The sequence below is a fragment of the Sprattus sprattus genome (genome assembly GCF_963457725.1).
Source record: "Sprattus sprattus genome assembly, chromosome: 11".
Taxonomy (NCBI): domain Eukaryota; kingdom Metazoa; phylum Chordata; class Actinopteri; order Clupeiformes; family Clupeidae; genus Sprattus; species Sprattus sprattus.
In genome coordinates this window covers 5,921,842-5,993,930 of record NC_137909.1, presented here as the reverse complement: position 1 = coordinate 5,993,930, position 72,089 = coordinate 5,921,842, and the positions used below count along the sequence as shown (strand labels likewise).

The following is a 72,089-nucleotide window of genomic DNA, read 5'->3' as shown; positions in this document are numbered from 1 at the left end:
TACTTGCGGTTTGCATCCAGTATTTTCTGTAGTTCCCCATACAGTGTAGACGATTCTGTACTATGGGCTGGGGGCCGGATGACCTGCAATGGCCTTCAATTCAAGATTGAGTCCTCCTCATTCAACATCAGATGGGGTCCTCCATAGGGTAGCCTCCTTGATTGTAGATCACATTATGATCTGCCTACAAAACACCTTAGCCTGCCATACCTTGCAAGTAGGATAATGGGACAAGCATCTAATGGAAGCTCTACATGACGAATTCTGTCGATCTATATTGATAGTCCAAACAAAAACACCTAACAATACATGTAGAGCAGAATGTGCTACACACTTCCTAACCCACATCACGATATGCCAGAGGTCCCCAGTTCGAATCCCAACATAGGCTCAGCCTTCTGAACGACTATCACGTCTTCTTCAACTTCTCCACACCAGGCAAACGCAGAGGGTATTGTTGTGACATGAATTATCGTTCACTGTTCTAGAAATCTTTGCTGGCAGTGCTGGCTGTAATGGCAAAATTTCAGGTTTTATTTTTGTTTACAATTTCCACCACTTATCATGTGTGCAGGATGAAAGGTTCTGACTCATGCCCGTATCTTGCAATTGCTATTGTTGTTTATCCAGTTTATACTCACAAGACAACTGACCGTTGATGTCTTTTATTCTCCTTCACCAATGAACACAATCTTGACGCTTGTAGCATTTGTATAATAAAAACAATCTCAAAATAAATCAATAATTGCAAAACTTCAATATTCAAATTACGGATGATGGTCAAAAGTTGTATGCTTCCAGCTGCTCACATGTCTATTCTGAACTAGTCAGACATTCAACATCAGTTACGTCAATTACGTCATGTGGAGCATATCATGTGGATCTACGTTATCCATTAACTAAAGACTACTGTACATCATTATCAATTCTTAATTAAACCAAACAGTTAGATGCAAAATATTAACAAAACGATTTATTTGATTGGGCTCCTACATTTCCAGCCCCTATTGGAAGACATGCAGACTGACAATTACTCACTTATCCATAAAGAGCCAAATAAATCCAACTTAAACATCAGGTATCACTTACCATCAAACCTTAAATGCAGTAAACCAACCAAGCAATATCACACATTACTGTATACATAACAAACAAAGACCTATACAATACAATATTCACATTTCAATAATTCACAATTTTTTTTTTTTTTTACAATCACTCAAGTGTCCATTTCACAAATCAAGCAAAGTTTGTCCACAGGTCTTACCCAAGTGTTTGTCTTTGTCTTGATGAGGACACGCCTTACAAGTCCTTTGGAGTCAGGCATGACCTGGAGAATCATCAATAATCATAACAATGTCCCCAGTGGCCAAGTTCTTCTTTCTCTGAGTCCACTTTTGCCGCTCCTGAAGCACGGGTAGGTACACACGCACCCACCGTTTCCAAAACAAGTCAGCAAGATATTGCACTTGCTTCCATCGTCGGCGAGCGTATGAGTCTTCCTTGTTGAACAGTCCAGGGGGCAGAACTGGCTGTTTCTTCATTAGTAGGAAATGGTTAGGAGTCAATGCTTATAGATCCATAGGATCATCAGTTGGTGTAGTCAGTGGCCTGTTGTTTAGTATTGATTCCACTTCACACATAATTGTCTGTAAACACTCATCACTGACTGTTTGCTCCTTTAGTACAGACCTAAGTACTTTTCTGACAGACCTGATCTGTCTCTCCCAGATCCCTCCAAAGTGTGATTCAGCGGGTGGATTAAATACCCACTGGATTCCTTTTCGCATGAGTGAATCTTGGATCTTTGACTGGTTCCATTGCTGGATGGCTTCACGCAGCTCACGCTCAGCGGCAACTAGGTTGGTACTGTTATCTGAGCGCATAACAGATACCTGCCCTCTTCTGCACACAAAGCGTCTGATTGCATTTAGACATGAATCAGTGTCCAATGTGTGTGATATTTCAATGTGCACTGCCTTTGTGGTAAGACAGGTGAACAATGCACCATACCTCTTTACAGTGCTGCGGCCTTGCTTCACATCAAAAGGCCCAAAGTAATCAACCCCAACATTTGTAAAGGGTGGTTTGTCAGGGAGAAGTCTGTCTTTGGGTAAATCTGCCATTTTCTGTCCAAGGGATTGGCCTTTGACTTTCTGCAAATCACAAACTTTGACAGAATCTTCCTCACCAATGAGGTAGCTGAGGGAATCCAATATCTCTGACGCACTTGTGAGAGCATGTAGAGTCTTCCGCAGTGCCCACTCTTCTCATGGATGTCTTGCAAGATCAATGTGGTGACATGGCAGTCCTTTGGGATGATAGCTGGATGCTTTATATGTTACGGCAGTGCAGCAGCAGAGAGACGACCTCCAACTCTCAGTACTCCATTCTCAATGATTGGATCAAGCTTCCTCAAGTGTCTAGTTTTCTTCACACCAATGCCTTTCTTAAGCAGGGAGATTTCTTCTTGAAACGTTTCACCTTGGCTGAACTTGATAATCTCCATTTCCGCTGTTGTCAAGTCCTCCACTGTGAGGACAGTCTTTGTCTTCGTCAATTTGTCACCTTGTTTGTTCTTATTGACTATTGTTTGTTTACTTGTCTGTGAATCTTCTGTCTTTCTCCTGCAATGTTGTAGAAGGACATCTTTGAATTTGAGAACCCACGCCACAGCTCTTTTCACCCGGTACCAGCTGGAGTAGTGGTTCAACAGTTTGTTCACGGCATTTACATCTTCAGATGCGTCTGTGAGATGAACTGTGGCTGAATGTCTTACCTCATTGTCATTGTCTTCGTTAAGCCTTGTATCATCAAGTCTGCTTGGCCATTGAAATTCTGGCTCTTTGAGAAACGCTGGACCATGAAACCAGCTCAAATTCTTCATGAACTTGTTCGGTATTAGCCCTCTGGAAGCACAATCAGCTTGTCTGGGAAGTCCCGCCCCTCTTCTTCCAGCAAATTTGATTTTGCCTGAGAAGTGGGTCTGGCAAAGATTGCACAGCATTTCACTACAGCATTCTCAGGATCTCTGGGACCAATCACAAACTGGCTTTTGGCTACCTGGCGCGCCATTGGCGGATTTAAAATAACCACGTCTACGTTACAAAAGCTAAAGCAAAGAATAAAGCACAGCAAAACGATTTACTGCTCTCGCGGCTGTCTTGGAAGATTTCAAAGGCAACTTTTCTTTGAAAATAGAACAGAAACATGCTCTGGAACAATTTATACAGAAAAAAAGATGTGTTTGCTTTATTACCGATCGTTGTTTCGTTGTATAGTATCGTTGGTCTGATTGGTTAAAGGCGTGTCCAATTACGTGAGTGAAGTGGACCTCCATTTAGTACTTCGCCAGACTAACTGAGCAAATGAAATGCAGTGAAGGGGCGGGGAATTCCCAGACAAACAATCAGCGGGATTAATTGAAGTATTGACATATTTCCATTGCTCAAGCCTAGTCGACTCTCTGATGACAGCAATGCGATTGGCAACGAGGTTTTAAAGCGAAACTTTTCATTCTCTATGTATTTCAACACAGTTGTGCTGTCAGTCCAGAATGTCGAGTTAATGAGATCCATTTGAAGCTCTTTTCTCAATATCTTGTCTGTGTTCACAGCAACCACCGCTGCAGTCAGTAGTGCAGTGGTCTGCTTCAGTGGGGCCACACGTGATCTTCCCATCATGAAAGCACAGTGAACATTTCCATCTCTAGTTTTCAATCTCAGGTAAGAGACTGTTCCGGATCCACTTTCACTTCCATCAGAAAAGTGGTGGAGCTGTGCAGTTTCAACAGGTCCAAACTCTGATGGTCTCACACATCTGGGAATGGTTACAGCTGACAACTGGTGTAGCTCTTGTAGCCAAGTATTCCACTTCCTACTCAACTGATCAGGAATCTCATCATCCCAAGCAAGACCTTCTTTACATAGTTGTTGCATGAGCATCTTTGCGGGAAAAATTGCAGGGGCAAGAAATCCCAGCGGATCATAGATCGAGCTTGTGACTGAGAGAATTCCTCTTCTTGTGATCTTCTTGTTTTTGACATTGATCTTGAACTTGAATGAGTATGATTCTGTGCACCATAGCACACCCAATGCTCTTTCTGTTGGTAGCACATCATGAGATAAGTCCAAGTCTCTGACATCTTTGGCTCTCTCACAGTCAGGAACAGAGGCTAGTAAGGCACAGCTGTTACTTGTCCATTTGGTCAGGTGGAATCCTCCACTTGCACATAATGCTGTGAGATCTTTGCACAGTTCGACTGCTTGAGCTCCACTTGCAACTGATTTCAAACAGTCATCTACATAAAAATTATTCAGAACTGTGTCCACAGCCTCAGGTGACGACTTGATACGGTTCTCCTCTGCAGTTTGTCGAAGTGCGTAATTTGCACAACTTGGAGAAGAAGTCGCACCGAAAATGTGAACAACCATCTTGTATTCAGCGATGTTCAGGCTAAGGTCTACTGCTAGCCACCATAGGAATCGCAGTAGGTCAGTGTCATCTTCAGGAACTCTCACTTGATAGTACATCGCTTCTACATCAGCAATCATTGCGACTGTTTCTTGCCTGAAGCGAGACAACACTCCAACAAGCGAGTTGGTCAAATCCGGTCCTTGTAGAAGCTCACTGTTAAGTGAGAATCCTTGATAGCTGGCTGCACAGTCAAATACTACGCGGAGGGTCTTCTTTTGTGGATGGTATACCCCATGGTGGGGAATATACCACACTTTACCATCCTGGCGGTTCAGCTTTGTCTCGGGCACTTCAGTGGCATATCCTTTGTTCAACATGTCATTCATGAATGTAACATATTTTTCATGGAACGTGGGATTCTTTGTCAGTTTGTTCTTGAGGTTAAGTGCACACTGCATAACTGCACTTCTGTTGTTTGGCATTTGAACATTCAACTTCTTCATGGGAAGATTTAAGTAGTAATGTCCATCCTTAAGATGAGCAGACATATTCACAGACTCCATGAAGCAGTGATCCTCTTGTGACATTTCAGATTTGTCATCGCAGTTGTGTTCAGGGAAGTCGTGATTATATTGTTGGATGAGCAACTCTTCCACACTGTCAATGGCAATTCTGTTCACAGCAGCAGATGGTTGTGTGCTGTCATTCACTCTGGTGTCTGCCTCTCTGAGTGGTCCGTTCAAAATCCATCCAAGTGCTGTCTTAACAGCAAATGGTCCATTGTCCTTGCTTGGAATCACTTTCCATGGCTCCAAAATGCTGTATTCTTTAGTTCCAATGAGAAGTTCCACATCTGCATCAATGTGTGGCAGTCTGACTTCACTGAGGTATGGCCATTTCTCAACCTCCTTCTTTAGTGGTACATTCTCTCTGGATACAGGAATCTTTTTCTGAGTGAAGACTTTCGATAGAGCAATGAAGTTGTTGTCTTCTAGACTGCTAACTTCCAAATCAGTGTGGATATAGCTCTCTACTCGCCTTCTAGCATTGATGGTGCTCAAGATAAGCTCAGTTCGTCTTCCTTGAACATTCAGTTGCCTTGCTAGAGCTTCAGTACAGAATGACGCGGAGCTGCCTGGGTCCATGAATGCGTAGACTTCCACAGCTTCATCACTCCTTTTGGATTTAATTCTAACCGGCACAATGGAAAGCACACAACTGTCTCCAGCCCCAGTACAGGCACTTGTTTCTTGAATGACACCTGCTGGTGCACTGGCTGTACTGCTTTTGCTGTCCTCAGTTTCACTTGGCTTCTCCTTTGCACTTTTCTCCTGGCTTGAGAAATGCAGCATACTGGGATGCTTCAGAGAACACATCTCACATGACATCTTCTTTTTACATTCCCTGCTCATGTGGCCTTTGAGTAGGCAACCAAAGCAGAGTCCATTTTTCTTCAAGAATGCCACTCTGTCTTTGTGTGACTTCTCTCTAATTTTGTGACACTCTTGCAGTGTGTGGTTCCTTTCACAAAATATGCACGGTTTTGTAAAGGCACATTTGAATGACACATCAGTCTTTGACTTTGATGACTTCACCTTGATCATCACCATCTTCAACTTGTTCCACTTTAGTATCAAAGCAACTTCCTTGCTTCCCCTCTTTCCTGTACTTGCTTTCTTGTTGACTCTTCTTTGTGGTTTTATTTTCCTTCACTGACAGGTCAAGATCTCCAAAGAGAGGATCAGACATGATCTTTGCTTGCCGTTCAACAAAGTTTACCAGATCTGCAAACCTGGCTCTTCTACTTCGCTTCTCCTGGATGTCGTATGCATGAACTCTCCATCGCTCCCTGGTTCTGAATGATGGCCATTATTTTCATATTTGTGGGGTTGTCCAATTCTTCCATATAATCAATGTCTTCCATAACATTACAACAACTCACAAGGAACACTAAGAAAGCATTTAGCGCCTTTGTGTCTTCAGATTTGATTTGTGGCCACTTGGAAGCCTTTTCAATCAATGCAGTAGCCACCTTTAACTCATTTCCATACTTCTCTTGCAGTAGCCTCAAAGCTTTTGCATATCCACGATGGTCAGGCATATGCTGACAGCTCCTCACAAGATCACGAGCCTCGCCTCTGGTGTACTGCTCCAAGAAGTAAAGTTTATCAGCATTGCTCTCAGCATGGGAATCAATGGCATGTATGAAAGCTCTTATAAAGGATCTGAACTCCAGTGGGTCTCCCTGGAACACTGGCTAATCTCTTTTCGGTAAGCGAAACAGCTGTTGGTTCCTTGCCAACATCTCTGTAATGTCTGTCTGACGTTGCATCATGTGGTACATCTGTCTTGCTCCATCATCAGGTTGAGGCGCAGGTCTAGGTTGGATATGGATAGGTGGTCGAACATCCTTCCGTCTACAATCTGGTTTAGAAGCCCCAGCCAAGTTAGTAGTCCTACCATATGTTGGCTTCTTCGGTCTATTGGATAACAAACCTTGATGGTCACCGTGTCCTGGCTCATGTTTAACATTGTCTAACAGCAATAAAGGTTCTTTTGTACCTGTCTGGGATTGAAGTTCTTCACACTCCTCATATACTTTCATTTAGCAGTGGAAACTGCAAGAGCTGTTTCAATTTCTAATTTTTCCTTTTTTAATCTTTGCATTTTTAATTTCAGCCTCCTTCAATTCTAATGCTTGTTTGTCTTGCAAAGCTGCTGCCTGTGCCAACAAAACAGCTCTATAGGCTTTTTCTTTCATGCGGGCTGCAGAGGCACTTTGACACTCTAGACACACTGTCCGAAGGTGTTCTCTTCATCACATGTTTTTGCTTCAATCCACCTTTTAACTTTAGCCATAAACTGCAAGCATTGTTCATTCTTAGTTTGAAACCAAAACTGCTGGTCAACCTCCTTTACGTCATCATTGAGACATGATGTTACTGCACAATTGCACTCAATAAACTCTTCATATTGTTTCTGTTAGGTTCCGTAGAGAGGGAAAAGAGACCCAATAGCAGACCCAAATTGCTGGCAAAAACTTGTGTTTATTTGTCCACAACAGGTACCAAAAAGGGTTCAAAAATCAAAACACAAAAGATCCAAAAGGTTAAAAGGCAAAACACAAGAGATCCCAAAAATACAAAGTCAAAAGTTAACACAAAAAGATCCAAAAAAGGCTGAACAGGCAGAGCTGAATGAAAAAACACAAAAAGAGAAAACTTCTCAAACCGAGCAGAAGAGCTAAACTCCAGCTCTCGGGTAACAGGCAGAGTCTTACTCACAGACATTAGGTGACGATCAGACATGGAACACTGGGGAGACTGAACTTAAATACTAGAAGGGAGACATTCAATTGGTGGGAAACAAACAGGGGACAGGAGAAACTAATTAAGACAATGAGTGGACAGGTGTGGTTATTGGTGACAGGGAATCCAGGAAGTGACAGAGGGCAGGTGGGGGCGGAGTCTTAGGACAAAACAGAAAACACATGGCATAACAAAAACACAAAGAGCACATGTAAAAACAAACGCAGGGAAACACATGGAGAACACACACAAGAAACACGAGACAAAACAGGCGAACACAAAATGGACCGAGCAGGATCCTGACAGTACCCCCTCCCTAAGGGCCGGATTCCAGACGGCCTTTGCAAAACCTGAAAGAGTCCGCGTAGGGTGGGTGGAGGGGGTCAAGGGCAAGGCAGGTGGGCAGAAAGCTGGACACAGACCACGGGTCAAGAAGCTAGCCGGGTGGACGGCCGAAGAGCCTGGTGGATGACCGGGTGGGTGGACAATCATGGGCAGAATGTCTGGCGGCCGACCGGACGAGCGGCTAAACAGGGGCAGAGTGTCTGGTGGCCGGCCGGATGAGGACCCAAACAGGGGCAGAGTATCTGGTGGCCGGCTGGATGAGGACCCAAACAGGGGCAGAGTATCTGGTGGCCGGCCGGATGAGCGGCCACCCAGGGGCAGAGTATCTGGTGGCTGGCCGGATGAGGGCCCAAACAGGGGCAGAGTATCTGGTGGCCACCCGGATGGGGACCCAAACAGGGGCAGAGTATCTGGTGGCCGGCCGGATGAGTGGTCAGACAGGGGCAGAGTCTTTGGCAGTTGGCCAGGTGGACGCCCCGAATGAGGCAGGCGACTGGGAGCCTTGTTGGGGGCGAGGAGGTCACAACACGCCTCCTCAACCAGGATAGGAACACCTGGGACAGGGGAGCCTGGGGTGCTCGGGACAGGAGCGCTCGGGACAGGGGCAGGAGAACCTGGGACAGGGACACAGGAGACATGGGCACTCGAGACAGGGGCAGTCGGGGCACTGGAGACAGGGGCAGTCGGGGCGCCGGAGACAGGGGCAGCCGGGGCGCCGGAGACAGGGGCAGCCGGGGCGCCGGAGACAGGGGCAGCCGGGGCGCCGGAGACAGGGGCAGCCGGGGCGCCGGAGACAGGGGCAGCCGGGGCGCCGGAGACAGGGGCAGCCGGGGCGCCGGAGACAGGGGCAGCCGGGGCGCCGGAGACAGGGGCAGCCGGGACGCCGGAGACAGGGGCAGCCGGGACGCCGCGGACAGGGGCAGCCGGGACGCAGCGGACAGGGGCAGCCGGGACGCCGCGGACAGGGGCAGCCGGGACGCCGCGGACAGGGGGAGCCGGGACGCCGCGGACAGGGGCAGCCGGGACGCCGCGGACAGGGGCAGCCGGGACGCCGCGGACAGGGGCAGCCGGGACGCCGCGGACAGGGGCAGTCGGGGCACCGCGGACAGGGGCAGTCGAGGCACTGCGGACAGGGGCAGCAGCAGGAGGGGTTGCGGGAGAAGTAGCAGGAGTGGCTGCAGTGGATGCAGGAGGAGCAGCTGCAGGAGGCGCAGCAGCAGGGGTAGCAGCAGGAGCTGTAGGCGCAGGAGCTGTAGGAGAGCGGAATGGCTCAGGGGCTGAAGCCCGACGAGGCGCAGGAGTCAGTCGGGCATCTGGGGCCCGAAGAGGTGCAGGGGTCAGCCGGGGAGCTGGAGCTCGCTGGACGCTGGACGAGGAGCAGGGGTTAACTGGGGAGCTGGAGCAGGAGTCGTGTCCGCCATTTCCAGCTCATCGGTGTAGATGAAGTGCTGATCACGCATGAAATAACCCCCACCGATCCACCCACCGGGCTCACAGTGGAGTGTTGGAACGGGGATCCGGCAGGGTGCTGGCACTGGCCCTGGTGTGAGAGGTGCAGGAGGTGCTGGAGATGGAGTCTTAGGTGCGGGAGCAACGGAGGCGACGGCGGTCATCTGAGCAGGGGCGGGAGCTGTGTCCATCTCTTCCTCCTCATCCGAGTCATCCTCAGAGTCATAGGCCTCCCAGTCATCAGCACCAGCTGGCTTCTCAAAAAAGCGGTCCCCCAATATAAAGCCCCCATCGATCCACTCGCTGACATCCTCCTCAATATCATAAGGGGGTGCTGGAAGCGGAGGGGACGAGAACAGAGGTGGCGTTCTGAATGGGGTTGGACGGATGGCCAACCGACTACCCGCAAACAGAGCGTCTCGGCAGGGTCCGGGTTCAGGAACTGGTTGTGGCGAGACCAGAGGTGGTGTTCTGAACGGGGTTGGCCGGATAGCCAACCGACTACCCTCAAACAGAGAGTCTCGGCTGGGTCCGGGTTCGGGCTCAATGACGCCACTCTCAGACCACTCACCCTCTGAGAACTCGTCATCAGTAACCCAGTCCTCTCCACTCGCTGACTCACCGTCCCAAAAGATCTCCCACGGGAGCAGATGTATGGCCTCATTAGCTTTAAAATCAAACGATGTGCAATACGGGTCAAACTGTGTTTGTCTGTTCTCCATCAGGTTCGGGTCCGCTGGGTCCATCTTGGTCTGATCGTACTGTTAGGTTCCGTAGAGAGGGAAAAGAGACCCAATAGCAGACCCAAATTGCTGGCAAAAACTTGTGTTTATTTGTCCACAGCAGGTAGCAAAAAGGGTTCAAAAATCAAAACACAAAAGATCCAAAATGTTAAAAGGCAAAAGGCAACATACAAGAGATCCCAAAAATACAAAGTCAAAAGTTAACACAAAAAGATCCAAAAAAGGCTGAACAGGCAGAGCTGAATGAAAAAACACAAAAAGAGAAAACTTATCTCAAACCGAGCAGAAGAGCTAAACTCCAGCTCTCGGGTAACAGGCAGAGTCTTACTCACAGACATTAGGTGACGATCAGACATGGAACACTGGGGAGACTGAACTTAAATACTAGAAGGGAGACATTCAATTGGTGGGAAACAAACAGGGGACAGGAGAAACTAATTAAGACAATGAGTGGACTGATTAACGGACAGGTGTGGTTATTGGTGACAGGGAATCCAGGAAGTGACAGAGGGCAGGTGGGGGCGGAGTCTTAGGACAAAACAGAAAACACATGGCATAACAAAAACACAAAGAGCACATGTAAAAACAAACGCAGGGAAACACATGGAGAACACACACAAGAAACACGAGACAAAACAGGCGAACACAAAATGGACCGAGCAGGATCCTGACAGTTTCTTGTACACTTTAAATTCCTTTTGGATGTCATGTACAGTAGGCACTTCTTCACTGTTCAAAAGTAATTCAATTTCGTTTGATTTTGCAGTCAATTGTGATGATTTACCTCTTCTGGCGTTGTGAGAACGTGCAGTCTATTCTCTGCTCCTTTAGCCGTCATCACCCTCTCACGAGTATTGGCACCAACGTCGTCCTTTTCACTCTTCATCGTTCGTTGATATTCCACAATGCTGCAGCTAATTCACTCACAAAGCTGTTTTAGTATGACACAGCTGTCTTAGGTTATAAACACAACACAAATCTTTACAATTCCATTCAAAACCCAGCTCAGTCACATCCAGGTTGAATCAGCATTAAATCCCATTTTGATGAGCACTTTCACTTAGCTCTTCTTAAGGCCCTTGCATGCTTCTAAAGGGAGCATGAATTGCTAGGTGCTTACGCGTTGCGTTGGAGGTGTTGCCAAGCAATTCACACCCAGAACAATAGGCTTGCGTAAAATGGCGCAAGTCTAGAAAAAGGGGCCGACGCACGCAAGACGTGAAAAGGCGCGCAAGGGGCTTGCGCGGCCTCTTGCGCTTGCGCTTACGCTTACGTAACTGACTCCAATGCTTGCTGAGTCATCCACTTAAAGGCGGCTGCTTGGTTCAGCGTTGGGGTTAATTGTTGCGCAAAATGTACTCAGTGCAGTTCATGCTCCCAAAGGTTGCGCGTGTTGTCAAGAGCCTGCTATTTGCTTGGCAGATAGAAAGCTGTTTCCCTAACAGAAAGTCTGAAGCTTGAAGTTCTTTTCAAACCTTTGCTTGGGTAGCACTGTTAAACTGAGCAGACGTGCAGACTACATTTTAGTAATCTCATCACGTAACATTCGTTTTCTAAAAACAATCACATAGTATTGCATGTTTTACTGTGGTAGAAAATACGTTAGCTTAATGCTAACGTATATGGGGAATCCTATAGAGACCGCGCTAGGTATTAGCATCAATGAATTCACGTTAATGTTTTTGTATGAGCCTGACATTTGCTCTGCAGATAGATAACAGGTTCCCTAACAGAAAGTCTGAAGCTTGAAGTTCTTTTCAAACCTTTACTTGGGAAGCACTGTAAAACTGAGTAGACATGCAGAATATTTGAGTAACCTCATCTCGTAACATTCGTTGATAGAATGCAGGCTGCGAGGCTCGCGTAATAGCTCCAATAGCTTTAATGGGCAAACTTTTCTTAGCTCTATGCAGTCCTTTGACTTAACCAAACTTCTTTACTTTAGTCAGCTTTTGAATTTAGCGAACTTTTGACTTTAATGTAGTGGCAAAATTTCAGGTTTAATTTTTGTTTACAATTTCAACCACTTATCTATGGAGGATTATCGGGGCCAAAACTAAATAAATAAATAAATCAATAAATGGTTAAATACTTGGATAAATACATAATTAGAGTTATTTATACCTACATTTATTTATTTATACTTACATATATTTATTTATACTTACATTTATACTTACATTTATACTTACATTTTGTCATACATTTTGTCATACATTTTGTCATACTTACATTTGGTCATACATTTTGTCATACATTTTGTCATACTTACATTTTGTCCACGGTGTAACTTGCTTGCAGCAAAATAAATCCGTCATCCCCCGTCAAAAAGTCAGGGGGCGGGTTAAAGCCTCTGATTGGTGGTTCAACTTGAATTGACTGCTTTTGACTAATTCAAGATGGCAGCACCCGGTGTGGATTCAATAAATGGAATATTGCATGCTACAGTAGTCGAAATGTTGGCTGTAGCTGAGGAGATGGAGGCAACTGACTATTCACATAGTTTTTTAAATCATATTGAGGGCTTCGCTGAGATTATATCAACGGTATCGGCCCTGACTGACACAGACATAGATGAAAATGTGTTCACGATCCTCAGCGAGATGGTAGCAGATGAGGCTGAGTGATAGCCTACAGGCGATACACCCTGGAGGTGGTCTACTCTGTTTGATCTTCGGCTGGCACAATTGAACACTTCGCACTCTCTGGCCTGAAAATACAAGATATTGCGAACCTTTTTCGAGTGTCCAAGCGCACTATCAAGCGACAAATGCAGCAGAGTGGTATCAGGTATTAATAAGAGTAGCCTAGACTGTGTCTGTGTCAGGGGTATAGATGTTCGGGATCTGGAGAAAGTAATGGGTAAACGTCCCTTGTCATGACTAAACGGAGAGCTCCAACTATTAACTGTCTAGTCTGAGAGTTGTCATGTGTTGGGGAGCTGTGAGTCTCTTTCTCTGAGACTGTTGTAACGTCATTACTGCTTGGCTGTCACTATGTTTACATTATTGTGCCCTATAAAAGATGGTCCTCCGGCCTTCAGAGCGGAGAGAGACATGATTGAGACCTAAGCCGGATGTTGTGTTGTTTTTTATTGTCAGAGGTCTGGGTTTCTCTCCCAATCTACAGATTGATAAACGTATTACAATCCAGTACTCAACTGAACCCCGTTTATACGGTGGGAAAACGTATGTATTTTCATGCGGTTTGGCCTTTCATTTACGAGAAAAAACGGAGGTTTTACCACGGAAAACGATCATTTCTAAAAACTCCGGCCAAAGTGGAGATTTCAGGAAAACTCAGTTTTTGCGTGTGCACTGGGTCAAACGGAGTTTTAGGTTATCAAACGTCACATATGCGCCTTAAAATGCATTCGTCATGTGAGCGTCCTATATGTACAGTTAGTTTGCTTACTGATCATGGATGCTGTTAACGTAGTGCTCATTTATATGTTAATGCAAACGCAGGATTGCATTCTTTCAACCCTATAACTGAATCTCTCAACCCTTCCCCGGTGTGTGACTATTGGCTTTAACAATGGTATCCCCTGCACTTCCACCAGTGGACTACGAGTTTTACATTCCATCTTGTCTGCCTGTTGTAGCCAAATAAACGTAAAGGATCCACATATCTAGGACTCATAGCCATTTTAATGGATTAGCAGCCTACTTATGCAAACCTACAGGTTTGGCATAGTTATGATGGCGCTTGGCGTATATGCGGGTTCATGTAAACAGAACGTTTTTTGGAAAACGACCTTGTGTGTACGACGTTATTTTTGAACGGAAGGGCAGAAATATTCTCTATTCTGTAATTACCCGACTATGTGTAAATGTGGTCTTACTCTTAGTCACTCCGTTTATGAAGAGACAGACAAAACACTTTCTTCATCACTGGTGATTCAAAAACTGAGGACATAAGAACCATGCTACAGCGTAACATTCTAATAGCAGCCTGATGCAAACTATGGAAGAAGAGATAGACGTGATGGGGTAACGACAGCGCTACGACTACTACGGCCAGTGCACCCATGGCTAAGGCCAGTATGCCACATTAAACCCAACATTTCATAACACTACTAGAAATACTACTAGGCTACTACTAGTATAGTCGAGTTGAGGGCCTCTTAAATTAAGGATGCAGCCTCACGCAGCAGCTGAGGGTATGTCTTCTGGGACATTCTGGTATCTTGATTTATTTAAATAATGCTCAATAACTTTCATTAAACTAAATCTGGCGCTTGGCATCCATAAACGCCAAAATTCAGTATCCATCGAGCCTGATCGACTGGTTGAGCCTGCCTGGTGTGTAATACTGTTCATTCACCAATCAGAGGCTTTAACCCGCCCCTTGACTTTTTGACGGGGGATGACGGATTTATTTTGCTGCAAGCAAGTTACACCGTGGACAAAATGTAAGTATGACAAAATGTATGACAAAATGTAAGTATGACAAAATGTAAGTATGACAAAATGTATGACAAAATGTAAGTATAAATAAATATATGTAAGTATAAATAAATAAATGTAGGTATAAATACATCTAATTATGTATTTATCCAAGTATTTAACCATTCATTTATTTATTTATTTAGTTATTTATTTATTTAGTTTTGGCCCCGATAATCCTCCATACTTATCATGTGTGCAGGATGAAAGGTTCTGACTCATGCCCGTATCTTGCAATTGCTATTGTTGTTTATCCAGTTTATACTCACAAGACAACTGACCGTTGATGTCTTTTATTCTCCTTCACCAATGAACACAATCTTGACGCTTGTAGCATTTGTATAATAAAAACAATCTCAAAATAAATCAATAATTGCAAAACTTCAATATTCAAATTACGGATGATGGTCAAAAGTTGTATGCTTCCAGCTGCTCACATGTCTATTCTGAACTAGTCAGACATTCAACATCAGTTACGTCAATTACGTCATGTGGAGCATATCATGTGGATCTACGTTATCCATTAACTAAAGACTACTGTACATCATTATCAATTCTTAATTAAACCAACACAATAGATGCAAAATATTAACAAAACAATTTATTTGATTTGGCTCCTACACTGGCTGTCTCCCGTCTCCCGGAGGTTCACACTCCCTATTCCGTACCATGCTGCATCTTGTGGGAATGAAGACATTCGGAACTTTACTGTGATTGACGACTAAGTGAAAATGGCAAATTGTTAGTGATTACGGATTGTTTTGATCTGACAATCATGGTCTGAATGTGGGTGTGAATGGCCTTGCTTTAAGTATTCCACACCAATCCAAAACCTCATGAAGGCAGAAGTCAAAGCAATAGCGCAGATTCATCATTTATCAGAGTGCCACTGTCATGTTTGACCCCACAACACTGATTAATTTATATGGCTAGATATCTGTACAATCATTCATAAATGAAAATGTATTTTTTAAAGATTTTAGAGTTAGGAGTCATAACGTATGTAAGTCAAATGTTAAGCAACCCATGAAGGACATTTTTTTCTTGCTAGCATTTGGTCAGTCTTCATGCCTTAAAGTGTCCATAGTGGGAACATCTGAGTCCCTGACGTCTATTTGTCTGTTTTTAGCTCCTCTGGAGGAAGGCCTGGCAGAGAAGAACATGGAAACGGCTGGGTTTTCCTGGTGCAGTCTGTCCCGGTCCTCCCAAATTAATCAGATTTGCCGCACAGGCCATATGTTGTAACAGCATGATAAACTCGAGCACCCGGACACCCTTGAAATCTTGAATGCTCCAGTAAACGTGTGTGGGAGACGTGTGTGGGAGAAACATGTTTACCAATACAGAGATTTGAGAAAAGTCTTTTAAAAGACATATTCAATCAATTTTATAAGTGATGTCATGTAATCAATCGTTTGGCTTTAATTTTCTTCAAATGTCATTCCTTGCAGGCAGCTAAAATATTCAGTTCAGATCACCTGAGAGAGTGTGATTAAGCCAGCCTGTGCATGCGAGGTTGATGTGACATGCTGATTCACATGCTGGAATCTCACTAGGCACTTTTATTTTATTACGAACAAAGATAAGTCTTTTATTTTTTCACAGATCAACCAGTCATGCGCACATTTATTGGCCTGTAGAACAATGAATATGTCAAAGCTATGCAAATCATATATTTGAATCTTTAAGCTTAACTATTCTTACATCCTGATTACTATCATGAAAACAAATGCCACATTGAAGACACAGTGTGGAATTTGACCACGGTCTAGTGGAAGTTATGAAGAAAAAGTAATTGCTCACAGTAAAACTTTGGTTCGACATAACCGACACACACACACATGCACGCACACGTGCACACACACACACGTGCACACGAACACACACACACACACACACACACACACACACACACACACACACACACACACACACCTCTCTTTCTTCAAACTCCTACACTTCCAAGCAGGATGTCCTCTTCCTTTTAGACCATTGTTGCTGTGTCATTGAATGAGTGTTTCAGAGCCATTTTAAGCTTTTCTTTCAAACAGGAGTCACTATCGTTACTGGTCATCCATTAGTCTACCTCTCCTTATCCTTCCTCTAATGCTATCTCCTCTTACTAGTACTTAACTCACCTTTACATTAGTTACATTTCTGCACTTTTCAATTCTTATGTAAAGCAGTATTAATTTGTTGTTACAATAGGTCTCTATTGCTCGTAGCTTGATTGTTCTCTCCTTTGTACGTCGCTTTGGATAAAAGCGTCTGCTAAATGTAAATGTAAATGTAAATAGTCCTTATGAAATACATCGACATTGGTCTTATTGGTCAAATGATACAGATGTGTGTCCAACACACAACTTGCCATAATTAACAGCACTACTGAGGGTATCTACTGTGGAAGATTTCAATGGCTTTGTGATTCACCAATGATTGGTTAAATAAGTCACGCAATATAAGAAACTGGATGTTTTCTCAGTCAACATACTTTCAATTCAAAAGTGTTCACAAAGATGTTTGCATGTTGCCCAAACCCAAGAGTACATTCATGTTGACAGGGTATTCGAAGTGTAGGTCCACATTGTCAGGGTTAAGATTGGTATAATACACCATTTCATGACCATGTTTGTCTGTGAATATCCACCGACTCAAACTTAAGCACTCACTCTGGACTCACAGTGTCACTGCTATTGGCCTAAGAGGAGATGACGGGTAGTGAGGCCCACAAGATTCCAATTGAACCATGGTTACCAACCTTGGGTCCGGGCCCCCCTCAAAGGAGTGCAAAAGATCACAGGGGGTGCGTGAGACTTTGTCTGCTCTGAGGTTGTCAAATTTGAATTAGCACATGTTAAATAAAACCATAGTCCCACACTTACTGGATAATCAAAAGTAGTAGGCCACACCTCTGTGACCTGCACTCTCAATCAGTTTTGTCAGGTCAGGCAGCTGACTAGCTCATCCTGGCTCATTCTCGTTTTTCCTGCAGTAAGAGTATTACTATTTTAAGAAAAAACATGCCTGGGAAACATAAAGGTGCTGATGAATGAGATGCTAGCCAATGGCATACAAATATGCCTATGCTCATACTGTATATGTACATTTTACTAAAAGAATGGTAATCATACTAACCAAGGATGACCAGGAGCCTAAGAGAAAAGGGTAAAAAAAACTGTAATTGCATAACATTTTTTAACTGCTTTTCTTATACAAGAAGGGGGGGGGGGGGGGGGGGGGGTCTTAGGAAAAAAGGTGTGGAACCACTGCAATATAATGTATGACAGTTCCGAAACTATAATCTTCCAGCGGGCCGAAAATTCCTTGCTACAACCCTGTAAAACACATCCCTACAAACCCACAAAGCCTTAGCAACTCTCATGGGCTTACCACAAATGTCCACAATACTCAGTCATGGATGTTAGATTTGTTGTTGTCATACCATTACAAATAGTAGAATGTGCAAAAGACTTCATACTTTGCAAAGGACCTAGGCAGCTATCAATACCATCAAGTGCACAAAAGCATGTTATGTCCCATAGACATAAAATCAGACATATATTCATTTATACTAGTGCAGTGCCCGTAGGGGGTAACATCTATGACGACAACTGTTCTATGACTATGACATCATTCACAAAAAAGTGTCCCGATGTATCTGTTGTAATTCGTTTGTACTTTGTTTTCTCATTATTGCAATATTATAAACCTCAGTCTGCATTTACCCTGGCTGGGAGAGGCTGTCATTCGGAAGATAGGCTGTGTGTGATCGCCTTTGCTCTGTGTTCATTAAACCTGTCAGAGTGTATGAATAAAAGGCTGGGTGCCAATCAAAATCACAACGCAAGAGTGGAGTAGGCTACTACACCGCTACAACGGTGACATGGGTTTGCACCGTACGGCAAACGGTAAAATACAAATATCTCGCGAACTATGAATTCAAAAATCTTCAAAATCAAGGATGCACAGGTTCATGACATGCGTAAGCTACATTACTAAGTAATGATTACTTTGAAACTTAATATAAAGAAGCTTAAAAATAAACGAATAGATCAAATCAATCACTGTCTTAAGATTACCTGAGCAAAAGTCTGTATCTGTTCACCAAGAAGAATTTGAATGCGGACCTCCTTAACGTATCCAAAGCTATTCTGAACTTTGAGTGAAGGCAGGATAGTTACTACGCGTGTATTGTTTGATTGTGACGTCACTACCCATAGTGCCGACGGGACGGGAAACGATAACCCATTAGTGCCTACGGGAAACGGTAAAATACAAATATCTCGCGAACTATGAATTCAAAAATCTTCAAAATCAAGAATGCACACGTTCATGACATGCGTAAGCTACATGCGAAATCTCATAACTAACGTAACTACCGTCAGTGAGATACGCCCTAGACAGACTGACACCCTGACACACAGAGATTCCTGGATTTATAGATAGATGTCTTTGCTTATCACACTAATCACAGAGAACCTGATACATTATGTTGCCTACAGTTGCTATAACTATGCAAGTTGTCATGGCCAACAACAGGGTAAAAAAAACATGCAGTTTGTTGCAGACTATAGACGCACGGAAATTGAGCAGTAAGCTTTTGTATTAAATATTGCAGTTTGCAGTTTGTTGCAGACTATAGACCCACATTAGCAGGTCACTTTGTGTTGCAGACTACAGACCCACATTTGCAGGTCACTTTGGGATCCACATTAATTCCTGGGACAGATCTACTCTACACATCAGAATTTCACCTTTAAATCATGGCAAAATGACCTGCAATCTTCACAATTACAATTTAAAGAAGTAGAACTAGTCTGCAAGACTGTGGAGACTGCAGTGTTTTAAACACAGAATTACAAAAGGAGATTGTGGAGACTGCAGTGTTTTAAACACAGAATTACAAAAGGAGATTGTGGAGACTGCAGTGTTTTAAACACAGAATTACAAAAGAAGATTGTGGAGACTGCAGTGTTTTAAACACAGAATTACAAAAGAAGATTGTGGAGACTGCAGTGTTTTAAACACAGAATTACAAAAGAAGATTGTGGATACTGCAGTGTTTTAAACACATAATTACAAAAGAAGATTGTGGAGACTGCAGTGTTTTAAACACAGAATTACAAAAGAAGATTGTGGAGACTGCAGTGTTTTAAACACAGAATTACAGAAGAAGAGCGTGAACACGGACTGTACCTTTAACTAAGTGTACCATGGGCTTTGGGCCTACTTCCTGTCAACTTGCTCACTATCAGTCCACTCCTTGCCATAACTGGACCCAGACCTCAATCTAAGCCTATCTGAGCTCAACCCTGTCAATGGTGTCAATAGATGTTTTTTCAAGTGGTATAGGCTAAGCCATTCAAGTCAAGTTCAAGATTTTTGAATTACCCCTTTAACTTCATTAATGGAATTTAATGTATATTGACATTAATGTGACACAATAAGATGTGAAATATAGGCTACAGCATCTAGTACAGGTCTACAGCCTTTGCTATAAACAGGCCCAAATGAAATCTTTAATACAAAAGCTTACTGCTCAATTTTCGTTGAGTCTCTGAGGCAGTTTTTTTATCAGGGCCATTTCTATCTGAATCACTGACGCGTCGTTGGAAACGCTCAGGACAGGCCTTCTGAACTTAGAATAACCCCATATGACGTAGACGTATGGATAATATGCCATATCCAGCATATCCACACTCCCTCTGTTAACCAGGTCCATTATGACGAGGGTAAATTTGCCTCAATCAAGGATGAATGACTGTTGGGAAACACACCGCGCTGACCATCCTGCCGCGCTGTCGTCTCATCGCAAACTCTTGTGCACCCTCTGGTGCTTGCTAGTCTCCAAAACTTCTTTGTGTTGCCTGCTTTGCAGATTGTCTTCCTTGTCTCTGTGGTTGCTCATTATTCAGAGACAGACGGATCTCAGGTCATCTGCAGCTGCAGCAGAAGAGAAGCAGGAAAGATGGCGATCATCCACTAGACCGGGCACACGCATGATACACGGAACAACTTTGAAGAAGGTCGCTTTTCTGGACGAACCCGTGAGTAAAACCGATTTCCTTGAACATGAAGACCACAGCTTGGTTAATGGTCCAGAAGCAACATCGTAGTCGGGGCTAGACGGAATAAATTGGAGAGCACCGCGTGAATGACCTGGAAACAGCTTTTTCTCGTTTACTCTTAGTTGTAGAACCAACCGGGTGTGACTTTGAGAGCCGCTGAGAGAATGAGTGGAGAATGTCCAAACGGGCACCCAAATAGGCTACCAAGTCAACTCGGTGGTGTTCTTAAATACTCCACCGACCTTCCATTTGTAGGATATCTGACATCTCGTTTTGTTGTTAGTGGACTGGGACTCGGAAATGAACCGAGTTTAGGGTTTATGTTGAGTTTGTTAACGCCAATAGCCTGCCAAGAGTAATATTTTGGCAGGTCTGGTCATGGATTTAGCTCTCGACCCTCTCGCTTGTAGGCTACATGTTCGCTCGGAGAAGAAGCCATTGCACGGCTTGCTCTCTTCTAGCGCTAGAGCTATGGGAGCTGAGCCTCCATTAGCGACGGTCTGGCTGGCATAGCCGCTGGTCCACGTCCAGACCCCAGAAAACCCTTGTCCAGTCTTTGCTCCCAATGCTTTGTGATAATCTAGTTTGATGGATTTTAATGCGCTCCATGGGATTAAAGGCACCTTTGCAGAGGGGACACACGCGTTATTTTCCAAGTGACTTATTGTATTCTTTCCCCCTCCGCTCCCACTTGCCATCGCTGTTGAATGTGTGTGTGTGTGTGTGTGTGTGTGTGTGTGTGTGTATGTGCCTGTGCTGTCAGTGCTCTGAAGTCAGGTATGTCATTGTGGGCTTCACCATAAAATGGAGGAAGGCAGATACTCTCACAGGAACGAGCCAGGAGGCAGACTAGATCTCGTTGGCTACGCAGGAACAAAGGTGGACTCTTCTGTAGCGTGGTTTGCACCGGCTATTCGGAAGATCTGCATGAATAGCGATATGCCTTTTATTTAGCCTACAGCTGCTAATAGGTTCATGTTTTGGATTTATTCTTCATTTCGGGATTACTATTGGTGTTGTATTTTGAAACAGTTTAGGTATCCTTTCCATCTCCTAGAAAGCCATATTTTCTTAACTCTCTTCTTGCGGAACATGGGGGGCATTAGGGCTCAGTGGACTGTCAGACGGAAAGACTTGAAGAACTCTGAGACAGACTGGTGATATGCGGGACATGAAGAAGGTGGGAATTTTATAGTGAATAATGCAGAGAGACATTCGGCATGTTGTTAATGTTCTACTAAGTGGCCCCCACTTACTAACCGAGGTTAACTCCAGGAAGAAGTTTATAAGTTCCTCTGTCTCTCTTGGGCATTTAATCACACAGCTAAAATTAGATTTAGTTTAGTCTCAAACGGGTTTACTCTGTCTTTGTTCTGCCTATTTCACAATTATGATATTCCATGTCAACAGACCTTTTTTGAAACCTTTTTTTGTTTATGGATGCAGGCTATGTCAAAGAGATTAAGATGCATAAGGACTTAATAGGCTACTACCAGGCTACAGCTACTATTACTTCTATTACTATTGCTACTACTTCTAGTAGTAGTAGTAGTAGTAGTAGTAGTAGTAGTACAGCTGTTATTAAAACATATTATTAAAACTAATAATGTCATAATTTTTCACAGTTTTTATTTTTGTTGTACATGTATTTGTGTCAATGTAGCCTACTGTTTAGATACATTTAGCTTAAGGTCACCTCATGAGGAAATGCCAGATTCCTCCTCTCTTGCTGAGTGTTTGCATGAGCTTGCTTGTTTCTGCAACTCCAGCCACTGTGGAATCTTGCTGACAGGGAGACAGCGCTAGACACTCACTCTGCGACAACTCGGAGCTAGGAGCATTTAAAATGGTGGCGCTCCTTGCCTGTCAAGCCTCACAGGTCTCTTGTGGTCAGGGTTGTCCTTTCTTGTGGTGGTATTGTTTGATTGTATTTATTTGAGCTCTATTGTAATCAAAGTTTAAAAGTTCAATGAGTAAAGAACCTTTAAGCACTCTGGGCACAGACACCTTAGTTCTACTGCTTCTTCACCTCATCCTGTTAGTTCAGTTCTGCACTGGTGTGAATTCATTTTTCTTTCTAGTAGTCTTGTATTTTTTTTTTTTTTAGATAAAAGCATTAACCTTGAAGAACATAATCATAGTTGACAATAGCTAATACCTTGCATGTCCTATTTATCAGAAATGTATGTACTTAAAAGTTCCATGAATGCTTATTTTAATTTAAGATGAATCCTCATCTGAAGTTAAAACACAATATCAGCTGGACATTTGATCAGCTGGAGGTCAGTGTTGACTTTATTTGAAGTTTACCATGTGGAGACAGGGGGGTGTAAGGGACAAACACTATGGTTGGAGTTTAAGGAGTTGGAGGACATGGTACATATGTAACATATTACAAGTTACCATACAGAGATAACCATACAGAGACCCAGACAGTTTCTCAACTGTTGTTCCACAGGTGAAGGCAGTACTACTCAGGCTCTCATACAGAGACTTGTTTTGTATGAAAACAAACTGAAACAGACACACTTTTATATTTTGCATAAGTTATAATTTAGTCATATCTATATATAATTTTAATGATGAATGACAGGATGATGAATGACATTACTGCAGTAAGTAGCATCATGTATATAGAGTGGGTTAGGGATACCTTTTGTTGCCATAATCCTACAACACGTGAAATTATTGTCAATGTAGTTCCATTGTTGGAGCATCACCGTAGTGAAGTTCTGGAACTACTAAAGAGGCAGTGTACATTTCCATTATGCATTTCATAATGTTTTGTTATTTCGCATACAAATGACACCTTTCACCTTTCAGTGACAGAATGTAAGTCTCAAGCCTCTGGCAAATTTTGTCTGGACACCAAAGTTGTGTGTGTGTTTCTTCTATATTCATGTCTGCAAATCAGATCTAATGTATAGATGTATGGTCAAAGATATGGAGTTGCACTATGTCTGCCATCCTGTATATAGCTCACAAGGTTGCTGTATGGGAATTGATCTTGCACCATTTTCCGCATCAAACATCCACATACGTCTGGCACATTGTTGTCCACACAGTCATGAATTAGTTTAACAACACATGAAGGAGCAAAACCATCAAGGCATATTATGACTGTCATCCAAGGAACCACAGTTTTAAAAGTGCTTTGTATTTGTAGGCCGGTGGATAGAATAGGCCAAGTTCTTACAGGAAGTCTAAAGGCCAGACCAGAAAACATACATTCAGTAATAGGCTGTGATGACTTTTAGTCAATGTTCTCTAAGTCATGGGGCACAGTGAACGCTCTCCAGAAGTGAACACCTATAGAAATGACTGGCTGATGTTTTTATCTTCATAATCTCGATTTTTGTGGAAGTCATTTTGAAAGATCCTATAGTGTACACTGAAGCTTGTAGATGAAAGGACCACTTTTGTTTATTCTTCATGTCATATTGTTTCTGTATCTAGAGTTGCTAACATTAAATATGTATAAATATATATATACAGTTTGAAAAGCTTTATTAACCAATTAACTGGCCAGATATTCCAAAGTGATGTGTATTAAAACTATCTGCAACGCCCATCTCTAATTGTTCACCAGGGCCGTTATTTCACTTAGATGGACAGGGTCTTAGCCTTTTGATAGATTTGCTAGATTTCTTGTCATGTTCAGTGCTGCAGTACTGTTTCAAGGTAGAATAATTCCTGCTGGAGGATTTTTAATTTTTTCTTAAATATAAGAACCAGAAACTTCACTGTGTCTATAGTCCTGCATTGTTGGGAAAGTTTTTATGACAGAATAAAAGCATCTTGATGAACTGTGCTACAACGACATCTTGACACAAAAGCGGAAAAAGAAGTTGGAAGTGGTGGTAATGTGCTGTACCTGGGGCTGTATAGGTACACAATACCCTACTGCAATGCCCCAATAGCTTCATTCACAAAGTTTGGTAGTGGCTCATTGGAAATGCTGGCACAGCACATTGTCTCTGAGTTTATGATAAAAATATGAATACATAGTGTTGTTAATACTGTAGTCTATATACTTGAAAGGTGGTCATCAACCTTTGATGTTCTTAAGTTTGTCATGTAAGAAGAAGAAGATTGAAGAAAAATTAAGTAGGCATACTGTATTGTTTTATTTGAGTATTCATCGTCTTTTGTGTTTACTCTCAGATGTGTCTGGATTTTGGTAGTATTTCCCAATTTAACTTGACATTTGCAGTTTTCTACTCAAAACACAAAAAAGCACATCTTTAAATCCCAAAACATTGTTTAGTCATATACCCGATTTTCACAAATCAAGTACTTATATTAACGAAAGTGTTAAACATGTAAAAGGTTTGAACTCTTAACAGTTCTCCCATGTCTATGGTTAAAGAGTAAGTCTGACTTTCCTGTGAGATGTCCCAATGAAGGTTAAAACCTTATACCACAAAGCTGCTGTGATGCTAACTCTTTGTTTTACCAGCTGTGCTAATATGCCCAGTGTGAGGAAGACTCTTTTATTCCCACATAGTTGCTCTACACTTGCAAAATATGTTTGAACCTTTTCAATGTTGATGTGACTAATGGTAAAACTGTATTTATACCTTTCTAATTTCATTTTCAAATTTATATTTATTTACATTTCTTTGTTTCTGTTGTTGTGCGCATGGTACTGGCAGTGAAATGTAATGTTAAACCATTATCAAAAACTTTATTGTAGAATGGCTGCTACACCAAGACCTTTAAACCATTTAAAGCAGTAGTCACGTGGTAAGGGCAAGAGCTAAATCATCTAAATGAAGGAGCTAGAAGAAACTTTTGGAGCTGCTTGTTCCTCTGCGAGTTAATTCAAGTTAAAAGGAAATTAAAGCACTCAAGGAGGTTTTTTTTTTTTTTTTTTTACAAAATGTAAGTGTACAATAACAGTCAACATTGACCAATAAAACCTACCAGAGGTAGTCCCTGTTATCTAATCACTTAAACATATGAAACCAAATATATGTAGTTCCTGTGATCTACTCACTTAAACATATAAAAGCATATACATGTAGTTCCTGCTGTACTGCTCAACAGGTGCATCCCTCTGTGAAATTAATTACTGGAAATATCCTATACTCAGTGTATGTGTTGCAAACAAACTTCCATTAATTTTACCGACCTCACATGAGACATATATACTAATTATTGCTTCTATTAACGTTAACACCAAGGACATGTTCAATAGTGTTAATGAACAAAACAGTAACACACAGTTGTTACACTTTAGTGGCTGCTTCTTTTGAATGACTATCCTTGACTTTTTTGCCAGAGACAACTATCAATATAAATAGATTATTAGTTGGGGGGATTCCACAGAAGAATCCCCGTAAACAGAATAATAATCTGTTAATAATAATCAGATATTTAACTGAATGTCATTTTGACGTACTTTCTGCACCCTTGCACATGTTTTGACACTGGGCTATAGCATGTGTGTAGACCGCTGCAGCTGAATGTGCTGGTTTGTCTCGTGTTGCCTCCTTAAGTGACTGTATCAGCATGTCCTCCTCTGTGCCAGAACTATTTGGAGAAGAGGAAAGAGCTCCATGCGTTTGTTGCTTTTGCATGAATTCCTGTTATATATTCTGATGAGAGATCAGCTTTGTCATTAAATTTAGTTGAAATGAGATTTCCAATCCCTCTACAGAGGGGGTACTAAAACAGGCTCAAAACTGGTAGAAACTTTTGGAGCTGCTTGTTCCCCTGCCAGTTAACTAGAGCGGGACAAGGCTGTCTTTGAGAGGCGAACAGGAGTGGTCTTGTAGGGGAGATCCTAGCTCTCTGGTGCACAACATCAGCCAAGCCTCTGTCCAAGGTAGATTAAATATTTAAGAACTTGGAAAGAGTTCTCCCCAGTAAGTTAATATTGATGGGTTTCTCGTCTTTCTACCACAAGTGGTGTCACTGCAAGAGGTTGGTTTAGCTCACCTTTCAAAAAGATAGGTTAGTATTGAGATCGAGTTTACTATATTTCTCAGACTTCAGAAACTCGGATGTGTAAAACATATTTATTTCATAGTGATGTGTGTGAAAATATTATTTTTGAGTTTTATCAGATAAAACAAAAAAATTAGAAACATTCTATATTAGCATGCTGCACAGGCAAGAAACTTTCAGAAAGACCAGATCTGTGGTTTATCCTCTGGCGACCCAAGGCCTTCAGGTCATCATATCACTTCAGTCAAGTTCTTTTGCAGAAGTATCTACTATGTCAGGGCCACAAGGAAGTCCACAGAGTGCAAATATGAAAAATCTAGGCTTCTCTCAGATCCCCCCTGTTTTTCTATTTCAATGTATTGTCAATATATGGGCTTGTTCCATAGCAAGATTAAATCAACTATTTTAATTTTGTGGAACTTGTTACTGCTCCTGGTCATATGTGTGTATGAGTATGCATAGAGTCTAACCGTGGGTTTAACATATTCTAGTAGCAATACGAGTGGTAATCTTGCCCACTAGCTAAAATATACATGCATCAATTGACGAAGTGCTACCATGTTCCAACTAGCCAAACATAAAAAAGCACACATACACACGTTTATTTCTAGGTCCACTCATCTGGTCAAGGCCAGTGGAATCTGCAGCTAAACTAGCCTTTGTTTCGCACTGATGACTGTAACTCTACGCAACAACATATGACAAATGGCCTACAATGGCCTGCTTTGCACTGTGAAATGATTGGTAAGCTCTACGTGTATGCTCATTTTACGGATCAGTGGAAGGATTCCTGTTTTTCCATATACACATATGTGTGTGTGTAAACGGCATTGCTGAATCAAGTGCAAATCATTCAGAAGGTGCAGGCAGAGTGAATCTGCTAGAATTGTCAAAAAACGTTTTGCCATCTTGTGTGATTTCGTAAGTAGGTCCCATTTGCCACTGGCCATCTGGTTGCTAGGCCAACTCAATGACTCCCTGTCTATCAAAAATGATCCCCCTGTGAAATAAAATTATCCTGTATTCTCCTTTTCTGATCTTTTGACTTGCTATTTTGTGGAAACACTTTGACCACAGAACAGTGGTCCTGAGTCCAAAGTCCTCTGCCATACCAGCATTCCAGGCAAAATAGTGCCCCAGAAAAGCTGAGATCAGTACTGTTAGAAGTTTACAGCTGAAGCTACTCATTTGCCTGGCTGCAAAGAAAATTCTGAAATGTAATCAGGAGATCAAGATGATTCCATACACATTTCTTCAACCAGTAGGCTAGCCACGATGCCACTGCTGCTTCTTACTCTGCTTATCCTGTTTAACTTAATACAGTACTCAATCATCTGGAGGGAAAGGATAATGTGAGTTTTTATTTTATTTCATAATTTATGCTCAAACAAAGTACCTTTTGCGTCAGGTAACACCATGAATAAACTCATTTTATGGGTTTTTAGTTTTGCTTTTAGGCTAAATTAATCAGATCTATGGGTTCACATCTTTTGCTGTGGCATGATTAAAATCTTTTCCCCCTTCAAGCTGTAGGAGAGCCATTTGGCTCCAACTAGGTGGTGTTTGATTGCTAGCTTTAATAGCAATACATCAAGTTAAACATTAACTTCAACAAAATGCATGACATTACAATTTAAAGCCTCATTATGTGAGAATTGGTAATTTTTGCAGAGTGTAGCTCACTTTTACACCACTGTCGTCAATAAAATCACGCTTCAAGACCACCTAATGGACAGTGCACATGTGTATTTGTTGACAAGCTGAAGGATATCAAACAGGCCAAGACAACGGCAGAAGCCAAATAAGTATGTAGACTGCCAAGGTAGAGCAGTATCACAAAATTTTACCCAAATATAACTCTGCATAGTTGTATTTATTGCGACATCGGAGATGAATGCTAACAAAACCAAAAAATAATAAAAAAAGAACGACAATTTTTTATTTTGCTGAACGACTGGTAATATTTTCAGTCCGTATACATTGGGCCTAACTTTCGAACGCAGTTCATAACAAGTTAAGAAGAAATTTCTTCTTAACTCCACTTACAAAGCTCATCACAACATATAGCAAGACAGCTAATAAGTTATAACTGACTAGTCCAACAGAAAGAAGGCCAGCTCAGCATCTGACTTGTGGCACAGACACCATTTTCCGTATTACAAATCAGTGTACCACCAAAATGCTTTTGAAGCTGTTATTTTTAGGTCAAATTGTTGCATAATGTTATTTTAATACACACACCAAAGAAGCAATTTAGAAAAAAAAAGTAGTGGACACTGCGGCTCATCAGAATGGCATTGCGGGAAGTACCCCACTAAAAATGCATCCACTTGAAAACAGATTGTTAGATCAATTGTTGTTTGTTAATGTATTCAATTAGATCTTTAAAAGTAGTGAGGGATTTTTTTTACATTTTAGTGTCGCAAAAGAAGAGTCTAAAGTTAGAAAGTCGGGAAAACAATGATTGTGTTTAAATATTTGTGTGTGAGGTTCACCTTGCACATAACTCACCTCTTCTGCTGCGCATACGGTGCAAACCCATGCCAGCGACGCGACGCGATGCAACCGAATTCCATCGCTTTGAGTGGGCGTGGTGTAGCGTGTGGAAATATACAGTCCCCAATTTTCAAACCGTCAAAGACGACACAAAACAATCTCATTGGCCGCTGCCGGGAAAAATCGCTCCTCATTTGCATAAGTTTCAACATGTTCGAATTCATCGAATCATGTTCGAATTCATCGATCGCGTCGCTCAGATCGCTCATCTACGTCACAATGGACTGGCTCCCGTTGAAATGCATTGGGTTTAGAAATCGTGTTGCTCACAACGGTGGCATGGGTTCGCACCGTTAGTATAGTAGGTTTCATGTGGACACAGGAACTCTACAGCGTCCCACAATTTCCCGATGTAAATCTGTGGTCAAATATGGAACTGCAGCAAGCCCTCATTGACGGTAATAATAATAATAACAATTATTATTATTATTATTATCATGAAATAATATCCATTTTGCTGTTAACACCATGCTGGACCCCCAGGCATCTCAACTGTAATATTAATATTAGTCCACACTAGGCCTATCACCATGGCTGTCATGGCGTGCACCATCAAACATCCTAGAGCTTCTTAACTCAATTGAACAATTGCAAATTCAAGAAAGAAAGATGCCACAGTGACGTCTTATTAATATTCCATTATACTGTAGTTTTAGAGAAAACTGGAGACAAGCATATGCTAAAGTTAGACCTGCTAGCTAGCTGTGGCTCTGACACACCAGCCATCTCGGCCTTGCACTGTAAGCCCCTTGCATCGTCGACTCCTGGTCACATTGCAGTTTGGGTAGGCATGTGTATATCTGTCTATTCATGCCCGCTGTCGCAAATATGATCTTTATTGTCTGTATAGTGTGTTGTGAAAGGGTACGGCAGAGCACTCTCTTGGCCTGTGCTGCTGTGTGTTGGTGTTCGATGAACTAATTGTCATTAAATGATAGTGTTTGGTGTTTGTATTAGTTTTTGTGTGCTAGTGGGGAAGAACCCTTTGTGCACTGGTAGTGAGGAAAGGACCATACCAGTGGTGAACCATTAGGGGCAGTTCTCAAAACAGATTCAGAATGAAGATCCCAGTGCTCCAGCTCCAGTCCGTGTGTAGCTGAGGATGAGGAGGCTTTTTACAAACTGTTGAAAACGTAACTGCTGGGGCAATGTATTTAATAACTGATGGATTTTGAGAGGGCAGTGACAATAACAAAAGTAGGTAATGATTTCCTTTCATTTTTGTCCCTAGTAAAAAACTTTGACCTAAAAAATCCCAAGGTGTTCCTTTAAGCAAGATCACAAAGCATTCTGTCAATCAGGGCATTTGTATGTTACAGCACGTTGCAAAACTTAAATCTTGTGTTCGATTAAACTTGGTAGCCCCACCTATTTGTCTGGTCATGGGCTGCTCCTGCTGCTGCTGCTGCTGCTAGTTGACTTGCAGATGTTTTAACAGATGGAATTGAATCATCACTCTAACATGTTTTAATTCTGCGAGAGGCTTATATAGTAATATTGTATTTGTATGGCTGATGGAAGAAGCTGAAATAATATGATTTGGCATCATGGCATCGTACGAACTGAACTGTAAGTGGTTTCGTACAAATAAGGCTGAATAGTACTGGTGCACTCATACACCTACAGTGGAAATATGTGCGGTTTATTTCACTTAAGGACTTTGATTTTGAAAGCTTTCGATTCCGTACGCGTTTCTCTGTCTTCGTTCCCAAACTAGACACCTACATGGATATTTATGATTATACAGTTTATAAGGACAAATGTTGTTGTAAAGCATAGCATTCATTCCAAGAATGTCCACAACTCCGAGAGGGTAGATGAATTGAAGAATTTGTGTCTTTGAAAGATCAAGCGATTTTTGTCCATGAATTCTGGTAGCCCTTTTGTAAAAGCATCATCGCTCTTGAATCTTTAAGCCTCTTCAAAATGGTTAGACATTCCTTAACTAACCTTATATTTACAATAGAAAATAGTTTCTTGAGTTATACGTGACCCGAGTTATACGAGATGCATGAAATTATAAAAAAATGCTTAACTCAGATTTGTTATTCTTTTACACTGTTTTGCTTTTGTAGTGTCCTGTAATGTTCCGATCAAGCTAGATGATGAAAAATAATGTTTTCACCACAACCAAAGGAATGCAGCCTACTTTTAGAACTCACTGGAATGCCAACCTTCTCTCTCAGAAGTAAAAGTGATCATTCTACTGTCCTGGCAGAGACAAGAGGGCTGGATCTAGGTGAAATATGCATTTTACTGAAATAAACCAAAAAGCCTAAGTAAGAACTAAATATATTTTTTGGCACATTAAAGACAAGTCTACTAGTTTGAGCACAGAAGGCTGATAAATAGAGAACATCATGCTCTCTCAAGATAGCAGCACACAACATCTTTGGTTACAATTGTCTTTGCCTTGGTAACACTATCTAGAATACTCAAACTCACTGGTCTCTCCTGTAGCCTATGGGAAGTAATTCATTCAGCAGATTTTCCATTCAAGATCTTCTCAGACAGCTTGTGGAAATCGTCTAAGGTCATGGCAGGGTTGTGGCCTTCAGCAGGGATTGTTCTTTTGGTGGTAGCAACCTTGGAAAAAAAGAGATGGGGAAACAAAGGACAAGTAAGAGAACTTGCGTAGGTCATTGCTCTGAACTAGATTCCTGTCTGTGTAATGAGATAGCATGGGGTGAAAATGGGTGGAGAGTGAAAAAGAAATACTTTCATTGCCTTGGCCTTGAGGAGCACAAAATGGTGGATGACCAATGACTGCCTGCTCTGACTGACGCTGCAGTGTGGCTGTGAGTAAAATGGAGTCCTCTGTCTGGCTCCAGCCTCTGCACTGCCTCCGCTGTGGCCACGCAGAAGATAATTCTGTCAGACCAGAGGGAGCAGCCAAGTGAGGGGACTCCACTGAAACAGGTTGAGTTACAGCCGTGTACATGAAATGATGAAAGCTCTCTGGAGCCAAGCAAGAGAGAGAGAGTTCCAGTCTTTTGAGATTTTTTTTTTCATATTCTGTGCTTGATAGTCGATATTGTTTTTTACATTTTGAAACACATGAGGATGGAAAAAATATGTTGGTCATCCCATCTGTTTTTTTTCTTTTTCAGTTTTATAATATTTGATGACCTCCTGTAGTCCAGTTGTTTGTTAGTCTTTGTAAGTCTTAATAAAAAGAAGTCCAACAAGTAAACCTTGTTCCATGGGGTACCTAAAATACATGGATATTCTGAGCAGGAATCTGGGTGGTTAGGAGGACTAAGAGGAAGAAAGCAATGGGGTAGTGTTAAGTATTAAGGGCTCTCTGGGTGATTTCAGGTTGCCATCTGCTAGGGTCTTTCTGAGACATGTTCTGACCTTGCAGTATAAGGAATTCCAGACATCAAACAGCAAATTATCATTTCACTGAAGGATTAACAATGTCCCTGATACTGTAATGACATTTTAAAGGAGATTCTTGCTTGACATGGTAGGATATATTAGAACCCGACCTTAGATTACATTGAAATGGACACATTTTATTTTGTTTATGTCGATACATTTCTCTTCTATGGTTGTATTTGTTTTTATAACTAGTTTAAGATCCAGTCTGTTTATTTTGATGTTTTGTGAAGGATAGCTGTCTTTGATGTTATTTTCTAAGACTTTAAGACTACCAGAACAGGTTTTCTGGAAATTGCATCACCCACTAACTGCTTACTGTGGATCCCTGAATACTGAATGTTCTGTGAGATTCCATCTTGTCTACCAGGGTTTGTTATCCACTTACCAAATATGAATGTTGTTTGAAAACAAACACAGATTTTTTTGGAAACTGATCAAATTTAACATAGAATAATTCCTGAACTGGGAAAACAATGGGGCATTAATATCCACCAATAATCCTTGTTATGTTGATACATAAATATTTATACAGTTAAATTGGCCATTTGCAGATGATCTGTACTCCGTCATATTTGTCACATTTAACCTGACCACACTGTTGCAGTTTTGTCTCCTTCTCTGATGGCTATGAAGCTAAAAAATCTGTTCATTTGTAAAGGCCTGTCTGTTGGTCTTCTCTGAGCTACTCCATGCTAGTTGGTAAATGGTTGACCTAGTTCTGCTGCCATATGTTTCCTGGAAATGGATTTGCTGTGAGATAAAAGCCAATGATTTTTCTTCTTGCTTTTGGACCAGAAAAGATTACAGTTAGGCAAAGTAATGTTGAACGATCAAGCCAGTCTCTAAGCTGAGCATTTTAACTAATGGGCTGGATATTGTTCTTGATTTTAATTGTTTCAAGTCTTGATTTAGTTTAATAAGTACTTTAGCTTGTTTGGAAATCTATTACATTAATGGAGAGGAAATTATATCTAATCTAAGAAATTTGTATGGATATTTTGTGAAGAAGGCGGCCACTCATAATCCTCATGTTTAACAAATCACTTTAGATACAATTATTAGATTACATTTGTTTTACAGGGGTGGGGTTTGGGGTTATAAACCAACGTCCTCAATAATAACCGAAATATTAATAAATATTATTTCTAATGCACTGTTCTAATGTTCTTATATGTACAATATTATTACAATATAAATACAAGCTCCTACTCGGACAAACTTATTTAAATGCATGGTTGAGTCTGATTTTTTTTACTCTGATGTTTAGTGCCCCAATTTACCCGACTTCACATTAACTACAATCATGGCATCCTCTGTTGTGACAGTAATACTACAAATGTTGAAATGATAGTGAAGTACCTACCATTACATTTCAATAACATTTGCAATAATTGATATTAGCCTACTAGTCTAATTGAGCTTGATTGATATAAACATGATTGACTATTGATTTGATACAAACTAACACAAATTCTGATGTAAGGTTAGGATACTTACAAGGCCATGCAGGTAGGACGACAGATGTTCCTGCTGGCATCCATATAGTTTTCCAAAGTTTAATGTTGTCTTAAAAGCAGCATTAGTGCTGTGAAGCTACTGACTAAATCTACGTACAACGTCACCGTTTGACTCACATTGCTAGCACACTTCTGAGTTTGTCTGGCTAGCACTCTTGACTTCTCTGCCCTGTTCTCTTTTTAAATTTCTTACTTTTAAAGAATTGTTTTAATGTTCTGTTTTCTTTTCATACTGAAATATAGCCACATGCTTTTTAATGGACAACCTGGTTAATTAATAGTGATTCTCGTACATCTTTAAAACTATTTGAGCAACCTTGAGCCCTTGCTAGCTAACTGCCATAGCTACTGAGTAAGCTAGGCAGCTAGCTTATAAATGTAATTTGCTGAAGTCTGCTGATATCCGGTTGTCGGCTTAATTTATGTTAACATTGATGGCAGTTCGCCTGTGACCACCACATGACAATGAGCTTGGCCTGATTCAACCACCTGCTTTTATTAATGGCCCTTCCAACTGTTTAAAACCTTCAGAGCCTATCAAACATGTTTGGATTTGTTGGTTTTGATTGTTTGGCGGTGGCCAGATAGGTGAATTATTTGCCAAGCAAACCTCAGTAGGGGAAGTCTTCACAGTTCCCTTTTGAAATGTAAGAAAAGCACATGATGATGGACATAATGTCATCATATAGCAACACATATTGGGTATCTTTACCTACAGATAGAAAAGTGGAATGTTTTCTACCAGCAGTTACACTACCTGTAGGAGCTTTGAGATGGGTATGCTAGCCCTAGCCTTGCATTAGGTTTAAAACATTTTTGTGTGTCCCTAGGCATATCCTGATTTGACAAAAAGCAGTGCATTTACATAATTTCACCTCATAGGCTGAGACGTGACCTTTGTTATTTTAGTGAATTTTTCGGTCACTGAAAGGTATGATCGCCTCTTTCACCACATCAAATTGTAAAAATCTGTAGAGATCAACTGAGACAAAAATAAATTACTTTTTGCAAATTTCGTTGGTGTCAATACACAAAAGTGACATGACTGTGTAGTGATTTGGGAGAATAGAATAACAAATTACTAAGAAACGCATGACTGGAAATTTAACCACAAATGATTCAAACTTGCCTCATGTTATCTGAGAGATTTGTGAAATGTTTATGCTGACACACACAAAAAGTGAAAGAAAATTGTCTTGATCAACTTTTTTATTCATCTTTTAGAACTATTCATTTGAAGAAAAAATACCAGCTTTATAATTCAAATCAATTTCATTATTTCTCAGTTCAGGTAGTGAAATGTAGTGTTATTTAAAACTCCTTTCAACTCATTGTGTTAATTTAAGGGGTTACCAAACTGGAATTGTATCTTGCTCAGTAGATAATTTGGGCTGAGATCTGCATAGGTTGATAGCGTGTCTTCTTAAACATAGACAGTATGAATGTAAATCCACAAAAATACAATGTAATCTGTACACAACCCCCCGCCCTTTCTCTTCTCTACATCCCTATTGCCAGAGATGGTAGACCAACGGATAAGGACAAAACCTCTGTGCTCCTAATCAGCTTAATGTTGGCTTATTCAAAGGCCCTCTTTCAGAGGAGCAGCTGCTGTCGGCCAGTTTGAGTAGAGGGTGTGACTGCTGGCAGAGCTTGCTGATGCCGAGAGACCGGTTGGTGATTAACAAACGTCAGTAGACTTTGGAATCTGGGGTGCAGAGTCAGAAGGCTTTGTCCTCTATACATGGAGGAAGGTGTCCCAGGTGGCTGGGTCAAACTGGCTGTGTTCTCCTGCTTTTTTTCTTCTCCTTCACTCTCCCCCCTTCTTTCCCACTATCTTTGCTCCTCACCCTAAGGCTGCAGATGTTTTCTGAGCTCTGAAAAATGAGCTGCAGACATGCCTTGCATTTTCAGACCTCCTTGTGGAGCTTCGTTGGCAGTTCTCCTTTTTTTTCTTGCTTGGTCTTGAAGAGACTGTCACCCTGACCTTTTCCAGGAACCTCAATAATGTTTTTTTTAATCCCAAGATGCGAGAGATATTGTTCCAAGATATGAAAGGGCTAAGTCAGGCTGGCATGTGTGAGCATTTTTTTTCTGTCCTCCATTTAGCTGACTACGCAGGCAGAGGACTTGGGCACAGTACATCTGGTGGATAGATTTCTGTCAGCAGTTCTCCAGTGACTGGACAGTCAGTGAGGTGGATCTGAGGACCTACATTATGAGCACCTAAGCACACTGAGCTTCCTCCTAAAATGGCTCTGCTTGAACCTCAGGGCAGGCGAATGAAAATGACGCCTGTCACCCTTTCAGTCTGCCATGACTCACGAGAAGCAGACTATTTGTATGTAGACCGGTAAAGTTGGTACATTTTGTTTTATTTCTCTTCCTTTGTCTCCTTCCCCCCCATTCTCTTCTCTGAGTTTTCTATTTTCCCTTGTGGAAGCTGGCATTGCGTGGTTACTTTGTTCTGGTGTCCCTCTGAAGTGCCAAGAGATCAGGGAGAGGCTGTTCATAGTTCATATGGCTTGTAACTCAAACTGGGAAGACAGCAGGAGGCCAGCAGGTCTAGAAGGGGACAGTGGCAGCACTCATTCGAATGCACGTCTGATACTAGATGCCTGCATTTTACTTTGTTGGGGGAAGCAATCATGAAGGTCAGTTCACCTTGACAGAATTTAAAATGGTCTTTATTTTTCTGTGATGGGAAATACAAATCCTGTCTTCCCTCATTTTAGGAATGACTCACACAATGGACCTAAGGGTATTCAGCATGAAATAATTCACACATTTTGCATATAATACACGATTCACTGGCAGTGTAACATTTTCCTGCATTGATACATTATTCTGCAAAGGGTGAAGGATTACTCCGAACTATGCAGATTTCAATAACACAGATGAGGGGAGTATTGGTTTGAACCAGTAATCCTCTTTCCATCTATGCAAATGTGTGTCCTTGCCATATATTATACAAGCCTAGGGTAAAATAGAAAGTGATGATGATTCATAACCAAAACAGCTCAGAAAACAACAGCATCATTAGTAAATATAATTATTGTTTCTTATTGATGCTGCTGTATGATTTCCATTGATTTAATTTCTATTGCCTCATTGATGTTGATCTTAGGAGCTCAATTTGTTACATTAAAAATGACATCTTCATGAGGCGTCTTCAGCTTTGTTTTAGGGTGTTCTAGACAGAGAGATGGGAGGTTGAGAGCTGAAGTCCTCAATCCTGGCGAAAGACTCTTAATATTTATGACTCTGTAGCCAATCAAATAAACTCCTTCAGTGCTGCTGAAGTAAAAACAAAAAACAAACAAAAGTGTATTGGATTATCATTGAGGTTGTTTCACTTCTCTCTACCACAGACTTTTCTACAACTGGCACCTTTGGTAATTATGGGCAATACAATTTAAAAAAAGATTTAACCTGAAATAATAACAAATAAAAAATGACTTTTGCCAAATACGTGTCTGTGACAATGGACGTAATTTTGTGCCACCCTGACATGCAAACACAACTTTGGGATGAGGGGGAATACATTCGCCAGGACGTATTGTTTAACCGTGCACAACACACAGAAACCTCGCTATGTGGAAATACATGCAGAAGTAGACATTATGTAGGGGCGTAATCCATCCCGAAAGTGTCCAGCTGGGCATCACACTTTCTCACCAGGTGTTAAATGATGTAGATTGTTCTCTGTGGATGAGGAACCCCATTGGGCCGCATGACATTCTTGAGATTGTTACACTTCGTTCTATGATGCTGGTTAGAGGCATTTAGTAGCCTAGAAGCTGAGTGATGGCGCCTAACATGACTTCATCTTGCTATCCTCCACCTGAAGCTGGCTAGCTCCCCACTCAACAAGCTAGGCTCTAGTGTAAGTAAGCCGCTAGCGCTCAGCTTACCACTGACAGATTTACCGGACACCTATTTGCCCTGGAGGTGGTGGACAGGATGGCACGCAGATATGTGTTCATTGGTGACTATGCTCCTCCAGAGTGAGATATGTGGCCTTTTGAGTGAGGTTATGATTTAACATCTGATAATATTCTATTCCTATATGGCTCCTCAGAATGTTGCTAAAGTTCCATTGAATTGAATTGCCCAAGCCAACATTTGGGGTCTGATATTTCTGATCTGAATTTGACCCCTGCAAAAAAAGTAATCACATAAAGTGCCTTACACAAACACAATGACAACACCTTTTTTCAGTTTCAAGGGCTGGAAACAACGGAAGAATTACACAGCCCTGTTTGTTATCCATACATACCCATCATTTAGTGATATGGGTCAGAGGAAACTACAGGGTTTGTTCAGGAAGAGAAGGCCATACAAGCAATATGATCAGATTATTATATCACATTACTATGGATGCGTTTCACAAAGGTTAGATTATACAAACACAGATGCCATTATAAATGGCTTTGATAATCAGAATTTGTTTTCAACAGTTATGATGCACCAGGAATGCACAAGTATTCTGAGCAGGAATTTCAGCTTGTTCATCAGTATCATGCTATCCAGGATGTAATGCAGTGTAGTTTTTTGGTGTTACACTAAAATCAGACATGCTTATGCTCCTCAGCTTTCATTCAAATATTAGACTTTTCCTTGTGTGCCCTTATTATTTACATTTTCAAACAAATTCAAAGTGACTGCCACTTAAAAATATCCCTGGCAAAAACAAGGGTGATGTGTGTAATGTTACGATGAGTAAGAATTTCATTGTATCTGTTGTTCTGGGAACTTAACTGTGATGTGGGTATGTGAAAGTGGCCCTGTGATGGGATGTCAGGGTAATAATGGCACAAGTGGAAAAGGCCTGATATGATAATGACGTCCCCTGCCCAAAGTCAAGGTTCCCATAATCCTCCACATTTGCATGGCAACCTCAGTTCACAGAGTATTACACACACAGTTTCCAAGGGCTGGATGCAATCTGATGGAATTGTCTGATGTAAATACAGCAGCCCGCTGGTGCTCCTCATCGGCAGCTTATCTTGAGGTAATACAAAATAGAACAAATCACCCGCATAATCCGCCTCAACTATTGTTTCTTGAACCAAACCATTCAGCAAAAAAGATCCTTATGTGCATCTGTCACTGTCAGGTCTTAGAATGTGTTATGTTCCTTGAGGTTATGAGCTGTAGACTGGAGCTTATTTCTATTTCTCTCATTCGCCCTCGCTTTCTACGTGTAAATAACTCAAATGTATTTCACACAGTTGGGTCTGAAACCACATGAAATATCGGCGATATTTACTTATAAACTTGGAAATGATCAGAACACGTAACAAGAGTAACGCTTGGAGGCAGTGTTTCCGTTAGCTGGTAATTACCACTTTTGGTAAAATTATTAACAAAATTACAAATTCAAAACTTTGGTTAAAATGTCCAGTAATAATAGTCATATACAACATAAAACTGGTCCTTACATGTCTTTCCAACATCGTTGGCAGGGAGTTGAAACAATGCTCAGCCCAACTTAGTAGGAATTTCTGCTCTCACCAAAATGGTCCCATCAATGTGGAAAACAGTCCCCCTTCCCAAAGTCCCTCATCCATCCTCTCCTAATGACTACAGGCCCATTTTCCTCACCTCATTGGTGGTTTAATCACTTGAGAGGATTATCAAAACCCACATTATCAACTCATGTTATCACTCAGGTCCTGGATCCACTACAATTTGCTTATTGCTTTGCGAGTGGGACAGACAATGCCATTGTGAATCTTTTAAATTTTCTGTATATGCATCGTGAGGGTTGTAAAATACATGCACGAGTCCGAATTCTTTTCTGCATTTAATACAATCCACCCACCCCTAATCCTGGCTGACAGACTGAAATAGCAGGTTTGCCTGGACTCAAAACTAATCACATGGATTTTGGATCTCCTTATGGGCAGATCGCAAAGGGTAAGGATAAGATGTCAGAGGTGCGTTTTACCTCTAGTTGCCGACCACATTGCTGTCACCTTTGCTATGAATTTCATACACGGGCTGTTGTCGTAGCAGAAACCCTGGACACCGTTTAATTAAGTTTGCGGATGACACCTCCTCTGTCAGCAGGAGCAGGATGAAGTCAAACATGGTCCAGTTCTAAATGTCTTTTTCACCTGGTGTAAGGCTTCACATTTGAGTTTCAACACAACTGATTTTTTTTACTTTAGATGTGATGCTCGACCCCCCACCTTATCTAGGATCAGAGGAGAGGAGATTGAGGTGGAGATGGAGGATAAATATCTTGGTCTTATTATAGATAAAAAAATATTCTGGGATCAATGTGCGGATGCTAGTTTAGAAGAGGGGCCAACAACGCATGTACTTTCTTAGAACACCTAACTTGTTTAACAATGACAAGATTCGCACTATATTTATATATAAAATTACTCATCAAATTGGGGAAAATTGTGAAGACCTTTGAAAAGGTTCAGCAGTAGGCCTAACCATCTGTATCTGACCAGGCTCTCTGAGAAGGCAGACAAGCTCTGCATGGATTCATCCCATCCACTTTCAGTGGAGTTCCAGCTGCTCCCTTCGCTGGTCGGTGTGGTAGATACCCCGCAATCAGAACCAATCAAGACGAAATCTCTTTTAATGACTCACTCAATTTAACAAGATGTGGTAACCATTGGGAGTCTGGGGTAATACACAAGAGGATGTAGAACACAATGGACTTGTGGATGTTAATGCAATGATGCCTAAGGGATGGGTAGTATACTTCGTTCTTTATTATGAGTTTTTGGTATACAGTTATCAACATGCATTTTAAATGTCTGCCTGGGCTGTGTATATTTATGAAGGATGATGGATGAAATATATATGATAGATATGTAGAATCAGTAAGAATTTTGAAAACCTTGGTCAAGTTTAATCCAGCCATCATGCATCACAGCTTCCTTAAGTTCAAGTCTGATTTGAACTATTTTGTAATCGTGATCAACATGATCTTAATCATGTTTAGCTCCTTTAGTACATTTGCTAACATATAGTGAACTATGTTTTCAAACTTTCTGAAGACAGTGTGTCCATAAAAGAGTGTGGTGGTAAAATAGCAAGAGTGTTTCTAAATGACCAGCCGTTGAGCTTCCACCCTGACCAAGAATTAAGAATGGATAAAATTGCCAAACATCTCAAATGCAAGATTTGTCACAACCAACAGTTCATGCGGAAATCAATTTAGAGAAACTTGGTGATGCAGAAAATAAACAGAATAACAATGATATTGAGCTTCATATATAATACAAACATATTTTATTTGCTTTTTCTTCAGGAGTCTGTGATTCCTCTGCAATGGAGGTGCTCCAGTGTGACGGCTGTGATTTCCGTGCTGAGTCATATGATGACCTCAAAGCACACATCCAGGATGTCCACACCGCCTTTCTGCAGCCCACTGAAGTTGTGGACGGAACACCGGATCCGTCCAGGTCTGTGTCTCCAAACTCCCTCAGCCACCCAGAGGATGAGGAGGAGGAGGAGGAAGACCTTTCGACTGGCACAGAAGATGCAGGTAGGAAACCTTAGGTAGTACCTCCCCCCAAAATGTGATAAAATAATATAATATATTATAATATATGCAAATAATGGTTTGACTTGTAGAAGATGTAATAGAGTAAATTAAAAGAAACTGTGTTGCTTAGTGAAATCATCAAAAACAATTAAATGTAATTAAATGTAATACAATATTATTTCAGTGAAGAATATTTGTGTTTTTTGTCTTGAAGGCCTCCACTCCATGGACACAGACTTGGGCCAGTTTTCCAACCGCAAACAAAGGTTATGCAGCCAGGCAGCGAACCCCCTAAATAAATCCTCCAACCCATTTTTCCAGTGCAAGTTCTGTGTGCGTTACTTCAGATCCGAATCCCTCCTAATTGATCACACCAGGAAGGTTCACGGAGCGGTTGAAGCTGCTTCAGAGAACAGAGAGAACTCCCTCCAGACTGCCAAGCAGAAAAACTACAACGTGCATGTGCATGAAGTCTTTGGGAAAGTCTTCTCTTGCCAGTATTGTACATTTAAGTTTACTCGTAGGACCAGACTGAGGAAACACCAAAAGAAATATCATTCAGACGTTTTGTGGATTTCTCCAGGGTCCCCTACTGAAGGGGAAGCTGACACTGGAAGTGTTAATATGGAATCAGAAAATGAGGACCTCTCTCCGGAGGAACCCTTTGATGAGGAGGCTCCACAGGATCATGTAGTGCGGAGAATCTTAGACACGATGTATAAATGTGTTTCTAAGTCCAGTGGAAACTTAACATGCGAGTGGTGTGACTATCAGACCCATAGGCAAGAGATGTGGTATGATCACATGAAAAAAAAGCATGGTAATATGCTGAAAATTATGTCATCGCTTCAGGAGGATTGTGGATCCTCCAAATCAGGATCTTCATCACATAGAAGCACTCCAACATCCAACATGATGCCAAATGATTTAAATGGCAATAAAGATTCCGTATTGAAGGAAGCTTCTGGAAATGCAGTTGTGAAAACCGCACCAGGGATATCACCTTTTCAGTATTCACAGATTTCAGCAAAAGTTCCCAACAGTACAGGCTCTTCCATTTTGTCAGAAAGGTCAACCTTCGTCATGTCAGATATATCAAATTCTGCCATAGACTTAGATACCAGTCTGCTCAACGATTCCAGAAGCAGCTCTGAAGACGAACTTGGTGACATGGATGATCCCAATTACAGAGACCCCTTGTCAGCTGAGGATTCCACTAAGCTGCTTCTGTCAGAGGAGGATAATAAAATGCTTGAAACAAAAGGGATCCCGTTCAGACGGCACATGAACAGGTTTCAGTGTCCTTTCTGTTCCTTCCTCACGATGCATCGACGGAGTATTTCTCGTCACATAGAGAACATACACCTGTCTGGCAAAGCAACTGTGTACAAGTGTGATGACTGTGCGTTCATATGCACCAGTCCACTCAAGCTGGAAAGTCACAAGCAAAATCATATTGGCTCGTCTTCTGACTGGGACACTATGGACTTAACATTTGAGAGCCCAGAGGATGAAAATGAGACTACAGATCCCTTGAATGGGGAAAGTGCAGGCTCAAAGATCAACGGCAAGAATTCAAGCCCTGGGAAAGAGGTCGGTGAGCAGAATCCTCATCAGTGTACCCTCTGTAACTTTTCTACAATGACGCTGAAAGGGCTAAGAGTTCACCAGCAGCATAAGCATTCGTACTGTGATAATATATTAGCGGATAGCGCAGAGGGGTCCGTGAATGAGCAGCAAGACACAGAATCTGAAACAAATAGCTCGGCAAATTTGGTACAAAAAACCCAAACATCAATCTGGGGAAATGCCTCCAAAAAGCACCTTGTTGGTAAAACGGCAAGAAAGTCTATTAATGACCAACCGTTGGACCTGTCCCCAGTTAAGAAACGAACAAGAATCGATGAAATTGCCAACAATCTCCAAAGCAAGATTAATCAGAATCAACAGCATGAGGACATGGTCATCAATTTGGAGGATCTTGGCGATGATGAAGATGAGGAGAAACAAAGTGATTTTCACATTGATAGGGAAAATGATGGTCATAATCACAGCTACGCATATAATACAAGCGATTTGTATCTCAGAGAATCAGGAGAGGTGAAAGAAAAAGGCAGATCAGGGAAAAGAAAACGAAAACTTCAGGCAAAAGGTTCTGCAAGAAACATTCCTGTTCAGGTTACTGTGTCTGATGATGAGGACAATGAAAATAATTTCAGTGCCTCTGGTGACAAAAAATTTCAAATTCAAAACAGCCAAGACAGCCAAAACACCTTCCAAGAGCCTGTTGAGTACACAGAGGAGCCTGGGACCCTTTTCTACTGTAAACACTGTGATTACCAAAATAAGTCAGCACGTAGTGTAAGCACACACTACCAGAGGATGCATCCCTTCATTAAATTTAGTTTTAGATACATTCTGGACCCAGAGGATCAGAGTGCTGTCTTCCGTTGCCTGGAGTGTTTCATCGAATATACCAGCTTCAATGACCTGAACCAGCACTATATGGAACATCATCCAGGGGCCAGTAATGTTCTCAACTTGAACCAACCGAATCTCATCTATATGTGTCGGTTTTGTTCTTACACCAGTCCTAATGTGCGTAGCTTGATGCCCCATTACCAAAGAATGCATCCCACGGTGAAGATTAACAATGCCATGATATTCTCCAGCTACATGGTTGAGCAGCCTCAGAAGAGTGCTGAGTCCCAAACACTAAGGGAGATTTTAAATTCAGGACCCAAAAGCTTCACATCCTCCACACCGGTATCACGGTCGTCATCTAGCCCATCCCTCAAAACCATCTCTAAAGTGCCAGAATCTTGTTCAGATGCTGAGACCCTCAAAGAAACCGTGGGAGGAAGTGTTGTGGTCTACGACTGTGATATGTGTTCCTTTGCCAGTCCCAACATGCACTCTGTGTTGGTGCACTACCAGAAAAAGCATCCAGAGCAAAAGGCCTCCTATTTTCGTATCCAGAAAACCATGAGAGTAATATCTGTTGATAAAAATCAGGCTCCAAGCAACTCTTTCAACCTCTCCAATACCCCAAAGTCAGCCAACACAATGCCATTGGGCTTAAATGAGGAGGTTTACTATTGCAAACACTGTGTATATAGCAACCGTTCTGTGGTTGGTGTACTTGTCCATTATCAAAAGAGGCATCCAGAAATCAAAGTAACAGCAAAGTACATCAAACATGCATCTCCAACTCCTGGTCTGATGAAGCTAATGGATGAGTTACAGATCCCTCCCCCAAAGCAGTTCTTTAAACCGTTTAGCAACAACGGGAAGGACGCTTCATGTAACTCATCAACCAAAGGAGGTACGGAAAAAAGCGAAGAAGAGATGTTGTTTTTTTGCCAACACTGCGACTACGGGAATCGCACAGTCAAGGGGGTGCTTATTCACTACCAAAAGAAGCACAAGGAAGTGAAAGCGAACGCAGACCTGGTGCGCAGACACACGGCTGTGGTACGCAGCCAGAGGGAGCGTGCCCAGATGAGCCAAACCGGTGCGCCAACAGTAGCCAGCACAGTGTCCACGTCGGACAATGACATGTCACAGAAGTTAAGATCGCTGAAGTGCAGGCATTGCACTTATACATCTCCATATGTGTATGCTCTGCGGAAACATTTAAAAAAAGATCATCCTACTGTCAAAGCAACAGCCATGACAATCCTCAATTGGGGTTATCAGGATAGCATCCTTGAGGCTGGATATCACTGTGAATGGTGCATCTATTCCCATGTTGAACCCAGTGGGCTGCTTATGCATTACCAAAGACGTCACCCTGAGCATAATGTGGACTATACTTATATGGCGAGCAAACTTTGGGCTGGTCCTGATGCCTCCCAACAAGGAGCAAACTCAGAAACAAAGCACTATCAGTGCAGGGATTGTGCCTATGAGGCCTGCTCCATCTGGGACATAACCAACCACTATCAGACTGTACATCCCTGGGCAATCAAAGTTGACGAGTCTGTGCTACTTGACATTATCAAAGGTAATCGAAAACCAGAGAAAATGCACTCAACTCAGTCAAAGGGACACATTCCTGGCATGTCAAGTCAATTTGATAATTACCAGGCAGATCATGAAGAGGGCTCAATGGATGTTTCCAGACCATCTCAAGAGAGACAATCCCAGCTATCCTTCACAACAACGTCCATTTCAAGCAGCCCATATCAATGCACTGTATGTCTGTCTGAGTACAACAGCCTTCATGGACTTTTGACACACTATGGTAAAAAACACCCAGGCATGAAAGTGAAAGCGGCTGATTTTGCTCATGAATCTGACATCAATCCCAGCTCAGTTTACAAGTGCCGACACTGTCCGTATGTGAACTCTCGAATCCACGGTGTTCTAACACACTACCAGAAAAGACATCCTTTGGTTAAGGTCACGGCTGAAGATTTTGCTGATGACATAGAGCAAGTTAAGGATCTAGGGATTGAGGGTGATGAAAAGTGCAAAACACAAAGGCAAGGTTATGGTGCCTACAGGTGCAAAATGTGTCCTTATACCCACGGCACATTAGAAAAACTGAAAATACATTATGAAAAGTATCACAACCAGCCAGCCTCAGACATGTTCAACCTTCCTGTCACTCAGTTTTCTACCGGCAAAGAAGAACAAGTAGCAGAATGCAGCGCTACAAATGTCACAGACGTCCAAGATGGAGGTGACTTTGATCTCGGCCTCTCTCAATTTGAAAAGGGAGAGAAGCATGCTGTTTTCAGGTGCCAGCTCTGTAAATACTTCTGCTCCACCAGAAAGGGTATAGCTCGGCACTACCGTATAAAGCACAACAATGTCAGGGCCCAGCCTGAAGGGAAGAACAATGTTTTCAAGTGTGCCCTCTGCCCATACACCAATCCCATCCGCAAAGGTTTAGCTGCCCATTATCAGAAACGTCATGATATCGATGCATATTACACACACTGTCTGGCAGCCTCTAAAGCCTTGATTGAGAAGCCCACTAAGGTGATGCTGCCCTTGACTCCAGAACCTGATGGGGCCGGAATGAGTGAAGAACTGAGACTTGCCGTGGAGCGAAGAAAGTGTTCCCTTTGTGCATTTCAGGCATTCAGTAGGAAAAGTATTGTCTCGCACTACATCAAGCGCCACCCAGGCGTCTTTCCCAAGAGACAACACGCAAGCAAACTAGGACGGTATTTCACCATTATCTACCCAAAAGAGACGGACAAGTCCTCTGTTGTGGAGGAAAATGAATCAGTTGAGGTCAAGCCAGAGGCAGAGCAGGGGATGGACCTTGAGTGGTTGCCTTTCAAGTGCTTAAAATGCCACAAGCTATGTTTCAGCTCAGCCGATCTGCTCTGCATGCACTACAACGACTACCACAGCAGGGACCTCAGACGTGATTTCATCACATTTGCGAGCCCTGAGCATGAGGACTCTGAATTTTATCAGTGTGCCCACTGTGAGTTCAAGTTCTTAGCCCTTACTGACCTCACAAACCATCTGATGGATCACAATGAGGAAACCCAGAAACGAGCAATGAGACAAGAAAGAAGGAAGCAGCTCCAGAGCAAACAGAGGGTCAATGAGCAAACCGAAACCAAACAGGAAAAGGTACTGTGAAGTTAATGCTTTTATTCACACTCAACAAAGATGCTGGTATTCTGGCTTAATATAATGTGTCACTATGTTAAGGATCATGTCATATTTATAATAAACTATTGCTATATTATTGTATGATCTACATCTGTTACAGAAATTGATGCATATGTTCAGCCAAAAAAAGCAAATCATTTACTTGAATCTATAAAGTCCATGTAGTCTTTCATGATTTTTAAGAGAGTATCACTTGTATTTTGCCAAGTTACTTTACCATTGACACATTCTGTTCTGAATGCCAACCACTTCAAGTGATTTGTTTTCTTACAATTTAGCTGGATGCCACTGCTGATAAGACCCCATTAGGCTACCGGTGTAACTTCTGTGTGGAGGTCCACCCCACCCTCAGAGCCATCTGCAACCACCTGAGGAAACATGTGCAGTACGGCGAGGCCAAAGAGGGCCAGCTGAAGGTGACACAACCTCACTTTTATCTGTACTTCACGCCAAAATTAAGGTGACACAACCTCACTTTTATCTGTCCTTCACACCATAATGGAGCTGAAACAACTTCACTTTTATCTGTCCTTCACACTATAATGGAGGTGACACAACCTCACTAGTATCTGTCCTTCACACCTTAATGGAGGTGACACAACCTCACTCTGATCTGTACTTCACAACAAAATGGAGGTGACACAACCTCGCTATTATCTGTCCTTCACACCATACTGGAGTATCATTGAAGAACAAATATTTATAGAGGTTAGTTATTCAGAAAGTATTTAGATCCCATCACTTTTTAACATTTTGTAATGTTGCAGCCTTGTGCAAAAAATGTTTTAATGAATTTTCCCCTCATCGGTCTTAACCCAATACCCCATAAAAGGCAAAAACAGGATTTTCATAAAATGCTAAAATTAAAAAGGAAATACTGAAATATTACATTGACATCCGATTCAGACCTTTTGCTTACTACTTGTTGAAGCACCATTGGCAGCGTTTACAACCTTTATTCTTCTTGGATGTGATGCCACAAGCTTTGCACACCTGGATTGGCCAGTCTCCTTTGCAGATCCTCTCAAGCTCTGTCAGGTTGGATCGGAATCATCTGGTCACTCTAGAGATGTTCAATTGGGTTCAACTCAGGGCTCTGGCTGGGCCACTCAAGGACATTTACAGAGTTGGCTGTGTGCTTACGGTTGTTGTCCTGTTGGAAGTTGAACTTTCAGCCCAGTCTGAGGTCCTGAGTGCTCTTGGCCAGGTTTTCGTTAAGGATATCTCTGTACTTTGCTCAGTTAAGTTTTCCCTCAAGCCTAGCTCTCCCCCTTCTCATACGATTCCTCTGTTTGCCAATTGTTTGTACCTTCCCCAGATCTGTGCCTCGACACAATCCTCTCTCTGAGTTCTGCAGGCAGTTCCTTCAACCTTATTTTTTGCTCTGATATGCATGGTCAGCTGTGAGACCTTATATAGTGTTCCTTTCCAAATCATGTCCAATCTATTGGAACAACTGCAGGTAGACTCCTAGGACTCCTAGACTGCTAGTTATAGAGATATCTCAAAGATGAGGGGAGCGAGAAATGGGTGGAACCCAAGTTAAATTTCAATTGTCATAGCAAAGGGCCTGATGTCATGTCAAAGTCAAAGTCAAAGAGAAGTCCCAATTTCGCTTTGTCATTATGGGCTAATAAGTGTAGATTTCTTTTTTTTTTTTTTTGCATAAGGCTGCCACATGTGAAGGGGTCTGATTACTGGACTGTATTTTTATTTCATGACTGAATTACAGCCATCTTTTTAAATGAATGAGTAAACGGTGAATTTTTGCAAATGGCATTGGGAGCACTAGGTGGAGCCAGAGGAGCCTGATATCTTCACAGATCGTCTGTCTCATGTTGTACTGTCAGAGCATAGTGACGGTTTTTAGCAGATATGTTATTTTATATAAGGATAAGTTATTTTTTACTGCAGCTTTAATTTTCATTATGCAATGTCCCCATCTTTACTTATGAGTGAGGCCTGTTGTGGTGAGAGAAGGCTGACAAAGCAAATCTGCAGAGTCGTAAGGAAGACATGCTTCTTATATGTGCTGCTGGGTCAACTCCTCAAGTTCTTTTGAATTTCCTGTAAATCCTTCTAGGTCATTTCCTGCCAGCAGTGAGTGGTTTGTTGTCTCGCAGCAGCACAGGAAACACTTGGATGTGTTTTCCCAAATGTGTGTGGGATGCAGTGTTAGTGAATGAAGCCTCCCTAATGAATCTCATACACATTATCGACTGCAGGCCACATATTGTCTCTCCAAACCTAATGATCTGTCTCCATGACGTATATCACTTGTCACACAGACATTGAGGATTGTATTTGAGGTCAGAGCAAAAACAAAGAAAAAAGAAAAAAAATTGCTTTTCTAATGTGAAACTGAAATATAATTTGGACTGGAACAAACCCCATGAAAAGTTTGACTTGATTTATTGGTCTATTAAATATTTATTGCTAGTATATAAATGTGTTTTCCCTCTTTTCTTAGCTGGATGTCACAGAGGTGTCCTCTCCTTTTGAAGCAGAGGGCATATCCAATGGCAACGCAGAGGACTCGTTGACCATAGACGATGCCGTGTCCACGGAGATGGACTTATCTGTGGCTGATATGATCGCCACTGGAGATGTTTCCATGGAGACGGGAGAGACGCCTGAGATTGGGGGTGCACCTCTGGCAGGAGAGGAAAAGGAGAGGCGGGTAGGGGGCCACCCCTGCGCCCAGTGCGACCGTGTCTTCATGTCCATGCAGGGTCTCCGGTCTCATGAGAGGAGTCACTCAGCCATGGCTCTCTTCTCTCGGGAGGACAAGTACAACTGCCAGTACTGTCAGTTTGTTTCTCCCTTCAGGCACAAGTAAGACCATTATTGTGTACCTACATTTTGCCTGATGGATTTTTTTTTTTTTTTGTGGGCTGTTTCCAGATTTCAAGCAGTAATGGTGCTTTTCCAGAATGGGGTAAAACCCTGCTGGTTTGAGGAAAAGCCTCAAACGTTCCGTGTTTCCCTCTGAGCCTGTCCTGCCCATGACCTCAGCTTGTCCCTGGAGTGGAGCGGGGCTGAACTAGGGACTTTTCCAATGCAGAATGACATAACAGCAAGGCGGGAGAAAAGTTGAATTGATTAAACTGATGGGTAGCAGTAGTTCAATTAACCAGCAATGTAAATAACTTTGAAATAATGCAAATTATCTACGACAAAATAAGGACATGGTTTACTACACATTAAATGAGTTCAGTTTAATACACATTACATTTAACAACTGAATTCTCCTACATTTACCCCCATGTGCACTTCCAGCGTAGATGTTCTCTGTTTGTGAATGTCCCTGGTGTGAGGCACAGTTATCAGAATAGAAGGTCCAGTGTTGGCCCTGGCCTTATATGGAAAACTGATGCTGAGAGCTGGCCCTGGTCTTAAATGGAAAAGGGCCACACATTTGAGACAGCTTTATGCTAGTCTTAAAATAGCGTACACATTTTATTAATTAAATATCTTTTAAGAGAATGTATAAAGACACTAGTTTGTAAACCTATGTCAGTTTTGATGTAGTGATTTGTCTCCAAAGATTTGGATCCAAAGCCCTTCTCTTCGTTGTGTGATCGAACCTCACTTGGTTATTCTCTGACCCAGAGAGGAGATGAACTCTCTAGCCATCCATGAGACCAAGTTAAACACAGATATATTTTGCATTAGATAACTGAATTGTTCATGTTTTTTTGTAATAAGTGATGTTATTTTTAAACAAATCAGCAGGTTTTTTTTTAATAGAAGGACAGATTCAATGTGGAGTTGGGGTCATTATGCTGGACAGCATGCGTATCCTATAATTGTAATTTGATATCAGTAGGTTCCAAATCTACATGGATATTCATGGCTTACTATCTCAATGGCAGATGTTAGATGAACATCTGTAGGCCTACTGAATAAGCCCATCATTGATTGGTTAGAGGACGTGCCATGTTTGATCTTTTCAAAGTGTTGTGCTCATTTAGGTTTGGACTTGTGTTTGTGTCTAAGTGTAAATATGCATATTTCACATTTTATTTAAAGGTGAGGTCCAGTACACCATTTGCTCCTCATGGTCCTCTAGCTGTCTGTTCGGTGTCTGCGCTCAGAAAACGGTGTCCATTCACAGTCCTGGCTCTGTAAATGGGTAGCAAAGTGGCTCAGACCCAGCCATACACTATTCCAGACAATCAACAACCCTGGTGGTTTGAGAAAAGGCCTCAAAGGGGGAGGGGCGCAATTTGACTGGCTGCTCAAATATTAAAAAACCTTTTCTCAGAAATGCATCCTGTACCTTTTGTGGAGTGTAACATTGATGCTAAACGGTCTCTTTTCTAAATATTCTCTCTCTTTCTCTCCCCATCTTTAGTTTGGATCGTCATATCCAGTCTCATCACGGCCATCACAAGCCTTTCCGCTGTAAACTCTGTCCCTTTAAGTCTGCTTATCTAAGCCGACTGAAGAGTCATCTACTTAAGTCACATGCAGGTAATAAGAAGTTATGAAAAGACAGCACTCTACCTTGCAAAAGTACTCAACCCCTCTGAAAGTCATCAACATTTTCAGATTTACAAAAGATACTTGCACACATTTTCCCAATCAGTATTTACAACTCACTGTAACTGGTTCTCTTAATAAATGATCTTCAACTCTGAAAAGTTTCTTACTCCCTGCAAATGAGAAGTACCCCCACAGCATGATGTTATCAGTACCATATTTCACTATAGGGGTGGCGTAGCACTTAGATTAACCCTAAAGTTCTATTCTGGTCTCATCTGACCATAAAACCTTTCCCTGCATGGATCTTCTTAAACAGTTACTTCTTTTTGCCACCCTTCCATAGAGGTCAGTTATATGGACAGCTTTATTACTAATATTAGCTTTTGTGGACTCCTACCACCTGCACCCCAATTCCAGACATTGAACCGTAGATCTGTCAGGGTGTTGGCTGGACCGTGGGCTTCCCTCATCAGTCCCCTTCTAATTTCATTTTTGGGGTGGCTGCCTTTTCTTTAAACCATCTGGGTGGTGTGATGCAACTTACACTCTCTTTTTATGGATCCAATGGTGTTTAGTTGGACATCCAAACACTATTTTCTTGAGTATTTTTGTTCACTTAAGCATTTTAATAATTTAGTGTCTTTAGTCTTAATATACTCTAATTTCACAACCTGACTGGTTAGACCGTTCGACAGAGTGATTATTTTTTTTTATCTCCAGAGGGAGATCTCTACTTCAACCTAATGATTAGTTAGTGCTTCTTTTATATCATTTGTGAACTCAAAAGCACACAGGTTTGGACTATTTGTGCAAGTTGTATATTTATATTTTTTGATATATTGCCATTTGAAATATTTGAGATAATACTGGTACAAGGAAAATATTGACTGGAAAAATATGTACAAGTATCTTTTGTAATTGAAAAAATGGTGATAACTTTCAGGGGGGTTGAATAGTGTAAGACACTGTACATGTTTTAAAAGGATTTATACCAGCCTAAATATTTAAATATTTTTTTCTTAGTCACACGGCAAGAACAGCGGGACAAACTCTTATTTTATTTAGATAACATTCATCTAATTAGTCTATATTGCCTTTATTTCATAGAAATATGTTTTAACAGGCAATTATGAATTGTTGTCTGGGCTCTTGGTTATCAAGATGAGCTGAATTCATAAAAGTGTGAACTGGTAGTGAATCAGACAGGGACGAAGACTCGTTTAACCAGAAAAAAAATACTGTCTGGTTACTTCATATTATGGGAAGAAAAGGCCAGACGTCTGAGTCACTGTAATCATGTATGATTATATGATTATATCTGAAGATATATCACTGACCAGACCCACCCAGTATCACATTATATGTTGTGTATATTCAGTTGTACTATGCTTTATATTAACCAACGTATTTATTCTCAAAGCCTAAATGGCTTGGGCCAAATAAGATTAGTTGGAAAGCAATCATCTGTGCACTACAGAATCCATTGCTTCTGACACATTAATGATGGTTTTCTCCTTCGACTGCCAAAGTCATTGAAGGTAGCAGAAATTGAACGTCGGCACAGTTCTATTCAGCCTTGTATTATGGCAATCACTATGCCCTTGAATGTTCTTCTGCCGTGTTACTTTGAAATTAAACTTCAGACACCTAAGAGAAAAGGTTAATGCCAAAGTTATTTCTGTTTCTATTTCACTCGTCCCCTCTCTCCATTTGGCTGCTTATTCCGCTTCTTCATTCCTTTTTCAGGTGAAAACCCTTACAAGTGCTTGTCATGCTCCTTCTCCACCATAACCATCAGCCAACTGAAAGAGCACTCTCTGAGGGTCCATGGAGAGATGCTTACTCTCCCCAAACTCCGGGCGGGGGCAGCATTGCGCTCCTCGCGGTCCATCTTGAGCTGTGATCCCATGGCCTTGACACCAGAAGGGGAAGGTAAGGGGCAAAGATGCCTGCATTTTAGTTAAACTACATTGTAGTAAACCCTTTATACACCATCACAGTTATTTTGAAGAAATGACTTGCATCACTCAAATGTACTAACAACCTTTCACATTTAAACATATATAGCTGTAAAAATGATTTAGGGCTGTATTATCTGTATAAGATAGGGCATTGGGTACATACTGTGGGTAAACCTCACACTTGGATGGTATAAGTAACATTCTAGAAAGTTGCTGCCTTGATTATAAGCCTTTCAGTTAGCACACCTGTGTCCCAAAGACTGTGACCCATAGACCCTGATTGAGAATGATTTTCAGATATATTCTATGGACTGATGATGTCATATACCCTGATTAGGAATGTTTTTCAGACACCTTATAAGGACTGATGATGTCATAGACCCTGATTGAGAATGATTTTCAGATACATTCTATGGACTGATGATGCCATAGACCCTTATTGAGAATGATTTTCAGATACATTTTATGGACTAATGATGTCATAGACTGCCCTACAAAGCAAAAAGGCAGTAACTGCATTTTTTGGCGAAAATGAGTTATTGCGTTTTTTGTAACATTCAAAGCATTCTTTGTCATGTAACAAAACATCTCATCTCAAATGTATGTCGTTTTGGAGAAAATTGTTGGGTGTTTGTACAGTAACTGCAAAAACTGCTAGTAAAGCAAAGCAAAAAAGCAGTAAACGCCATTACTGTATTAAGTTACTGCCTTCTTACTTGGTATGGAACCTTCGGAAGTAGGAGTAATACAAAGTAATACAGAGCAAAAATACAGTAACTGTAAAAAGGGGGTAAAATACAAAAAATTATCAAATTACTAATATCTGAAAAGAATAAGGTTATATGGAGTTACAATACTGCCTCATGTCCAATAATCTACCTACAACTACTTGGGCTGGACAACAAGATAACTTTAAGGTCATTTTTCTCAGTTTAGTGCTCTGTGCAGTTACTGCCTTTTTGCTTTGTAGGGCAGTAGACCCTTATTGAGAAAGATTTTCAGATACATTTTATGGACTGATGATGTCATAGACCCTTATTGAGAATGATTTTCAGATACATTCTATGGACTGATGATGTCATAGACCCTGATTGAGAATGATTTTCAGATACATTTTATGGACTGATGATGTCATAGACCCTTATTGAGAATGATTTTCAGATACATTCTATGGACTGATGATGTCATAGACCCTGATTGAGAATGATTTTCAGATACATTTTAAGGACTGATGATGTCATAGACCCTGATTGAGAATGATTTCCAGATACACTTTATGGACTGATGATGTCATAGACCCTTATTGAGAATGATTTTCAGATGCATTTTATGGACTGCGCTTTTAAACATGAGTTTTGGAATCCTTTAAAGCTGATCTTCAAGTTTTCATATTTATGCTTCCTTATGTTTCTTACAACACAGTTACAACATGTTCATTGGGAACATAGAACATTTGGTCCATGTCCACCTATTGATGGATTTGCCCTCCTTATGTTTCTTTCAGTGCAGTTGTAACATTTCCTTTGGGAACAATGTAGTTGCACCATTTTTCTGATGATTATTTAATGTTTTTGATGATTTCACACATTTGACACATTTCATGTGGCATGTTTGGAGTACTTGTTAAGCCCTATAATATTGATGTGTTATTGTGTAATAAAGTGTCTCTGTTCACATCTATAAGGGATGTGTATGGGTGACGATCTGTTAGCCCTCTGTGGTCGTCTCAAACCTCTGTAGAACGCATTTTCTTCCTGCTAAATCACGCTTGGATGCAACGTCTGGTGCTAGAAACACTTAGAGAGACAGATTACTCCTCTCCATGCAGATTGGAATTTCTACCCTCATCTACATACTGTCTTTCTTGTGAATGATGCATGAGTATTATAAATCAGACTCCCATGCGGATGGATTCATGTGATTTTCTTCCTCGCTTTGCAAAGTAAGAATTGCATCATGTGCATTTTTTAAGTCAAAGGCACGCCTTTTTTTCTGCCTGGTTCTGCACTTGCTGCCATGATGCTGAAAGAGGCATTTTAACACAGACACACCCGTTTAGATGTTTTGATTTATCTGTTGATGTATGAGCTAATGAAAAAAGATGAAGGAATAACATGATATAAAGATATATATATAAAAAAATAAAAAAAACAGAATGTAATGGTAGACTGGTGGTATGCCAAATAAGGTACTTTATGTTACTTTGAAGCTAGATCAAGATTGATTGTAGTAAGAAACCTATCATGTACTCTTTCCTCCTTTACTAAATATGACGAGCATGGGTAACATAAGGTAACATGCATCTGTCAGCCTATTATTTACATTTATTAGTGTTCAGATAAAGAAGGCTTTGCCTTATATTATATAATTATTATATTATATATAATTGTATTGGTTTATAACGGTCATTTCTGTTTTTCTACCCCTAGAACCAGGCTACCTGGAGCCTGCTGACGTTCAGCAGCAACTCAGCCACTATCAGCTCGCCTCACGGAACCAGACCTCCTGCATCCCCCCGGCATCCTCCTGTGTAGTAGCAGAATCCCGTCCAGATAACATCCTCACCTGTGAGTTCTGTGAGTTCAGCTCAGGCTACATGCAGAGTCTGCGAAGGCACTACCGCGATCGCCACGGGGGAAAGAAGCTCTTCAAGTGCAAGGATTGTTCCTTCTTCACCTGCTACAAGTAAGTACAGACACAGGCCCACTTGGTTCATTTCTGTTTCAAATGTGTTTATTGAGAAACATGTCCTTTAAACAGTGAAATTGACATTGAAATTGAATTGTTCCTTTAAATTAAAAAAAAATAATAATAATAATTTCACAAACAAACATTACTGACAAAGACAAATGTTAACAAGAATCAAACACGATACAAGAACAAAAAAAAACTTGGTTGATTTCTGAATCACATGATAGTCAAGCAGCTTTGGATGTGTAGCACACCCTTCAGTACAGTGCCTGATCTTCTCTTCCCTTAGGTCAACCTTCACCATCCACGTGGAGGCTGGACACACCAGTGCCCCGGAGGAGGGGCCCAAAGACTTGCGCTGCCCTTTCTGCCTCTATCACACCAAATACAAAAGCAATATGATTGACCATGTCGTCCTTCACAGAGGTAAGATCCTTGTCTTCTTTCATGCATGAAAATCAGAATGCAAAGATCTGAAACAGACGCAGTTACATCTAATGTGTTCTCAACTGATATTACCCTTGGTCAATATGAAATTCTATACTATAGTCTCGTTAGCTTTCATTCAAAATATTCAAAATAAAACACTTAATAGGATTATTAATTTATATGAAAGCAATATTTCCACAAGCATTTTTCAGTTATTGTCACCCCCTCCATTAAACACGTTGTACACCTGCCTTTATCAAGATAACTGCTGTAAGTTTTTTGTAATGGTAAATGAGGTTTGCACACAAAGAGGAAACTGTAGGCATTCTTCATATGTAGAATCATTCTAAATCCGGGGTTGACACTGGTGGACTTTTCTATGTAGCTCATACCCTTTCTGTTGGGGTTAGGTCAGATTAGCAGGCAACTTCCAGCTTCTTGCCACATCATTACTGTGCTGTCAGGCCTTTTCTTTGTATATAGTTGATTAAGAAAAGCTGCCTGTGTCCCCGGATATTTAAACCCAAGTGAAAAAGGAAGTCAACACTGACGACTTGAGCACTAATTAAAAAAAGAAATATGAGTGGGAATGTTGTGTCTGTAAAATGTGTTTGCATGTCAGTAGCATGCGTTGTTTGTGTTGTTCCAAGTAGACTCACGTGGAGCCTTTCAGCTGACCACCTCAGAATTTCAAAATATTCTTTAACTCATACCTTCACACATGCATGCTGAATGTTATCAGTCATTAAGGCTGCTTTTGTCAACTTGGATATAAAGTACTCATAACATCTTTGTCAAGTGTTGATGCAAGGTTATGCTCTGCAACTTTGAAATGGTTATGTTGTGATTGTTTAGTGGCTAGGTATCTTTTTATGTAGCTTAATTAACAATACTCTATAATGACTTTTTCTTTGACACACACATAGGCCTAATTTCTATATATACAGTACTGTGCAAAAGTTTTAGGCAGGTGTGAAAAAATGCTATGAACTAAGAATGCTTTGAAAAATGTAAACAATACATGTTTATTTTGTATCCATTTACATGGTAAGACTGAGCACAGCAACAAGACACAACGTAGTTATACTGCATCAGCAGGGTCTCTCCCAGACAAAGATTTCAAAGCAGACAGGGGTTTCAAAATGTGCAGTTCCAGCTCTTTTGAAGAAGACGTTGAGGATCGTAGACGCAGTGTTCAGCCAAGGAAACTTAATGCAGCTGATGAAAAACACATCAAGCTTATTTACCTTCGAAATCGGAAGATTTCAAGCAGTGGCATCAGCTCAGAACTGGCAGAAACCAGTGGTACCCAGGTACAGACATTTACTGTCCGGGGAAGTCTGGCCAGAAGTGGTCTTCATGGAAGAGTTGCAGCCAAAAAGCTCTACCCCGACAAGGAAACAAGGCCAAGTGACTGAACTAAGCACGTAAACATAGAAACTAGGGTGCAGAAACATGGCAGAAGGTGCTCTGGACTGATGAGTCAAAATTAGAAATATTTGGCTGTAGAAGAAGGCAGTTTGTTCGCTGGAGGCTGGAGAGAGGTACAATAATGAGAGTCTGCAGGCAACAGTGAAGCATGGTAGAGGTTCCTTTCCAGTTTGGGGCTGCATTTCTGCAAGTGGAGTTGGAGATTTGGTCAGGATGAATGGTGTCCTCAATGCTGAGAAATACAGGCAGATACTAATCCATCATGCAATACCATCAGGGAGGCGTATGATTGGCACCAAATGTATTCTGCAGCAGGAACATAACCCCAAACATACAGCCAATGTCATTAACAACTATCTTCAGCTTAAAGAAGAACAGAAAGTCCTGCAAGTGATGGTATGACCCCCACAGAGCCCTAATCTCTACATCATCGAGTCTGTCTGGGTTTACATGAAGAGACAGAAGAATTTTAGGAAGCCTACATCCACAGAAGATCTGTGGTTAGTTCTCTAAGATGTTTGAAACAATTTACCAGCCGTGTTCCTTCAAAAACTGCGCAAGTGTATCTGGAAGAATTGATGCTATTTTGAAGGCAAAGGGTGGTCACACCAAATATTGATTTAATTTAGAATTTTCTTCTGTTCCTTCACTGCATTTTGTTAATTTATGAAGAATTGATGAAAATAAACTGTTAACACTTCCATTTTTGAAAGCATTCTTAGTTTACAGCATTTTTTCACACCTGCCTAAAACTTTTGCACAGTACTGTATATTTATTTTTTAAATAATGGTCATTCTGGGGTTTTCATGTAGTTATTCTTTCTCTGTATTTTTTCCCTCTCTTTCTCTCTTGCACATTGTTTCTTCCTCGTGTCAATCTTTGGACGACCTCTCTTCCTCCCTCCTTTTGTTTGTCTGTTCCATGTCTTCTCTTCCTGCCCGTCTGCCACCCTCCAGAAGAACGCGTGGTGCCGCTGGAGGTCTCCCGCTCCAAGCTCTCCCGCCACCTGCAGGGCGTTGTGTTCCGCTGCCACAAATGCACTTTCACCTGCTCCAGTGATGAGAGCCTGCAGCTGCACATCCACAAGCATGACAAGATAAAGCCCTACCAGTGCCAGCTCTGCTACTACGACAGCAAGGACAAGCAGGCTCTGGAGAACCACCTGCGGGACGAGCACAAGGTCAGGCCTCAGCCTTTGCTGCCTCAATATTGCCATTCCAATAGGTGCTTTTTTTTGTACTATGCATGTCAATCTCAGACCATTTCTCTCTGGTATTGGTTTAGTACGACATATTGTTTGGGACACAATTCAGTATACTTTGTAATTCACAGTTTTAAACTTAAAGTGAAGTTGTCAAATTTACAAAGTGATGGGCAGAATTAATAAAAGGAACGGCAGTTTGAGAAATCACATTGATGGATTCAGGGAAGGGTTATAGTAATGGATGCAGGGAAGGGTTATAGTAATGGCAGTAAACCAGTTTATTTCACAAACCCTCTTCATCTGTGCTCCAGGTGATCCGGAACTTTGAGATTATGGGACGGGTCAGTCTGGACCAGCTGGAGGCTATGAAGGACAAGATGAGCAACCGCGGCAGTGGTGAGGAAGAGGAAGTGGGTGAAGGCCAGGAAGAGGAAGGAGCAAAGGAGCACGAGGAAAAGGAGGACGTGGTGGTGGACAACAAGCGGGATGCACAAGAAGACGAGGAGTCTGACAGGCCTGGGCCTACAGGTAGGGAGCTAGTGAATCAGTGTGGGGAGGGTCCGAAGTATAGTTTGCTATACCAGGGCTAATGTTTAATTATATGAAAGGCTAATGTTTAATTATATGAAAGGCTTATATTTAATTATATGAAAGTAGGGATGTGTCCTAAGCTGAACACATTGTTTGGAAAAGAACAAATAATGAAGATGATCGTTACAAATATTTGACAAAATATTTGGAGTTTGGACCTATAGGACAATAAGTCTGACAAGTGGAGCTGAACTCAGTACTTGTATTAACTGCTCTTTGGTTCTGTCTCTTCTCAACTTGGCATAAAGGTGGTGATTCTTCAGAGATTCCCTGCTCCCCCAGTTGTGGGAGCATTCCCAATGGCAAGGAAAAGCGCTTTCCCTGTGAGTTCTGTGGCCGTTCCTTCACCAACAGTGCAGAGTGGGAACGTCATGTACTCCGTCATGGAATGTGAGTCCTCTCCCTTTGGATCCTCCCTCCCTGTATTGTTCCATAATTCCTGTTACTCAGTTTAGTTGACAAATGCATTAGTAAGTGTTGTTGTTGTCATAATTACTGCCAGGGCTCTACAAACCCTAAAGTGACTTTGGTGTGTCATAGGACTTTGTCTGATAGATCAATAGTGACTGAGATTTATTTCAGTAAAAACGTATTTCAGAAGAAATGCCTTGCATTTGGATAGCATATGGGCATACATAGCACAGGAGTTTGATTGTAACAGCAACCACAAAGTGCTACAGTAACACTAAATGTAAAAAAAAAAAAAAAAAAAAAATGCACCAAATGAATTTTTGTTTTAGCTGAAAAACCACACAGTTTGAGTAGCTTGTCAGTTGACTCAATGTCCGATCATGCTATAGAGCCGCTTCAAAATATTAAATCTTTGGCCATTGTTGTGCTTAGGGAGCAGCATGATACACCTAGTTATGGTAACATTTACTTCTAAAAGAGATTATTGGAGAGTTATTGGAATTTGAGGACTTTTAGGCATATTGCACTGTTCTAGTCTGGCATGTCACTGACACTATTTATTCATTACTTGACGTTTGCTGCCTTTTCTTGACAGGTCCGTTAACGACAGTTCAGATGCCAGCCTCATCCCAGCAATAGGAACAACAGCTCAGCCTCTTATTGGCTCTGCTCTCTTGATGGATAAAGGTGCCAGCCAACCCAGTAGTCCAATCGATGTGGAGACTGAATATCCATCAGATCTATCAAACAGTACCAATTTGAATGAGAAAAACAAAGAAATGCTTGACCAAAAATGATCTGTAGGACGACACCATGTTGCTGTGAGGAATTTTGGAGCGAACAGAATGGGCTGCTTCATCTATGCTTAAAATGAGAGAGAAAAAAAGCTCAATTAACCGTTATGTTAACCATTGCTAAATTTTAAGTGTTGCACATTACGTTGTAATCCATCCATTGTTGAAAGTTAAACCCATGATATTGAATAACTTGGTCCCATTGGACATATCCTAATATATTGGTAACCAATAGCGAATAGAACTGTGAAGTTATCATTAAGGTCAAATCTCAGCTTCCTGACGGTGGTTCTTGGGATGACTGAGCAAACGCAATAGACGAAGTACAGAATGAGTATCGCGGAGCAGCGTCCGCTCCAAACACTTGATCGTGAGATTTTAGCCGGCCTTCCCTGGTTTCACTTTGGTGCCGAGGCTTCTGGCCAAGGCTGCTCCATTTTGCTGTCCTCCCAAAGTGCTCCCCGATCTCTTCATTCCCCAGTGGTTTAGCCTCCAAGGCTGTGTGTTACTCTCCAAGTAGAAAGGTTTCTGCGATTTGACCTGAAATGATTCTTTTTTTGTTGTTGTTTGTATGTATGTTTGTTTTTATTTGACCCATTTTTTAATCCAGATAAATTCCTTTAGGAATATTGGTGTGTTATTTATCTTAATGTCAATGAAGTTTGATTTTTTTTATAGATCTTAAGATATTGACACTGGCCCTTAAATTGTGTAGCAAATTGCTACTGATATTTGTGATATGTTTCACCTGCCTTCATAGGCACCCCCTGTCCTTCCTTACGCTTACCGCTTTTAACAACATCCAACGTCTGACCAACTCCAAGATGGCAGTGAAGGCATTCATGCTTTCCCTTAGTGTGTAGGAAAGACATGCTGGCACATATTCCGTCTTCATATCCATAGTATGTGCTGTAAACACATAGTATATACATAGTATATGTATATTGTGTATACAACGTGTATACAGAATATACATATCCCTTTTTATTTGGTGCATTTGTCAGCAGTTTTTGATTAATTGGGCTCAACTGCAAACTGACTCATTGTTTTACGGATGTCTCCTTATAGAAATAGGCAAGTAGTTCTAAACGATGTAGCTATGTATCTCAGGTAGTACCCTCACTGCACACCCATTCTCAGCATGTCTCTTCTGATCTAGCAAGTAGCAGTATGTTGGCCCCTATAATCAAGACAAAGAGCAGCAAATGCACTGAGTGGCGAGTGCGGGACGTGTCCATGAAATGCAGTGCTGTTGGCAGACAGCCCGACTTAATGCGGGAAATCTCTAAGGTGTCTTCACAGAAGCTGTCCATTTTTATTTTTAAGATACCTACAAACAACTTGGAAATGATAGTAGAGGTCATATATTTAACAACATGATTTTTAAAAGACTTTGTATGCTATGGAAAGCGAAAAAACATGTGCCATCTTGTTGTGATGACCCGGAAGCCTGGCGTGCCATCGGTTTATTGTTATGGGGAAAAATAAAATAAAATAAAAGCAGAGATTGTATGTATTGGAAGTTGCTGCTCTAATACCCCAAAGCCTTATTAGATGCTCAAATCAAATGTTTTAGCTTGGTTAGTATGCTTTTTGCTTCAACATCCGTTGTAGTAATCAGCCAACTAACAACAAAAAGTTCTCACAATATAAAAAAAGGAACATTCAGCAATTGAACTTATAATTGTATGTCCAGAACAACAAAAAAAATGTTTTTTAAAGAAGAAAGCAAGAGAAAAATGTCTTGTTGGTACCAAAAGTGCCAGCCTTATTAAATTGCTGGCGATCTTTGAGATTGTCTTTCCTGAGCATTGAACCATTGTTGCAAGGAGGGAGACCCCAAGTGCCGTGTGGTGCATTCTGGGATCTCTGCATGCCGAATGCAACTATGTATAGAACTACTTGTCAAGTGTTTGAAACTGTGGTGTTTCAGAAAGGACTCTTACCTTTTACCCTTTTAAATGTTATAATATGAAACAAACAAAAAAGGTAACTTTTTGGAGTTTTTCCAATCTCTATCAAGTGTTCAAAGCTGTTGTTAAAATGTCTGGTTAAGAAATATCTCTTTTTTGTACCTTAAATTCCTGGGAGTTGTTTTGGTGACCTGCCTTTTCATCCCTCTCTTCCTTTATAAGGACTAGCATAGCTTTTTAAAAGTATCATTTTAGAAAAAACATTGGAGAAATAAGCTTTTGAGTGACTGCTGTTAGCTGTCCATCTCATCCACAACACACTGGATATGTGTAAATATTTTAGTTTTTGTCTCCATCTCTTCTTACTGTTGAAGTTCATCATAGACTTAGGTCCTCCATCTTGCCTTCCTCCTGTGAAAATATGGTCCCTGATGGTGGGTTGTCATGTTGCCTAGAATGAATGTTTACAATTTTATTCCATTTATTTCTGGATGATGTAAATATTGTAATTCATTGTCTTTTTTTTAACTTGTTAATAAAGTTATCAGATAATGTTACAATGAACTGTTTCCTTATTAAAGTAATTGAAATAGAACTGAAACAGACATAATCACTACATTGAGATTATCTAGCACCTGCAATCAGTCAGTTGTTATGCATATGTGTTCATTTGAGTTCAGCCAAGTAGATCTTTAAGTTTGCTCATCATGAATGACTGCTGCAGGTAGGAGGGGTTTTAGAATTTATGTTTTTAGAAACTGATGGAGGAACAGTATAAACATAAACTTATTACGCTTTCCCCTTTGCTTTAGTGTTTGTGTGTATGTGTGTATGTAAATGATCTGCAAAGGTATAAAGCCCAAAGTAAATGCCAGAGGGAATAAAACCACTTTTCCCTCTGTTATGTGATGACACAATCTCGTAACACAATCATTATTGCCCAATTATAATGTTATTGCCTGCAGAGCCTACCAATCAGAAAACACTGGGCTCATCAGGGGCTTAAAGATAAGAGCTCTAACAAAGCGTTTCAGACAGAGAGTGAATAGAGATGTAAAGTATGAGAAAAAGGATGTGTTTTTGGATCATTAAAGAAAGGGAAAATATTCTAATAGACCCAAAAAGTTAAATTATGAATACAAATGAGCTTTAGAGTAATAATTGGTTAAGAATACGCATTTCAGTCAGTAACACCTCTCCCATTTACTGTATTATTCTCTGTGTTGTCTGCTGTATTACTTTGAATGTGTGGGCATCTTTGAATGGATGTAAAAGTAATAATATTAAGTTAGGTCAAAAGCCTACAAAATATCATAGTCAATAAAACATTCCAGGGATGGATGAAAGAAAGGTTGATAAAAGAAAAGATCTCCTTCACTTTTGTCACAGCTAAATATATCAATTATAAAAATATAAAAATGCACTGTTAAGAAGCAGTTTTAACGCAAGATACGAGATAAAATACATAGATAACTGCCAAAATCATTCTGATAATGCTGAAAAGATTCATTCTCAAGGTCATTGGTACATTTGTCCCATATTTAAAAATAAGCTAGAGTTTGGCACACATGTTTATACATACATAGATACTTGACAGCCTTATGAGTGGTAAATGTGATTGTAATCTTGTAATTTTTAGAGTTGTCTGAATAGTACTGAGATGACCCAAGTTACGTATTTTACCGCTAAAATTCCCATACAATTGTTACACCAGCACATGGCTAAATAAATCTGAATCAGATATCAGCAGTCAATCTCACCAGAATTAAGAACTCTTCATTTGAGGTAGAAAGGTAACTAAGGGAGCCCCCCCCCCCCCCCCCCCCCCCCCCCTTATATAAAAATGTGAACGAATGGCTGTTAAAGCTAGGGTAGGTGATTCTGGAAAGAAGGTAGATTTTGAAAGTAAACCACCGAAAAACTTCCCAGCCCATTCTTTCAGACCGCTCCAAAGCCCCAAGCCACCAAGTGCCTGCCGTCCTGTCCCTGTGATGGGTGCCTTTACTGAACTTTCAAGCCTGGCTTCTGAACCCTTTCGTCCTTATCTTCTTTGGTGCCCACGGACTTCTGTGGTTTACCTTTCTTTCAGTTGTTTCATTGCTGGTGGTTGTTTATCTGCCATTGTGTTTGCTCCTAATGCCACTCACTAAAGATATTGAGCTTGGCCGAGTGAGAGCATGTGGTGGGGGCAGCATGTGCGCCCTTTGATCTGATTGGTTGTTTGATTCGGTTGTGTGGATTCCTGCAAATGGCATTAGGAGCACTGGGTGGAGCCAGAGGACCCTGATCATGTACTACTGTCAGAGCATAGTGACGGTTCTAGCCAATATAACAACAAATTATATTAATTAGGGTTTCCTACTGCAGCTTTAAGGGAACTGCGGAAATCAAGTCAAGATCTGGAAGACCAAGGATAAGATAAAAGAACTTGTTATTAGCTGTGACGAGGTCTTTTCTTACACAACCTTTCTCTAATCCAGCCCTGGAATATGTTTTATTGACTCAATCATATTTTGTAGACTTTTGACCTAAAATATTATTACTTTTACATCCATTTAAAGATGTTCACACTTTCAAAGTAATTACACTTTGCCTTGTTGCTCAAACAAACACAAGGGTCATCAGGGGGACATATTACCAGCGACCACAAAAATCAGTGTCTGATACAATGGGGAAAATAAGTATTTGAACCCCTCGCGATTTCGCAAGTTTGGCCACTTGCAAAGAAATGTATGAACTAGAATTGTATTGGTAGGTGTATTTTAACAGTGAGAAACAGAATATCAACAAAAAAATTCAGAAAATTGCATTTTATAACATTTATGGCTTTATTTGCATTTGATGCAAAAAATAAGTATTTGAACCCCCAAGCAAACAGCAAGAATTCTGGCTCACAATGACCAGTTATGCACCCAAGAAGCACACAGATTAGTCCTCATTAGGTCTAACAAGGTAACCCTGATCTCAACTGGTGACGTTTATAAAAGAAACCTGTCCAAAGAATCATACTTTAGTAGGGATAGGCGCGCTCTACTTCAAAAAAATATATAAATGCGTTTTCGGGTGCGAGTAAAAGAATGTTAACTATTAGTAGAATAAAACACACTGACGATGGCGTAAGGCCGAAACGCGTCTGTACTAAAATAAACTGGTCTTATTGTTAAAGAGAAAAGCCTGAGAGTGCGGTTTTTAATTCTACTCAAAGAATCATACTTCACACCTTCAACCTCACCACCATGGGCAAGACCAAAGAGTTGTGCAAGGACGTCAGAGATAAGATTGTAGACCTGCACAAGGCTGGAATGGGCTACAAAACCATTGGCAAGCAGCTTGGTGAGAAGCAGACAACTATTGGTGCGATAATTCGTAAATGGAAGCAACACCAAACAAATGTTAATCGCTCTAGGTCTGGGGCTCCATGCAAGATATCCCCTCGTGCTGTATCAGTGATCATTCGAAAGGTGCAGAATAACCCCAGAACTACACAGGGGGAGCTTGTGAATAATCTCAAGGCAGCTGGGACCACAGTCACCAAGAAAACCATTGGCAACACACCACACCGTCATTTTTTGAAGTACTGGAGCACTCGCAAGGTCCCCCTGCTCAAGGAAGCGCATGTACAGGGTCATCTGAAGTTTGCCATTGCACAATTGAATGATTCTAAGGAGGATTGGGAGACAGAATGTGGTCAGATGATACCAAAATCAAGCTCTTTGGACTCAACTAGACTTGCCGTGTTTGACGGGGGGGAATGCTGAATATGATCCCAGGAGTACATCATACCCACCATCAAGCATGGAGGTGGAAACATTATGCTTTGGGGCTGTTTCTCTGCCAAGGGTACAGGATGACTCCACCGCATCAAGGGGACTATGGATGGGGCCATGTAACGTGGAATATTGGGCTTGAACCTCATTCCCTCATTCCCTCCCATTGAAAACGCAACCTTTAACCCTTCAGGGACAGAGGCCTGTTTGACTTTTTTAGGAAGTCTAACATGCCTTGATGTTTTGGAAAATTTCCCCTAGCTATAAGTATTGATGCACAAGTGGCTTATATGATTATGTTATAGAGGACATCAGCAATAACAACATTAGAGTAAAAGGAATGTAGTACAATCAAATTGTATTTAAATCAAATGTTAAATCACCCTTACAAATACCTTTATTCAGAGGTGCTAAGAATTTGTACAAAAAAACATTGTAAAGATTTCGAGCTAAGACCTTAGACCATAGGTGTTGGCTATACATACAGCCGCGGAAAAAATGTAAAAAAAATGATCAGTTTTTCTTGTTTTACTATTTATTGGTATGTGTGTGAGTAAAATGAACACTTTTGTTTCATTCTATAAACTACTGACAACATTTCTACTGAATTTCAAATAAAAATACTGTCATTTAGAGCATTATTAGCAGAAAAATGACAATTGGTTCTCCCTCAAAATCTCACTCGTGGTGGGCCTCGAATTCACTAACATTAACCCAGTCTTCTGATTTTTGATTAGCCTCCTATCTTTATCTAATTCTTCTTATTCAGACGTAACATAACTTTCATGACCACAAATATAAATTGGCCAGCGATTTAATTTGCTTTTTTATTCATAAATGTATGTAAATGGACGGAGCAAAGCATCATGGGAAATGGGATGACAGACATGTCATGTTGTACTGTTCCAAACTCTTTATTATCAATAGAAAAAATAATTCATTTTCGCATATCCTTTAGTCTAACCACTGATTTTATTAACCATCATAATGTAATGTTGTTAATTGGAGCTTGAATGTCTTGTGTAATGTGTTTATCCTCGTGCTTTTTAGACTCTTCTTCTAGGTTTTTCACGTTTTTTCAGTTGTGTAAAGCGCCACCCACAGGCGTGAGGTATGTACTACAGCCACACCATGGCCCAATGGAGATCACTGAATCACCATTACTTATCATATGAATGGCTGTCATTTGCTAATGGGTGGGTCCTTAGGAGCAGAAAACTCACTGACAGACTGAAAAGTGCATCAGCTCAGCTATATTCTTCTTACAAAGTACTTATTTATATTTTATTTTCGAACTTTATATATTTTAAAAGAAAAGGGTCCAAGGTTCATGTGGGTTGTCTTTTTATGTCTGTAGGACAAAAACTTGCGGAGTTTTGACAATGTGAAAAAAATATCCCACCGGTGGGTCCCTGTCCCAGAATGGGACATTTGGAGAGGATCTGCAAAGAGGAGTGGACCAAAAACCCTCCTGAGATGTGTGTAAACCTGGTGACCAACTACAAGAAACGTCTGACGTCTGTGCTTGCCAATAAGGGTTATTCCACCAAGTACTAAGTCATTTTTGTCAGTCAGTTTTGCTAGGGGTTCAAATACTTATTTTTTGCATCAAATGCAAATAAAGTCATAAATGTTATAAAATGCATTGTTCTGGATTTTTTGATGATATTCTGTTTCTCACTGTTAATATACACCTACCATTACAATTATAGATCACACGTTTCTTTGCAAGTGGCCAAACTTGTGAAATCGCCAGGGGTTCAAATACTTATTTTCCCCACTGTATATGCAAAGCAATTTCTAGCCTAAGTAAACCATTGGGAAATAACTAAGTGTTGTGAACTGAGTTACTTAAAATTGTAGCTTTTTATGAAAAGAAACCTTTGACAACTATTAAGCATGCTGATGGATTCTCCTATGCTCTGAGATTAACTGGCAGTGGCACTGGAAACATATAGATAGGAGAATGCATTCCACTAAACATCAGCAAGTTCTGTTTGCTAAAAGCTAAAAGACTCTTGCTTCAGGACATAAATCCACAGCATACCTCAAAATATACCACTTCCACAAATACCTCAAAATATACCACTTCCACAAATACCTCAAAATATACTACATCCACAACTATCTCAAAATATACTACTTCCACAAATACCTCAAAATATACTACTTCCACAAATTCAAGCAGCAGCACCCTCTGTAACCTTTGGAATGGCACTTAAACATGTGCATGCTAGACAGCCTAAAAGGATATCAGAACTTGAGGTAACCTGGAAGTAAGACTGAGTGGAGCCTTACTGCTAATAGATTGCAAAGGAGTTTGACTTATAGGGACTTAGCAGGGTGTCCAAGCTTTTGTATCCTGCTAGACATACTGTTGGTAGCGCTGATGTTAAATACCTGACTTCTTTTCACTTCACAACAATAAACAAAACAACAACAGGGTTGCCCAAGCATTTGCATACGAATGTGTTTCCACAAACGATGTAGTCAAATTGTAAATTGGCTTAGTGTCGGCATGTTTAGACCTATTCTTAAATAACCAACATATTATGCTACAGATGCACACATTTACAGTTTTGGAATGTACATAATTTCGTGGTATCTATTTTAGTAGTGTATTTTACTGTATCAGAATGTTGTTAGAAGGGCTTCTTTATACATCATCCCATTTTCCCAATTTTACTGGTCACTGATTTCTTCTTTTAATCAAAGGCTCAGTTGTGCTTTCACTGTCCCCGTTCTTACTTTCCCTTTTGAGTGATGATTTCACAGGTCTAACATCATCTTTCAAAATATCGGGAAGACGTGCTGGATCACGAGTAATCACAGAGGCTCATCACTTCACAGGAGCCGCCTGAAGACACGTGACCCCACGGGACCACTGATCAGCCATGCTGTGGAGCTCTGTCTTAGCAACACTGAGGGAATGTCAGATGAGACGAGGTGCTCGTGCATCCACACTGGAATCCAGAACAGGGACCTCATCTGGTACTAACTGATTACTGCACCTATTCTTTCAGCTCTTCTGTGTTCTGAGTGTTTTCCGATTAGCTTAAATACCTGATTCAAATAATATGATTAAAAGTGACACGAGAGGGAAGGGAAGAAGTTCTGAGCTCCCCATCCTTGTGCATCTGCTGCCTTTCCCCAGTTCAATGTTTTGCCTTTGCACTGAGATGCAAGCATTTAAAGTGTTATTGTGTCTCAATGTCAGTTTAAGCTTCAGTTGCCAACTCGCCTAGTATCAAGGTGACTCAATTATGGTGTTAAGCCTTATTGTCATTATGAACCTGCATTATGTATTTACTGATTGAGATGATTGGGTTACTGGCTATGTCTTGTGAAGAAATAATAATAATAAAATTCACAGTATATAAATTGCTTTACAGCATTATAAGTAATTTTATAAAACAAACCAGTGTATTGACTGCACCCTTGTATTAACCACGGTTTATTCAATGTTACATCATCGTGTCACTAAATGCTATGTAGTTGTGGTGTGAGGGCTACTAGCCATCTAAAAGTTGTATGGGATGGGCATTTCAAGGGAAAATGCTGTACCCTCTCCTCGCAATAACGCACACACACACAGACACATAGGCTACTTCATTCCCATTCGCAGTGAAAATTAAGCATTTATTTACAGTTATGGTGTTGCGTAAGAATGGGCGCTAAATGTTTTAGTCGAAGCACTACTAGATCCCCTGGCAACCACTGAATTAACTAGCTATATCCCAAGAGGCTCTACACAACATTTGGAGACAGTACCTGATTTTGTTTAGGAAATCTTCAAAAAGGACTTAATTATTCCATAGGGGGTATGTACAAAATGTAAAGCTAGATATGGTGAGTGAGAGGCTTATATTGGAGGTGAGACTTTACAGATCACAATGCAAGAAGGAGAAGCCTACTACCACAGTCATCACAATAGTAGCAATAACAACATCAAAGACCAGCTCTGTATTGCATTGCATGGCTGGATAATTAATTCATAGTTTAGGTAATTGATTGACCTTCAATTGAGTAAGTTGAATTCACTTCCCGTTCAATTGACTTCCCGTCTCTGTGATTTTCAGGGTGATCATCTAACTTGCTCAGACCTGAATTAACAAGCTCACAGCGTACCAAGCACCTGGCTGTGTCACTCATTCCTGTGTGGTCTGCAGCGCATGGCTGGTGTGCTGGGTTTAGGAGGGGGAGAGTGTGGCCTATGGGCATTACTGATTCTGACCATGAACAGGCAGGCAAGTAGGAGAGGGGTACGGCTGCATGCACTGCTCTGATAGGAAGGGGAGAGTATGACTGATGTGACTTACTAGGAGCATGGCTCTGACTATGTGCTGGCTTGCAAGAAGGGGGGCGAGGTACATTTGCGTGCCTGTCGGCTCTACAGTGTCAGCTGATGCACTGCTCTGACAGGAGGGGGAGAGTATGGCCGGCCCTTACGGGGAGAGAGCTGGCTGAAGTGTGTGTCAGAGACAGTGGACATAGTCACTGGTCTACTTTTCAGTGGGCTCATGCCGTAGCGCCGCAATGTCAGCTCTCCTTTCATCAAAGTCAAGCTCTGCTGCCATTGACTCTACAAGTTAAGCTGCTGTTGTGGCCGCTGCAACTTTTTTCTCATGATGCAGTGAGCGCAGTTCTGCCCCCAAAAAAATTCAGTCTCACTTTTTACAAGTGTGGTGCACGATTTCGCAGCTTCTCTTCCATCTTGTAATCGTCGTGAAGGAAAGGACATGAGGAAGACTGAAGAGGATGAAGAACCGTCTTCTTCTGTATGATCTGTTGTGTTCAGCCTGCTGTGATGTTGTTGTTTTTTACTATTCGGTCCTCCAGCGTGCGTCCCTGAGCACACATTCACACATAGCTAAACAGCCAGCAGGGGAAGTTGAATGAGGACCCAGATGCGGAAGTAAAGTTCAGTGTTGTTTACTTGTATCTGCATTGATACAGCTTCTTTTACTGAATATGTGAAACTGGCATAACGATAAAATAATATTTATTTTTAAACTACTACATAGTCAATGTAAATAAGATCATAATTTAACTATGCCAAATGTAAA

At 41.1% G+C, this 72,089-nt stretch overlaps 1 protein-coding gene across 1 annotated transcript; it reads left to right on the top strand.

Annotated features, from left to right (window-relative positions):
• Nucleotides 1-20,630: 20,630 nt before the first annotated feature.
• Nucleotides 20,631-63,810, top strand: znf462 (zinc finger protein 462). The gene is made up of 13 exons (XM_080847825.1): nucleotides 20,631-20,756; nucleotides 41,466-41,702; nucleotides 41,917-47,300; nucleotides 47,621-47,758; nucleotides 49,813-50,177; nucleotides 51,700-51,818; nucleotides 53,577-53,762; nucleotides 56,221-56,476; nucleotides 56,772-56,908; nucleotides 59,300-59,523; nucleotides 59,859-60,075; nucleotides 60,387-60,528; nucleotides 61,145-63,810. Exons 2-13 carry the CDS (start codon nucleotides 41,486-41,488, stop codon nucleotides 61,344-61,346), a joined length of 7,587 nt encoding a protein of 2,528 aa, XP_080703951.1. The 5' UTR covers nucleotides 20,631-20,756; nucleotides 41,466-41,485; the 3' UTR covers nucleotides 61,347-63,810.
• The last annotated feature ends 8,279 nt before the right edge of the window (nucleotides 63,811-72,089 follow it).

Bases quoted from the DNA above. Each gene is read 5' to 3' on its own strand.
- znf462 (XM_080847825.1), top strand. From the start codon at position 41,486: ATGGAGGTGCTCCAGTGTGACGGCTGTGATTTCCGTGCTGAGTCATAT. The intron at 47,759-49,812 runs GTGACACAACCT...CTCTTTTCTTAG, and splicing joins CCAAAGAGGGCCAGCTGAAG to CTGGATGTCACAGAGGTGTC. The intron at 51,819-53,576 runs GTAATAAGAAGT...TTCCTTTTTCAG, and splicing joins TCTACTTAAGTCACATGCAG to GTGAAAACCCTTACAAGTGC.